The sequence below is a fragment of the Artemia sp. Qi Xiang Cuo genome, chromosome 1 (genome assembly GCF_049724085.1).
Source record: "Artemia sp. Qi Xiang Cuo chromosome 1, ASM4972408v1, whole genome shotgun sequence".
In the NCBI taxonomy this organism is placed as follows: domain Eukaryota; kingdom Metazoa; phylum Arthropoda; class Branchiopoda; order Anostraca; family Artemiidae; genus Artemia; species Artemia sp. Qi Xiang Cuo.
This window is the reverse complement of record NC_142794.1, coordinates 65,424,764-65,496,852: the sequence shown is the minus strand read 5'-3', so window position 1 is coordinate 65,496,852 and position 72,089 is coordinate 65,424,764. Positions and strand designations below refer to the sequence as shown.

The window sequence follows — 72,089 nt, the reverse complement described above, 5'->3', positions numbered from 1 at the left end:
GCTCAATTATTGTATATTATACCTCTTTACCTCCTCTTCAGGGACTTTGCTTCAAAGTTTGAAGTGAAAAAAATTCTTTCACATTTTGCCCATCTTAAATCGTCAGAAGAGAAATGACAGTAAGCTAACACTAATATACAGCAATATTTATCTTTATCCATTGACCTAGAAATGAGCTAGGGAAACTCATCAAACTTTTAATGAAGCTTCCGAACTAAAATATACACGTCTTTTCATGTCGCTATTGACGACATAAGCGTGAAAATGCAAGCGGCTCAAAGTGTTGTACTAGAGACTTTGTTAGAAGCACTAGCCAGTGTTGGTTACGACTTCCTCAGAGAAATGGCTTGGATTTAAATTTTCTTGGATTAAGGTTCCCATCAAGGTTTTGGAGCACTTGTACTTGTAGCAGGACTCAAGCATCTTCGCTCTCCCTGGCGTCCAGTAGCTTCGTCATTGTAGTAAGCCTGGAGTCTCGGTCGTTTACGAGTGGCTCATTCAAATCGAGCCAGGACTTTTCCCTTCTTCGTCCATACTTCTTGAAGCCACCGATTGGGTTTAGGTCAGCCTTGATGCAGGCGAGCCACGTTTTCTTTTGTCCCCATGTCGCTTTTTCCATCCCGAAAGAGGTGTACTTTTGAGGGCTTTATTGACAAAGGTGTGGTGTGGGCGGCGAAGTGTATGACCGAACCATCGGAGTCTTCTTTGTTTAATTATAGTGGCCAAATAAGAACGCTAATAGCAGATTTTGCGGAGTTCGACATTGCTGACACGATCACGGAGTTTAATGCCAATGATTCTCCTTAAACATGAATGGTCAAATACGTTGAGGGCTTGAATGTCGGATGCCTTCATATTTCATGTCTCACAGCAGTATAGTAAGACAGACCGAACAAGCGCCTGTTAAATCCTTATTCTTGTCTTCAGACGGACATTTTTCTGGTTCCATAGAGAGTGATTTATCTGGGCGAAGACTCCAGTTCCCGAAGCAATTCTTGACTGTATTTCTGATGTGTATCCTATTGGGTCTATCAGAGAGCCAAGGTACTTGAATTCCTGTACCTCATCTATGGGCGACTGTTCTAGTAAAATTGGGGGATCTTGAGATGATATTCCAGACGCCATGACTTTTGTCTTCGGGGAGCTTACTTTTAGGCCGGCCAGAGAGGATTCTTCAGCTACCTTCGATAGCATATATTGGGCTACTGAACGAGATTCAGCTAACAAGCAAATATCGTCGGTGTAGTCCAGATCGGTGATCTCAAAATTTGCACTTACTTCAACGCCTGAAAAGGTCGTCATTGCTCTGGTCATAATCCAGTCGATCACGAAATTAAATAAGACAGGAGACAATATACATCCCTGTCGGACACCAAAATCAATTTGAAACATCGAGGAGAGTTCTCCACCGATCTAAATTTGGGCTCGCGTATGCTGGTAGTTATCTTGGATAAGTCTGACTATCTTGCCTGGTACTCCATCCTCTGTCATGGCCCTTCAGATTCCATCCCTTAGAACAGAATAAAAATAAAAGGGTTTTCGAGTGCCTTATTGTGGCTGAAATCGTACCTTCAGAGCTTGACAGGAGAGGGGAGATCGAACAGACTTGCATATAGCTGCAAACTGAGATGTTGTCGTGGATACCGATGATCTTATAAGCAGCTTTGGCAAGAATTCGTGATAAGTCAGAATATGAGAAGCATCTTGGAATTCTGTCTTTTATTCTGAGTTAATTAAAAAAAACTTTTTCCACAAAATAAGTTTTACAAAGAAAAGTAAAGAACTCCATTAAACCAAAAATGAGCAAAAATAAAATCAAATAATCTACCAAGCGTGAAACTACCACAAATCAGCATCGATAAATAAATGAAACCCAAAACGAATAGAAATTACAATAAATAACCGAGTCAAACTCAAAACGAGCAGAAATTAACATAAGTTGGGCTCAAAACCCCCTATGCCTTCCCAAGGCCAGAACATAATTTGCACTTTACTGAAAAAAAATATAAATGTGTTTACTTTTATAACTTTAATAAATCAAAAAATATTAACATTTTGATTACTAAATGTCAGTATATGTATATTAAACTGACAATGCACATTCATTTGTATTTTTTCAGTAAAGTGCAAATAATGTTCTGGCCTTGGGAAGGCATGGGGGTTTTGAGCCCTACTCATGTTAATTTCTACCCATTTTGAGTTTGACTCGGTTATTTACTGTGATTTCTGTTCGTTTTGGGGTTTATTTATTTATCGATGCTGATTTGTGGTAGTTTCACGCTTGGTAGATTATTTGATTTTATTTTTGCTTATTTTTGTTCAATGGAGTTCTTTACTTTTCTTTGAAAAACTTATTTTGCGGAAAAAGTTTTTTAATTAATTTCTGTTCGTTTTATATTGACATTATATTTTAGGTGAAAAAGAAAATATTATTTTAAATCTTTTCGTTTTTTTAAAGATTTATAGTTTGGCCTGCTATTTGTATGCTGGAGAAAAATTTTCAGCACATTTTCACAACATACATCCTCTTAAAAATCTGGACAGAAATAGAAGTGTTTAATTTAGTTTCATACCTCGTCTAGTTGACCTGAAATAGAAAACTTGATACCATTCGCAAAAAAATCTGTTTACTTTCATTGATAGCTTCGATACAGTTACGCTATTTGGATTTGGTTAAATCTTAAGAGCAGAAGCAGCCCCAAAAATTTGAACATAAAACCCTCAGTCGTTCTTGGGATACTGCTGAGATGCCTTATTGGGAATTAGCATTAGCACAGTGCATTTTGATTTAATCTTGTGGCAACATTTAGTTTTTAAACATGAAGTCAAATGGGAGGGTGGGCGTGGGAGGGTGATTAGTTTTCCTCCAATCACTTTCGACTAATAAAAGGGGCATCAACCCTTTCTATTTTCAATCGAACGAGCCCTTTCCGAAGTTCCTACGACAACTCCTTCGATACAAAGTGCCCTGGTCTAAACAACAACAACAACAAAAAAATAATACATTACACCCCCATCGATCTTTACTATAAAAATGCCAAGCCTTCCAATCACTTTCGACTATTAAAAAGGGCATTAAGCCTTTCGATTTCAAATTGAATGAGCCCTTTTTGAGTTTCTACGACAACACTTTTGATTGGATGTGTTTGGGGGAATGATGGGCGTGGGGGGGGGGGGGGGCTAGTTGCCCTTCAATCACTTTCGACTATTAAAACGGGTACTAGCCCTTTGAATTTCCAATCGAATGTTGCAGTTAGTTGATTTTAGAGGGGCGTTTGCATGTACCACTATGACTGATACCTTATACTTATTGGTCATCAAGTTTGCTACTAGAATTTTTCATTGATATCTTTCCAAACAAGATTTAGAGTTTCCGTTATTCATCATCAATAAGCATGGACACTCTGTCTGTTTTCTGTTTCTGTTTTCAGAATACCTGTTTCTGTTAAGTTTATACTAAAAAAAAAGAAACAGAATAGAAAAAGACGACGTGTTTTTTATTAATTTGTTCTATTTCTGTGTTTAACTGAAACATAATTTGAAATTGTGAAGCAGCGGGCTTACACATAATAGCCCGTACAAGTAAGATAGTGGAACTCGGTGTATATAACATATCAAATATTGATGCTATATTGTTTCAGATAGGCCGAATCGAGGCCTAGGAGTCAGCTGAAAGTAGATATGTGTGTATATGGGAGAACGGTAAAAGAGCACTTTTGTTCCCCCCTTGATAAAAACAAGTTATTTCTTACTATAAAGTTGCACAGATACTGTGCAGTAGAAGTAGGATATAAACAAATTACATCTTGCTTTATTTCCTGGTTCTATTGGCAGGACCTCTGCATCTTACAGTATAGGGGGAACTAATCTGCACCTTTATATTTACTCAGAACATTGAACGGTAAATTGAATGATATGTTTAATACTGAGCTATGTCATTAGATCAGTACAGCAAAGCTGAGCAATGCATGAGTGTGCAGATGACATTTGATAGAAGAAGATTGATATTCAAAGGGATTTTGATTTTTCAACTGTAAAGCAACTAACTATTCAGATAGGGTTTCAAACAAGTTGAACTGCTTTTGGTTTTTCTACTCTAAAGCTCTTTTAAAGAGAAAAACTTATAGAGATGAAAAACAAAAATCAGCAAAAGCAGTTCAACTTGTTTGAAGCCCTATCTCAATAGTTATTTAGCTCAGACACATGGGAAGCCCATCATCTTCGCACATGGATTCTATTCAACCAATAAAAAGTGATTTTGTCTACACTTTTGACAGCAACTCATTTTATACAAGCAGCCAGAACAAGAAATAGCTGCATAAAAAGAATGATAATGGAATTTGATGATTTACATTTGTTGAATACTTGCACCTAGTATTTCTCTGCATTTAAAATCGGAATTCTCCTATTTTTCTGGCCTCTCTGCAAGCGTCTTCAAGGAGGCACACTTGTGCCTCTATAAAGAGGCGACCCACCACAATGTTAAGCGATTTCAGGTCCTAGAGGTCGCAGAGAGACGGCGGTAATTGCATTTTGTAGCCCAAGCTCAAACTAAGAAACTTGCAAAATTTCATCCTCCTCCGACTTTATCTTCATGGGGTAAACTGGGCCGGAAGTTTGGACCCTCCCACCCCAGCCCCCCGTTAACGTTGTCCGATTGGGCTTAAATTTAGAGGTTAAGCTTTCCTAGGGCCCGGGAGCTTATCCTCGAAATTTCAGCTCAATACTATCACTCCTTCCCCTTTTTAAAAAAAACAAAAATACCCACTTAAAATTCATCTCTTTTTTTTTTTGTTAGCCACGCCTACAGGCCACAGTTGGCAACGGATCCGGTTGAATGAGGACTCATTCGAAGCAGAATTCGACCTGTTAGGGCCTTTTGATATTTTCAGACCGAAAAAATTATCCCCCGAATTTACATTTACGAAAAACCTCGTTTTCCTATATTAGCCCATGTTAATTTTTCCCTCCACAACCCCCCCTTTAACGTTGTCTGATCGGGCTGAAATTTAGATGATAAGCTTTCCTGGGGCATGGGAGATTTTCGTAGATATTTCAGCTCAATCTGATCACTCCTTCCCTGTTTTCCAAAAACCACATATCAAGATTTTTGGGAATTTGCTTGCGTCGAAAATACCTTCTATTTGCTAAACAACAATTACTATTGTGTTTGTATAGTCCAGCGGCTGAGACTTCAGACTTTCAGGCGGAAAACTCGGGTTCGATTCACCATCAGAGCAACTTTTTTATATACTTTGAAAAGAAACTCAGTTTCTTTTTTAAATTATTTGAAAAAAATTACGTTTTCTAAAGAGTTAAAGAGGCTGAGTTACAAGGTCGACCCTTAAAACGTACAGGGATTAGGAGGCACAGTTGGGGGGCTGTTAAAGAGGCTGAGTCACAAGTTCGAACCTTAAAACGTACAGGGATTAGGAGGCACCCTGTACGACGTGATTTGAGTATTCAGGAATTAAAAGCCTTAACACAAGAATGTTCAAGAGCGGAGGGTTTGGGGGGTGGCAGCCCCCCAACTTTAACTCCTGACACGATCAGCTAACAGTTAGTCAAGCAATAATAAGTAATAAACTGTACAAAAACGTGCAGAAATTATTTGAAAAAAACTACGTTTTCTAAAGAGTTAAAGAGGCTGAGTTACAAGGTCGAACCTTAAAACGTACAGGGATTAGGAGGCACAGTTGGGGGGCTACCACCCCCCAAACCCCCGCTTTCGCAGCCTTTAAATATAAAAAAAAATTTCTTTAAACTGAAAGTAAGGAGCGACATTAAAACTTAAAAAGAACAGAAATTATTCCGTATATGAAAGAGGCTGTGCCCTCCTCAACGCCTCGCTCTTTACGCTAAAGTTTTTATTGTTTAAAAAAAGAGTTGTGAGAAAGTCAAACTTTAGCGTAAAGAGCGAGGCGTTGAGGAGGGCACAGCCTCTTTCATATACGGAATAATTTCTGTTCTTTTTAAGTTTTAATGTCGCTCCTTACTTTCAGTTTAAAGAAATTTTTTTTATATTTAAAGGCTGCGAAAGCGGGGGGTTTGGGGGTGGTAGCCCCCCAACTGTGCCTCCTAATCCCTGTACGTTTTAAGGTTCGACCTTGTAACTCAGCCTCTTTAACTCTTTAGAAAACGTAGTTTTTTTCAAATAATAATTGAATAAGATGAATCAGCTGAATGCAACGAAGTAAAACTAGCATCAACTAGCATCAATTTAGGAACAAATGGAATTCACGATTGCCACTAAGTTATAATTATAATTGTCAAGTAAAATTAATAATGCAACATATCAAGTTTTAGGAGACCATTTAGCTTTTTTTGCACAACCTCAAATTAGGTTCCAAAGTTTGTAAAGCTTCTAATTCTTGTAACATTATAGATGAGCAGGTATAATTAAATCTATGATATGGCAAAATAAACTCAATAAGCCACGATGGGATACAAAAATAAACAAATAAAAAATAACTGAACAAAAATGAATGAAAACCTCAATTTATGAGTCTCCATAATTTCTACCAGTGAATTTTAATTAATAAGAAAAAAAAACTTTTCAAATCCCACAATTCTTGGTATTCACACACCAAGCGAAGAAGACTTTTGTCATTATCACAAATCATAGAATACTAAGGATCATCTTTTTTCCTAAATTTCCTTGGCTGGTATGCGGCTGTAGAATAAGCGATTCCCAACTAATCAGTTATATTGTTCTGACAAAGTACTTTACCCAAGGTGCTGCTTAACCAAGAAAAACTACTTTAACCCCTGGTTTTAAGTTCGCCCGAGACTAGCACCTAACCCCTATGCTAGAGCTTGCAGCTAGGCCGTAGTCGAGGGCTTATAGCTAAGACTATGGCCTTTTTACTATACTACCTTCCATAATAATCAAGGAGCTTTTTGCAAAATATACTTTTTCTCATGTTGATAAAACCATCTAAATAGTATCAATGGTAACCCTAACAAGGAAAAGCCTAAAGAGTTGAAACAGTGGCGTAACTACTAACTAGCTGATTTTCAGGAAGGAGCAAATTTCTGTAAAATGCTCTCATGCTTTTCTCATTCAGTAGAATACCAATCTTCAGGTGGACATGGTATTATCTGCCATACAGCACCAGAAATAAATAAAAAATCATTGAGCAGTATATTATTTCTTGTATTTGCCTCTTAAATACCTACTATAGACATGTAAATTCTCCTAAAAATTAATATTATGCTACAAATGTTTTAAGTTTTTGAGGAAACCGTGGTTGGAAAGATCGTTTTGCTTTATTTGCAGACATAATTTCTTGGCGGGATGTGCCAAGGAAACTGCTCAGGGGCCAATGCCCCCTGTCCCCATCGTTACGCCACTGAGGTGAAAGAGGTAATGTCTTTGGGTGGAGGTATAATTTTTAAAATGGTAGGCTATTGGAAGAAGATTCCAATTTTGTGCAAAATTTTAAAATCGACCTCTGTTTAAAAAAAAAAGTATGCCATTTTCTTCTGATGGTTACCTGGATGTTCTAGATAAAACTTAGAAATTATCGCTCTGGACACCCGACGGGAAAAAAGAAAGCAAAAAAATATCTGGTGCAACTACTGAAAAATGTCTCTAAAGATATTTATATACCATCTTAAAAAGAAGCCTACAGATGATATGTACAAAGATGAAGTATCTGCCGCTTGTGCAGCAAATAAACAAACCCACACCAACTTCACAACACAGAAGTCAATGGATTCTGGAAGAATATGAAATCTGGATGAAGGAGTGTAGACATACGATCATTCTTGAATTCCGAGCGATCAAAACTGCTCTGCGGAAGCGCTGCTGCAAAACACTGTTTAAGGACAAACCGCCACTGTGTGCGTTTGATAAGCCAGGTATGAAACATCTTATTTCACAAATAACAGGAGGCTTGAAAGCACCATCCAGGAAAGATCTAGGAAGATCCATCGTCAGATGAATGTTGTTGCCAGAAAAACACAACTTAAGCTAAAGGCTGCTTTAAGGTATGCCAATCAGGCTAGCTTGACTTTAGATTATTGGTCTGTAAAGTCATCTGGCAATATAGAGGTCACTGCCTATTACCCAGGAAAATAAAAAACGAGTAGAAGTTGCACCAATGTATTTTACATTTCAAGAGGCTTAAACATACTCATACAGCTACTAATATTCAGCAATCCAAGTTTCACTGAGGAGATTTGCACTGACATAATATTTTTCCTGTTGTGACTGATTCTGGGAGCAGTGTCGTCAAAGCCTGCAGGCTAGGAGCAATTCTCTGATCTTCCTGTTTTGCAAATTTTCATCATTTATCTTTTAAACGCGCTCTTGGATTTTGGTTCTCTCGAAACCAATGATACCCCTGAAGAAGACTGTTTGGAGTCCTCTGATGAAGTCAAAGATGTCAAGTCAACTGGTGAAAATGATTCAGATGGCTATTCTGATTCTGAATAAGAAAACTCCGGAAGTGAAGATAAGTATGATGAAAAATCTGACAAAACTGATTCAGTGTTTTCGGAAGAGGATGACGAAATTAGTAAAGGAGAGTGGGGGACTGGGAGTGAGTCAGAAAGCGAGGTTGCAGCACTGGTTATCTCAAGACACGCTACACCTGCGTAACCATTGATAAAACTGTGAAAATTGCTAAAATATCTAAAATTTTTTACTTTCCAGTACGATACCTTCAAAAATACTGGAAAGAGAGAGACCTTAATGCTCCTATCCTTGTTGACATGAAAGTGTGGATTCTTTGGATTTTTTTTTTTACATCCAACAGTGGCAATGATTCCATTAGGAGTCTCTGGCTTTCGTCTAATAGCTGGATTGTGCTAGAAGCTGCTATTACCGTACTTGCTCCCTTTGGCAACGCAACCGTACTCAAAGTGCTTCTTCATATCCAACTGGCAGTCGAGTTTTTTTGTAATACTAGAGCCAGTGATGGCCTCATTGTTGCACTCCTCAAAGAGCTCATAGTCGTGGAGTTAAAAAGTATTTATGACAAGCCAAGATTTTGATCTTGCTCTTTTCCTAAAAGCGACATATCTGGATTCTTCCGCATTCGAAAGTTTCTCGCTTGTGGATCACGCCATCTTTGTGGATCGACCTGGTCCTCAATCTTTGACGCCATTTCTGCAGGAGATATTAAGTAAAGCTGCTGAAACCGCAAAAGTGACCACTCAAACTAGACTTTGCACAGCTGAAGTCTTTGAGGCTATAGCGGAGCCCAGTAAGGAAAGCTTGTTCAAGTCGTTTCTGGACACATTAGGTCTCAAAACCGTAAGATGCTTCTGCAACGTCAGCAACTCTGCCGTGAATGGCTTTGAATCATACGAGGAGAAATTCCCAGTCTGTCTTTCTGAGTGGCGTAAAACCGACAATCCTGTAAGCTTTTTCTTTTTTCCTTAATTTGCATAAATACGGTAGTGCAAGTTCAGAAAAATCCTGGGGAGCGGTGCTTAAGAAATTATTTTAATCTGTCCACCAAAAAGTGTATTTACACCTTTGAAATAGTGATAAATCTAGAATTTTGGGATCGAGTGGGGGGTGGGGGGGCTCGGCTAAGCAATAAAATCACCATTCTTGGACTGAGTACTTATAGTTAATTATAGCCAAGTGTGTCATTTCCCCTTTTCCTTTGGGAATGGGCCAAAAAAATGTGGCTACAAAATCAAAAGCATGAAGTGACATAAATTTCTATAATAGAGCAAGTTATTTTAGAAATAAGTCCAGAAATCTCATAAATAAGTTTTCAACAAGTACAATATTTCTTGTTTTTGCGTCCCTTTGAAAACGTATTTAAGAGAAGAGAATACTTAAAGAAAGAGTTATGCAGCAAAGGGTCTAAGTTTCTTTGACATTCGGAATTTGAGTGCTATCATTTTACTTATTTGCTTAAGAATGAATTCGTTGGATGGCCCAGAACAATATTTTCTGGTGCGGAGCACCGTAAGAATCTGTGAACTTCCATTAAAACGTGTATTTTTCTTTTGATTTGTCTCTTACCCTCTTTTGCTAAGAAATAATTAATCTTATAAGGTTGTTTTAAGCCGCGAGGTGACGGAAATTTTTGAATTGCCTGTAATAAGTGTAATTTTCCTGTGCATTTTTCTTCTTTCATACTTTCGTTTAAGCTTCGGAGATCAAGTTATTTCTGCTAGGAGAACGAAGAATTTCAAGCTAGCATGCAAATTTCTGAGGTTAGTAAGTTGCCACTAGCATTTCCTGGACACCTTTAATTCGAACTTTTTTACAAAATAATAATCTACTTTTCATACCAAATTAAGTAAATCTAAATCATGTGTAGACCTATATCTTAAAAAGATTTATTTTTCTGATGTAAAAAGTATACTAATGTGTTTTTATTTTTACTGTACACAATTATATATTCCTTTTAACTTTGCATAATCCGGTATTATTTATTTAAATCCAGGATTAAAAGTTGCACTAGGAAAACAATAGAATATTTGGAGGTGTTCATGTAAGAGAAAGTCAAAACGCCTATATTAAAGAAAAAGAAACATTTTCAGACTAAACCTACCGATAGCAAATAAAATATGATGACATCATTTGAAATCAGTGTGGAAATCTTGATACCGGTCAAGATGTAAATGTCATTGCAGCTAGTAATAGTATTGTTAGTATTCCTTTCGCCGGTTCCACTTGTAATGAAAAACGATGCTTTTGCAAAATTGACATTTTGCACATTTTTTTTTTCCAAAATGAGTTAGTGATTGTACATGCTGGTATCCGAAACGAGCAAGTCTGCTGATTCAGCTTGTCAAGACAGAATTTAATTTCCGTGGAAAATGTAACAAAGAGTTTTCGATATAAAGGAAAGTGTATTTCCACATTAGGAAAGTGAGGATAATATTTTAATTTCTTTTGAGCAGAATGAACTCTGTCTATTTCCGACCCGAAATGTAGTTCCCCTCCCCCAACGTCGGGTAGTTACCTGCAATGTTATGTACTTACTCTTGTTATTAACTACGAGTTTGATCGCTTCTAGTTTGAAATTTTGTTGGTATAATTTAATCAAAGATAAATTGAAAAATTAATAGAAACACCTATAACAGTTTGAGATTTGTTTTAAAAATTTGAGTCAATATTAGGTAATAATTTGCATTTTCACCAACTACAGCATTGTGAAATATTATTAGTAATAGTTTTTTTCGAACTGTTCATGTTTTTAGACTTTGTGACCGAACCTATTAGACTTCCTATGTCAAAGTTATTTAATTTTGATCAGCGTGTCCGACATTCCTCATTTCCCTGTTTTTAATCAAGGCATTTTCTAGTTGATTCGAAGAAAAAACAGAAAGAAAGACTGAGTCTAAAAAAGAAAAATCATGCCCAAGCAGAATGATTCATTTGATAATACAATTTACTGTATGAAAAAAAGGAACAAATCACTTTTCCAATTTCTTGACAGTAGGCGCTGGGAAAGAAAAGCAGATAAAAAGAGAACTTCCCTCTTTAATTAATGTTGACAGTATAAATAATTGATTCAGGAATGAATCAATGTTCTTTGAAAATAGATTTTCTCTTGGGTATTTTGTCAGGTTTTGTTACAAGAAAGAAGGTTGTAGTTCAAGTCGGCTGTGTTGCAAGATATTCTAATCATCCAGTCTGCGAGAGCCTGAAGATGTTTGTATAACAAAATTTGTTGCTTATAATCCTGAGCACGGAAGAAGATGAAAATATTTCTCTAAGAACGTCCAAGATCCTTTCTTCCGAAAAATTCCCTGAAGCCCGCGCTTCTATTTTCGAAAATCCTCGTGTTTTAGTGTAAAAACATTTTATTTTAAATTTAGAACCCTTGCGACAACCTGATTGATTTCTTCTCCGTTTTGGCTGTGTTTATTTGTGATTATATGGATTATGCCGATCTATGCTATAAGCTTTAAATTTGAAATGTTCCAGATTTGTGATCTTACCGCTTCTAAATACATGTTTAAATATACCCCACGAATGAAGTGGTCTTGTAACTTTAGTACCTTTGTCTGTGACCTAAGACAATAGAAATCTTGATGTACCGTTTTTCCTTTTAACTAATCCCTTGATCAGTTTAAGGTCAAAATTACGAAAGATGTACAATATACTGAAGTGTTTTTTTTTTTTTTTTATTTAGATTCAGTCAGTCAGTTGTGTTCCTGCGTTATATTGTGTTGCAGCGGTAGTTAACACTATTTTCCTGTCGTGTGCAATAGCGTATTCGAGGCAATAAATAATTCACGGCACTTCGATAGGGCTAATTTGGAGTGACTCGACCTACATACTCACCAGCGTCTGACAAGGGCCACTTAACGAAAAATGAAACCATAAAAATAGTGTGTTAAAAACCAAGTATTGATGCCACATTTCTACCTACATAATTTATTTATTTCAAGCCTATAAATATTAAAATTACTATTCTTGAGCTTGCAATTTCAATGAATATGGAAACAATATATTCGTTCAAAACTGGCTTACAATTTTGCCTGTAGTATAGAAAGTTTGTGTCCCATTTTCGTTTGCTAATATTACCTGAGGTTTTACAGAAAACTTTGTCTCATTCGAGGGGGCTATGCTGATCACTCTCATCATTAGTACGTATTTATGCTGATTAAAGTTTCAGAAACAACGTTTAAGAGCCTGCTTCCCAATTGCGATTTATGGAAGCTTCAGAGACGAAATTCTAAAAAACAATAGTCTATTCCCTTTTCTACTTCAAACTCATACAAGAGATTAAATTGAGCTTGTGGGAGCCTCAGTACCAGGAAACAGGGCAGACTTATTATCCTAATTAGGAATACTCTTGCCTGTCAAATGACCGAGAAATGAAAATCTTTTGAAAAAAGTAGAGTATTTTGTTCTAAAGCTCATTATTTTCATTTTCAAATAAAATTTTTGTCATCATCTGTTCACCAGTTCCCATGGGCGGAAAACTTTTGTAAAAAGAGGGGATTCAACTTTCGGCTCATGCAAATTAAAGTGTGCTCGAGTACTCTAAGTTATTTAAACGTTTCGGAACCCAAAAATTAACTCGAGAGTTCAAAGTCTTAAAACATTAGGGTTAATAAAAGGTTAAGGAGAGGTAAAAGAAGTGTCTCGGAATGTAGAGTTGGATAGATGGATCATTTAATACCACTGATCAGTTAAGTTAGTTTTGTTTATTAATAAAATATATATATTCCCAAAAAACAAATTCTTTCGACTAAATTTCCTGGCCGGCCTATGGACTCACAAAAGCAAGTTATCCTAGGGACGTGCCAGGAATAAAGAGTTTTTTAAGACTGATAATTTATTTATTTTGTTTAATAAGGAGGAAGCCATGGACTTCCACTGGGGTTACCGTAATAAAAACAACAAACAAGCCAAACATTCCTCTATGCTACTCCATACATCTCAGACAACAATAAAAAAAAAAAAAATCAAAATACATTTTTTCCATAACTTTAATTCTAAATTCTTCAAACCTTTTTATTTTATTAATTTTTTTATCATTACTATTCCATAATTTTATTCCTCAACAAACAAAGGGGAACTTAGATCTTGCAGTGATGGTAACTAGAGCTGGCATCTCATTCCTCACGCGAGTATCGTAACTGTGGCAATCAGACATAACCTGAAACGTGCCAGAGAAGCATAAAGGTATCTTATTGTATTTAAGCATAAAAAGTAGCAGTGGGTGATAAAAATATCGTAGGCCAGCAGCAGCTAACGTATTTAACCTAAAGTATTTATGACCCCAGTGCTGGCAACGGTGTCTACAGACGATTTCAAGATTCGGAATATGTTTAGTAGTGTGGTATATTAAAACTCTTAATGGTTCCAATTCCCTTTTTAAAGGATGTCTCTATTTATAAAAAAAAAATATGTAAATACAGTTATGCAAATAAGTTGTCTTGGATCATCTCCCTATATATTGTCTTGGTCATCCCGTTATATATTTTCCCCGCCATTGAGAGATCTCAAATGGACTTGGGTGTAGTGCTTATTTGCATTTACAGGAATCTGTCGACATCCAAGGGGGGTCAGACCCCTGCCTTGGTTGCAGTTTAATTATGTCTAGTGGAAAAGCTTACCGGAAAAAAAGTTATCAGGGTTTTCCAACGAGCATATTGAGGAAAAAATACAATTAATATTTTAATCAGTATAAAAATTGGCAATTCAGATGTCGTACCTTTTTTACTGAGTTATGATCTTTGTACTTTCTAGGGGAGCAACTTTCGATTAAAGAGGGTATTCGACTACCTATTCAAGGAAAATGCACCGGCTATAATTATATATCAAGTCAACCAGTATGCAAGGCATGTGTGATGCTGGAAGGGCTGAACAAAGGACGACCCAAGTTAGCTGAAGGAAAAAGTTCAAAAGTGTGGGATTTTTTGGAGATTAATGCTTCTTTAGAGGGCACTGTTTTAAATAAAGACTGCAGAACTGAAAAAGAATGCTGTGGAAGGGGCGGTTGTCAAACCCAGGGCTTGAAGTTAACGCCAGCAGAAATTAGAGAAATGACTGACAAGCTCGATTTCTGATTGCAGCATTGGTTAGAGTAGCTTCTTTTTCGTTCTTCCAATGCTTGTAAAATTTATCTTTACGAATTTCTATAGTTGAATGTAGACTTTTTAAATCAGCGAATAAAATTGTTTCTCAAAGTACACAGTTGTGCCTAAGTTGTTGAAGTGAGTAAACTATAACTAAATTTTGTTTACATGGACTTACAGAGTTGAGGTGATAGACCTTGTTGGCATCAGCGACAAAATTCAATCTTCCTTCCCCTGTTAAGCTGATCTACGTAAGGGGTTCAAAAATATACTGACCAAGTTGTTCAGAACAGCAAAAGCGATAGAAATCTTAAATTATCTTTTTTGTTTGTAATTTGAATCTGTCTGTTGAAATAAGACGATTATCTTAAAATAAAAAGGCAATAAGATCATTAAAATCTTGTTTTAATATACCGGTCCCTACTTGATTCGATCAATTCTTCCTGCAAATGACAGTTAAGGGGAAACATGAATTTTGGAATTTTAAGATGAATTTCAGATTTATCACTTAGCAGGATTAAATGAGTGGTTAAGGGGCAATCGTTCTTCTTCTTCTTTGATTATTTGGAGACGCTAATGCATAACATTCATGTAACGCCAGACCGTGCGGCAGCTGGGATCGAACCCACTATCCCCTATTTCGAAACAAAGATTAATCCACTGCTAACACAGGGCTTTATGATCCAAAAAGGATTAATGCATTCAACTTATATAAGTTCATAAAAAAAATATAACAAAGTAAAAGGCTTTTAAGGTTCAGATTTTAGCGTCATAGACTTGACTCATTACTTTCATAAAGCGATTCACAAAACGCTAAGATTGCTACTCTAATTAAGAATAACGATGAATATGATATCATTTTAGGAAGCTAAGTTGAACCTAGAACCCAGAAGACATAATGCAGATTTACTCCACACCCAGAGACCAAAGTATCCTGAAAAAATAGTATAGCAGATGACTGAAAATTTATAATCAAAATTAACGATGAATCTTCTGTGTCATTTTGCTCTCATATTTAATGGGGTTTGTGAATTTAGCGTTTGAGCTGTAAGTGCCACTTCCTATAGGAAAATGTTAATTGAGCAATTATCGTTTTATTTTCTACAGCCGAATATGTTATTTCGATCTGATCTTGTTCTGTTAGGCGTGGGAGCAGCTCGGTTGCGGCAATTCAAAAGGTTTTATGTGCCAGTTTTGTTTAAGGGCCATCAGTATTAAACTAATTTGCAAAGTTAATTGTTCTATTCTGCTTTCCTACAGCTTATTTGGCTCTCAAGATATAAAATCCTCTATTTTTACAAAATATGTTACGCCTCCTTTTAATAAATGCTGAAGTAGTCGGAATTAGGGTATTTCTATATCAAAATTGTGTTTGTATCAGAAGAAACATTCCTTGCATGAACAAGTCTTGTAAATAACGACGGAAAAACCTAAAACATTCTTAAAACCTAAACAGGCTGTGCAACATACCGCCTTTTCAATTACTGTACCTGAGTTGATGGATGTTTATTCCTATAAATTAGTAAGAAATGAACAAAATTTAAGTCGTATATTCTTTTTTCACAACTGCCAGCTGCAATCGAAAAGCTCCATATGACCTATTTATATTTTAATCACGAGCTCAATAAGGCGCGTTCTATAGCTATTTTTACAATTGATTTTCATTATTTTTGGCATTTTGACAAGATTTTAAGCGCTCGAACTGTCCATATTTGCTGCCCCATATTGTTTGTTGCAAACTCTTTCGAGTTCTTTTTTGTTGTCAGGCTTCACAGCACACTAAAGATGGTTTTAGTGACAAAGTGGCAATTATTCCTTAATATTAATCAAAAATTCCCGTTGCATTTTTAAAGATTTATCAAGTAAGATAAATTCTAGAATCTTTTCTTTTTTTTACAATCAAGCCAGATATACAAAATTTACATATAGATATATATATATATAGATATAATATTTTTTTTGCACGCCTCCAAAAGACTCACTCTTTACGCTAAACTTCAGATTATGGTTTATGAAAGCTTATGATTTATGAAAGCTTATGATTTATAATAAGTATCTGTATACTGATGAAACTTTTGTATAAAGACGAAACTACTCAAACAGTTCGTTGTAACAAACTAAAACCTCCAAAATGGTCAAATATTGATGAAAATTGTACCGTCAAATTCTGGATACCCAAGAACCTGCTGATAAATTTTTTGAGTCCCTACCTACGAAAATTCATATTCTTATGCCCTAGGAACGTATTTTCTACCAACAATTGTCGTGGAATTTTGGAAAGGATTTGACGGGCAACTAGGCCTTCTCCTTCATTAACTAAGACATTTAGGGGAAACAATGCCAGCTTTTGTACATGACTGATTTCAAATGAAAAGCTGAATTGGCGTAGAAAGGTAAAACTTTTTACACATTGTAACTGGAGTCTAGATCGCACAGTATTCGCACAGTTTCGTCTTCAGTATGCTCTTGACCGAGTAAGACCTCGTTCGTGGGTGTCGTGGCTATATCAGATGCCAGTGGCGATTTGTGAATTTTTGCTACTGCAAGTGAATCAGTTTTGACTGGTTGTGCCTAACGGTAAAGTCATTGCTGTTTTGCCGATGTTCCTGTAATTTGGATAGCTGTTTCTGTAGCTGTGAGGGGTGTTAGCCGTGCCCTTTTAACGGTGGCTGAGCGAACTGCACGTTCGGATTGGCGTGGATAAAAAATTCAATCCTTTCTGAGGTAAGCCAAGCCCAATTTTGGTTTTCTTTTTTCTTTTTGCGTGGTAGAAATGGGACGAAAAAGGAGGCGTGATAATCCCACAAATGACATGCCAAGTTTCCTAAACTTGTCGGCTAGTTCAACTTCGTCTCAAAATGTGACATTATCGAGTCTTGGTGAAAAAATTAACACGTTAATAAGTCTTGTCAAGGGCAATGGTGATAAACTGGACTCACTTGAAAATAAAATTAAGTCGCTTGGTGATCGTGTTACGCAACTAGAGGTTTCAAATTCAGACTTTCAGAAAAGAAACGTGGAAAGCGACCAGCGTATATCATCGATCGAAAATCAGAAGGATTTGCTTAATGAACAGTACAAAATAATGACAGATGAAATTAGTAACCAAAGGTCCGCTATTAACCAGACAGTATGCCGGCTTGCAAAGATGGAGTTTGAAAAACTTCAGAGCAACATTATTGTGTGGAATGTACCAACTGATAATCAACAAAATGCTACGGAAATTTGCACGAGTATCATTACAGAAGGACTTGAGCTATCCCCGGTACCACGCCTCAAAGTGCTACAGGTTAATAAACTAAAAAAGTTTATTAAAGTTGAGGTTGCTGATAAAGATGAGAAAATGAGAATTCTGAAGTGCGCTAAAAAGCTAAGGGGCAAGACAATTGCTGGGTTTCACGATATTTACATTAGTGATGACGCTCCTCCTGAAATCAGAAAGATGAGAAATGACCTCCTGCGTAAGAAAATTAAACTCCGTGAAATCGGTATTGAAGCCTGGGTATCGAAAAGCTTTCCACCAATGCTGAATTTTAACCGACTTAATGGTTCACTGGCGAAATACTCACATGAAGATTCTATTCCTGAATTAGATCAGTTTGCCCGCAGTAAATTGCGCAATAATGATAGTTCAGAGCGTATGCGAGGAGAAAGAAGTGGCGGACGGTTTGACGCACCTGGTGAAGTGATGGCTGATTAGTGATAACTATTGATTGTTATTGCTCTTAATTGAATTTATTTTCTCTTTTTTTTAGTCTATTTTCTTCTCATTTTATTTTTTCCGTATTTTTTTTTTTCTTTATTTGCATTATTAATTATATTATTATTTATGATTTTTTTTTTTTTTTTCTCCAGTTAAATATTATTTTAGTTGTTTTACTAATAAAGAAAGTGAATTGCGCAGTAAATTGTTGCAATAAAGATATTCCAGAGCGTATGCGAGGAGAAAGAAGTGGCGGACGGTTTGACGCACCTGGTGATGTGATGGCTGATTAGTGATAGCTATTGATTGTTATTGCTCTTAATTGAATTTATTTTCTCTTTTTTTAGTCTATTTTATTTTCTTTTTACTTTATTTTTTCCGTATTTTTTTTTTCTTTATTTGCATTATTAATTTATATTATTATTTATGATTTTTTTTCCATTTAAATATTATTTTCGTTATTTTCCTATAAAGATTTTTTTTTTCTTTTGTATTTTTGTTGGTTTTTTTTTTTTTTTTTTTTTTTTTAAATTTTACTTTTTTTTTTTTTTTTTTCGTGTGTTATGAAATGTGTGTTAATAAATGTGATGATTTGAAATAGCTATGATACCCACTAGTATTAGGGAATGTAATGGGCGAAACTGCGAATGCAGAAACCCAATACGTGTTTTTGTTTTTGTTTCTTTGTTGTATGTGTTTTGGTGAAAATTACCAATGCCCGTTAACTGCGACCGGAATTTGGTTCGATAATATAGTTCTATTTTGGAAAAGAATATTGACATTATTTATGAATGAACAGATGGTTGGGAGTAAATTTGAATTTTTTTTTTTTTTATTTTTTTTCTTTTGTAACCGAATGCCGTGGACATTTTATATGCTTTATTGGTTCCCTCTTTCGCACGCAAGGTTTCTTGTAAGAATTGGTTAGAATGAATTAATCACCTCCAGGTACACCTGATTTTAAGGAGTTGGAAAGTAAAAAAGTAAGTTTTGAAAGATATAATGAAATTTTGAGTGAGAACGTTGATCCTGGTGGATGCTGTCGGCTGGCATGTGAGGATTCAAGGTATGTGTTTTTGAGTGATGTCCCTTCGGAGAGCCGGGGGGATGAGAAGCAGATCAGTATTTTCCATATAAATTGCCAAGGGTTGAATTCCAGCTTTGATTTTATTAATGATATATCTAGTCTCTCTGTATTTCAGGTAATAGGCCTTACGGAAACCTGGCTTAACAAGCATAATTCTGAATTGCTGCGGATTCCTGGATACTCTTTATTCACCAAAAATCGGGAGCTTCGTCAACATGGGGGATTGGCAGCGTATGTTCGCTCGGATATTAAGGTAACGGTAAAAAGTGATATGTCGGTTTATAAAGAAATGGTATTTGAGTCGTTTGTGTTACAGTTGAAGATTGATAAAATACAATGTTTTGTTATTGTTTCTTAACGCCCACCTTCGAGTGCGTTTGATGTATTTTTTGACCTCCTTGAGCAGCAGCTAGAGAAGATTCCAGTGGAGACCCCTTGTTTTTTGATGGGTGATTTAAACGTTGACCTAATTGATCCTGGTCAAAAGACTAATCTTCTATTAGATATGATGATTTCTTATGGCCTGATTCCGTCAATTAATGTAAGTACTCGAGTAACTGCGTCAACTGCGAAGTGCCTTGATAACATTTTTACAAATGTACCGTTTTCTAATCCGTGTGTCCTGGTTAGTGATACCTCGGACCACTTTGGTGTTTTTGGCTCATATTCAACATCGACGCAGACTTCTCCTTCGGTAAATGGCAGGTTTAATAAGATTACACAAGTACTGGATCCTAGTGCCCTCCGTGATTGTAAAAACAAAATAATGGATGTTAATTGGGATGAAGAGCTAGCTCTACCTGATCATGCTGATGCGAAGTTTGTGAAATTCTATAATAAACTGCATAATCTGCTGATTAGTTGCACTAAAGAGGTACGGAAAAGAGCTCGCAGAGAAATGCCTAAGAAGCCGTGGGTGACAAAAGGATTGCTCAGATCAATAAATCGAAGGGATTTGCTGTTTAAAAAGAAAATGTTACAACCTAGTGATATTAATGAAAAGATATACAAAAACTACAGAAATGCATTAAATAGACTTTTGCGAAAAGCAAAGGAAGCTCATTATAAGAAAAAGTTTGGTGATGCAGCTGGAAACCCCAATAAAACATGGCGGATAATTAAACAGCTCATAAATCCTCCCCACACAGTCGCCCCGGATCAGATTATTGGTCGAGTAGGTGCAGAATTAAGTGACCCGTCTGATATAGCCCAAGAATTTGTTGACCACTTCGCTACAGTTGGACATAATGTGGCTGAGGGAGTAAGAATAGTGGATGGCGACCGCCCTTTCCAACATTACCTTGGAAATAGCGAAACAGAATTTTCAGTTTACCTGAAACCGGTGACCGAGAGTGAAGTAAAAGAAATAATTTTCGACATGAAAAATAGTGCAGCTGGTAGTGACATTTTGTCTCTACGGATAATTAAATATCTGTGGCCAGCTATATCGCATGTATTAGTTAACCTAATAAATCTTTGTTTTAAACAGGGAGTATTTCCATCTTGTTTCAAGTTGGCACGAATTACACCGGTTCATAAGGGGGGTGATCACAGTGAGGTAAGTAACTATCGCCCGATTTCCATTTTACCGGTCATGTCAAGACTTGTGGAAAAGTGCTTTTCCCGGAGGTTGTACCATTATTTAGAGTGCCATTCAATACTAACATCCACCCAGTTTGGATTCAGAAATGGACGCACGACCGAACAAGCTGTGGCTTATCTCTGTGGTGTTGTGAACACTGCCCTGGACCTTGGTTTTAAAGTGTCTACCATCTTTTTGGACATTATAAAAGCTTTCGACACTGTAGACCATGGTATATTGCTTGAAAAATGTGAATTTTATGGGATTAGAGGGCCTGCTCTTGATTTCCTACGTAGTTTTTTGTCTAATAGGCAGCAGTATGTGCGAATAAATGGATCTACTTCTTCCGTTGTAGATATGAAATGTGGTGTACCACAAGGGTCCGTTCTTGGCCCCTTGCTATTTTTGATATTTGTAAATGATCTTGTACTGTCCCTGAAGGATGCGAAAACTAAAATGAGCGACATGTTTCACAGTGACAGTGACGTTACAGTACCTCTATTTGCCGATGATACTTCATTGATTTGCATTGCAAAAACAGAACGCCTTTTAGTTGAATTAATGACACAGTGTTTAGATCAAGTGTCTAGCTGGCTAAGAGTTAATAAAATAAAAGTAAACCCATCAAAGAGCAGTTTTGTAATATTTTCGCGTACATCTAATTACTACCCATGGATCCATGAAGTGAGTTACCTGGAAGGTAAAGTTAAGCGTGATCAGTGTGTTAGATATTTGGGTATTATGCTAGATGAAACACTATCTTTTAGGAAACATGTTGAAAAGGTGTCAGGAATCCTGTGCCGTAATCTGGGAATACTGCGTAAATTGAAACATGTATTACCCCCTTCTGTTCTTCGCACTTTGTATTTTTCTATTATACATCCACATATATTGTATTGCTCATCTATTTGGCTGAGTACGTTTCCATCAATTACTAATCGAGTTCGAGTGATCCAAAATAACGGAATCCGTGTGTTGACTGGTAAATCAAATCTTGTATCCGTTAGAGCTACCTATATTGATGTAAAAGTATTACCTGCTGCAGGCCTTAGAGATTTTTATAGCCTTCAATTTATGTTCAAATATAATAATGAATTATTACCGTCTTGCTTTTCAGGAATGCTAAAAGCTAGATCTTCGATTCATGATCATGAAACTCGCCAAAGGGAAAATTTACATGCCCCGCTCGTGGTGTCTGCCAGGTCGACATTCTCGCCTATTTATAGGGGATTAAAGTTGTGGAATGGGGTTAATAAAGAGTTAAGAGAAATAGGGGATCTGAAGGAATTTAAAAATAAAATAAAAGGAATGTTATATGAGAAATATTATTTTTAAATTTTTTTTTTTTTTGTTTGGATATTTTGTGAATTTTTTTGAATTTGTTTTTTTTTTTTATGTACCTGGAGGACAAGTATGGTGATTTTGTGATTGGTGGTAGGAACTGCGTGCGAAGGGGAATGATTTTTTCTTTTATTTTATTTTTTTTAGGCCTAGGTTGTATATTTCTGTTGTGAATATGAAATTTTGATATATGCCTACCCTTAGGACAACCTGACCCCAGGTTCTTGGGTCGGTAGTGAGTAAAATGTATTGTCCTTGTGTGTGTTAATAAATTACTATTACTACAGAAGTTCTATCCGAAACTCTTCAGGATTCCAAGGACCTTGCCTATTTTAGGTAAATGAACCTTATTACGGCTTTACCGTTCATTCTTCTATATGCCCGTAAAAATACGATCAACATGGCTGCTTGAATCAAACTAGTGGTCTTAGAATAGTGGAAGAGGGCTCTTTCAAAGGGAAATTACGAGGTCTATACGCCTATTTTATGAATTGAAAGTAATGGGTTGGTAATAAACCTTCTTCTCTCTTTTTTGCCACAAGTCCGTTCGTGGACAAACATCATTTTGAATGAAATTCACAACATCTAATGAGCATGATCAGAATACACAAAAAATAGGCTCTTGGAGCCAAAATTCGTAAACACTCTGAAAACATATTAAGAAACGATCACACAGTCGATTAAAAAACAAGTTTTTTCAGGTGATAAAGAGCAACATTAAAGCTTAAAAACAAATAGAACTTAACCAGTGTATATGGGGGCTTGCCATCTCCCTCGAATCTCCTTCAGCATTTACGCTAACACTTTGGCTTTTCTCCCTGGCGCTACAAGAAGGAATATTCTAGCACAAGAGCAGCGTCTTAGACGATTTTTTCAAAGTAAATTAGAGACTTGAAATCACTCACTGGCTATATTTTCCGCACTCTAAACGAAAAATAATTTGCGAATGATTTTTTCTTCGTGTTTTTCCCAACCTGACTACGTTCAAATTTGCTTACAAAGATTCACCATACCACGAAAAAAAAACAACTTGAACAATATTTGCATCAAATGTATGGTGCCCTATAGAAGAACCTCAACAAACTATACCAGCGTTCTTTGTCACTTTTCTCCAACTGTTTATTTATGGGAATATGTGAATTGATTCAATTTCAGTCATCATCCAGCCACTGGTTGTCCTGCCCAGTGTCTGACCACGAGACAGGTTACTTTTTGGAACACCCTGTTGGGCATCTGAAGTGCCGACCGTGGCGCAAGAAAAAATGCCTTCAGGAGGAATTTGAAGTAGGTGAAAGAAGTTCATTTACTAATATCGGTCCTGAGTATCAAGTGACGCGAGATGTGGAGGCAACGGAACAAGCGTTTTCCCGCTTTTCAACAACGTTGTATTAACGTCTAAATATTTTTCACACCAACTTTAGGATCCCCTCATCAAAGAACTCTGCAGCCTGACCCTTAAATTAACTAGTAATTGTTTCTTGTCAAACTTGTATTCATTGAATATGAAAAAAAATATTAAAGATTAGGCACGCAATTCAAAATCGCCGGCGCGACATCGTTTTACTTCAGGATAATTCTCGGTTTTACGTTACGGCATTTCACCATCTATTCCGGACTTAGCACCATGAGATTTTCGTCTGCTTCCAAACTGAGGAATTTGTTTGTGGAAAGCGCTTAGAAAATGATTAAGCTTTGAAAGACTGCTACTAGCTTTCTTAACGATCAGGCGGCAGAGCTTTTTGATGATGAGATCCAAAAGCTAGTCTTGAAAAAATATTTGAATATTAATGGTAATGGCGTCGGGAAGTGAAAAAAGGCTAACATTTTAGTTTGCGATACAACTTGCGTTCATAATTAAAGTTTTATTTTGCTCATTTTGAAAGGGTCCTTACTTTTCAATGACCGTTGCATATTAATAAAAAGAATCTAACCTGATACTTGGTGATTGGTCATTCACTAGTCTGCTTTAACAGATAGGTTTCTTTTCTGTTTCACACCACAGATCACTCAGTAAATGAACATTTTAAATAATACGTATGAGTTTGTCCGTAGTGAGACAGAGAAAGAATTGTAACTCAAACTACTTCATTCAGAGTTGTTCAAACGGAGGAGGGGGGACCGGGGCAGCCGCCCCGGGCATCGTTCTTATTTTGAAAAAAAAATTTATTTGGTTGCGCTCGTGGCAAAACCAAACGTATCTGCAGTCAAGTGAGTTCTGTCCGAAGGCGATTACGGTATAAAAGCAGTATGTAGCCTTGTAGGAAAAAGCTTACGATATTCATTAAATTGTGTCCTCAACTTTGCGTGTAGCTTCAGCTCCTGAATCACTGTATAATTCTGGAAAGTTACGCTCGTGCCAAAACCAAATGTGTTTAGATCGGCAGCAATGGCGGTCGAAAAGCAGCATTTAACCATGTAGGAAAGAGCTTATGACACTCCAGATTGTGTCACCAACTTAGCGCGTAGCTTCAGCACACCACGTAACTTTCAAAGGTAACCAAATTCTAATGGTAACCAAATTAGTATTTGACATAGGTAATGTGTGAATTCCAAAGAAATAAAAAAGTGAAAAAAGGCCGATTGGCTATTTATAAATAAAATATAAATTCTAGTACCAAAAAATGCATGTTTAAGAAATTAAATCCTGGTTTGGAAAAGCGTATGGAACTGGAAGGGAGCTATCGAAAAATGCCAAAAGACCACGAATCAGCTTTTTTCACCTATTGTTAACAAGGGGGGAAAAGGAGAGAGTTTAACCTCAAAGTCACATGAATTGAACATAGATTTCAAAAGACCCACGACATACCCCAAAATACCCAACACACTTCTCCATATTAAAGTCATGACATGAAATTAAAAAAAAGTAATAGTAATTATCGCATTAGCTGACTGTCATATATTTATAGGAAGCAAATTATAACTTCCGGAATTTATTAAAATCCATTGCTGTGCTACAAATATGAGTTAAGTGAAACTCAGCACTTTGAAAGGGTTTAAGGTGTGTTCTATCGTACCAGTAAATTTCAAAGCAAATCAATTTACTTCCATTATCGATTAATGGTAAATAGGAGAAAACTTTGTATTTGAAATTTGGGATCTTTGGTTACTGCTCCTTTGATACGGAGAATTTACCCCCTCCCCTTGTAGTACGTGTGAAAAGCAGGTGTCTTAAGTATTGAGTTGTCCAAATGAAATGCGTAGACACATACTTCAAGAGCGTCCACAAATATATCTCCAATGAGGAGGACAAAGGTCACAGAAAGGTTTTTAGCCAAAAATTCCAAAATATTGCAAATTTAGGGAGGGATGTATTCTGGACCCTCCCCCCCCCACCTGTCCTTTTCTGTGTATACCCTTCTTTTAGGTATTTTTGTTTGGACGGCTTAGCTAAAAGCTAACAAATATCTGAGGAATGTGTAAGTTAAAAACAATATATTTTGCCCTTAGCATATTGGGCCAAAAATAAATGTAAACATCTAAACGACGAAACAATTCAACTAATAAATGCACGGGACATATCACTAACCCTGGCTCTGCATACTGGGCAAGACTCGCGAATCCTAATTCCACAATCCAAACAAGTACACACATGTCCACAGGGAAGCAGAATCACCTCCTTCGGATTCGTAAGACAAACGACACAGAGTTAGTCTTCCCGCATGGTCTCAACTGAACCTCTGTCTCTTAATACAGATTCTTGCAACTGTCTAAGTCTATTCTTCTCTCTGTTCCGCTTAACTGCTTTCCAAGCAATATAAAAGACGATAGAAATGCCAATACTACTAGTCATTATCATTAGGAGCTTGCCGCGTGTTTGCTGTTGTTCAAATAGGCGAATTAAATGAAGTGGAGACATCGTGGAAAGTATAAACGGTTTTCCATGAGAAGGAGGTTGTAGAATGAGGGTTTCACCTTTGGAAACAACTTCTCCATAAGCAGTAACAGGTGTTCCTACAGAAAAAGAACTAAAAACATGACAAATTTAAATAAGCCAAATCAATGTCTTTTACTTGTACACTGAAAAGGCGGTACTTATGCATTATACGGTACCCACGAAAGAAGTCAAGTTTGGTTGATGCTAATGAAATACAATAAAATAGTATGAATATATAACAGTTTAGCAAACAAATTTGGGCTATATTTTTGCACATTAGGAGGTGGGGGGTATGGGGTAAAGCATAGCATATATTAAATACGAAACCTAACCTAGGTACCTTCCTCTCCCCCCCAAACCCCAAAACAACAGTTCAAATATTGTAAACTCAATGAGAAACCACGCTTTGCGATCAATTTACTCTTGCAACTACCGGCTTGACGGGTTTCCATTAGTATTTCCTTGTACAGTCTATAGTGGTGGGTACCGCATAATGCATAAGTACCGAAAAGGCTGCAGACTTGCCTTTGAAATGAAAATGCACAAAACAATATACTCTTAGCCTTGTATCTCGCAGACGAAAAAAAATTCAGTGGATACACCAGTGTCGTGCGTTAAAACATGCGAGTGCTTCACATCATTAAATAAATAAATTTCATTTCACTTAATAAATTAAATTATTAATTAAATAAGTTAATTAAATAAATAAATTAAATTTCACTTGGTTGTTGAATTCCGCCGAATTGAGTCACTATGTTGCAAAACTGATTTGGTGCATTTCCAGTTTGTTTGTTTTTTTTTGTTTTTGTTTTTTCCTTTTTTTTCTTTTAGCGTCAAGGCCAATGACTTTATGTCAAGTTAGGACATTCATAAGGATAACAAGAAGTGAAACGAAACACTTCCTAGACTAAGCCGATCACTGGAAAAATTGGTTAAATCTACATTTAGCACCTTTAGGTTTAACAACAAGGACATTGATTGACTCTCAACTCCGCTTATTCATAAGGATCTTCCCTGATAAAAAAGTAAACAAAATAAAAAAATATCAAAGCTGACAACCACTTTTTGGCTATCATTTCTTATTGAATACAAATTTGATTAGTCCATACTAGAATGTATTTGAGCACAATCTAACACATCAGAAAACACCAAAAAATTCTGGACATTCTTTTCATTGGACAATTGACACACTAGTATCGAAACCTGATAAATATCTTGTTTACATGTTTTCTACATTGTTTGTCGAATGGCCCAAACAATTTAGCCTGGGTAACCACCCCCTTTTCTTGCAAGAAGGCCATTGCACAGCCCTATCTTTGTGGAATTGAAATAAAAACAACACAAACTGATTTCAAATAATATGAAAGTAATTATTGGTTTTGTGATGTATCCACTTTTGTCGTGTAGTTTACTAGTAAAGCTACGGATTCCTAGAAAAGTGGTGCCGTTATCTAGTGGCTGTCATACGGCACTTGTTAATAAAAGCCGTCTTTAATGTTACCAATCTATTAATTCGTAGAAAGCGGTGCGATCGTATGCAATCATCGTCACTCAGCACTCACTCGAGCAGTGTATAGTGTACTTATGGATAACAGAAGATTTAGACATAGCATTTTTGGTATATTTGAGAGACGAAGAGCCATCAGAAGACAAAAATTTCTGTGGAGGAGATGGGATATTAATCATGTTTTAGTCAGTCAATAACTTAGGCACCGAAAAAAAATATCGAAGTTGAATTTGGTCAGGTTGGCTTCTGGGATGCAAATAAAATCTTCATTATTTTAAAATTGAACGTCTGTTATTATTATTGAAAATTGCTTATTCGTTCTCAGTTTGAATCCTTAAAAGATTGAGCTGGACTGTTAGCGGGACTTGATCCACCCATCATAGTTCTCCTCCAAAACGATTTTTGCCTTTCCTTCACCTGGATTTTGAAAACACGTTTTTTGAATATTTTCATTAAAAATGCCTTTTTTGGTATTCGTATTAAAAAAAAATCGAAAAAAAACCAGCTACATGCCTCCTTTGGTTTTGAAAAATATCTTTATTTCGTCATTTTTGCGATTCCAAGTCACGTTTCCACTCGTTGTTTTAAACAAAATTGTCACCACTACATGCGATAACATCCCACAATTGTTTTTATCCGCTATGATGGCCGTCACGCAACTGATAGCGCCGCTATTTGATGTCACAGCGATACTCGACGTTTTCCTGAAAACCTACTCCGATGGCTTGGAGACAACGTTTTGATGACATCACTCACCGCTATATAACATCACTGCTTTTTTAGGGAACCATAACTTTCAAACAGTTCATGGCGAACTGTAAGTAAGGAGCAACTCGGATCAACAGTAATCAAAACTCTGAAAAAAGGAATTAAAAAAAAATAATGCGTCAAAACAATTAGTTTATGCAGATTCCAGATAAACAAAATTCATAAAGGTTAATGTTACACATCAAAAGCTACGAGCCTCAGAAAACTTGCCGTATTGGTTGAAAAGTGGAGGGGGGACCCTAAAAATCCAAAAGAATTTTAATGAAGATTACATCAATAGATTCAGCATATCAGAGAGCCCTACTGTTGAAGTTTCAAACAGCTATTAATAAAAATATGGAATTTGGATTTTTTTTTTCCAGAAGAAAGATCACGGGTGCGTGTTTATTTGTATGTTTGTAGTTATTTTTTTTTTTTTTTTTTTTTTTTTTCAAGGAGTTATCGTATCGAACTAACGGCCCTTTAAGATCTGGCGAGGGCTAATTCGAACGAGAATTAAAAGTACTAATGCCATTTTAAGTGACGAAAAAGATTGTGCGATTGTGGCACCAAGCTAAGATTTTGCTCTATGGAGGGCTAAGTTGCTATCGGTTGAAAATTCCGAGACAGACAGCCTGTAGTCTATACCATATCTCACTTAGGCCTGGGCTTTATTTGAAAACCGGCAGAAAATAAACAGAATAAAATTCAACTGAAAGTAAGGAGCAACATTAAAACTCAAAAACAATGGAAATTGTTCCGTATATGGGGGGGGGGCTACCCCGCCTTAACACCTCACTCTCTACCCTAGTTTATCCCAATTCTTTAAGAACGACTGGTGAAACAGAAGGACCGTTTAATTGGACTGAAAAGCCTTTTCAATGCACTAAGAAACTTTAGCATAATGAGCAAGGGGTTAAGTAGGGGGCAGTCCCCCTCATATATGGAATACTTTCTGTTTGTTTTAGTTTTTAATGTTGCTCCTTACTTTTCTTTGAAAAAAAACTTGTTTTTTTAAAAAATCTTACAGCTTTCCATAGTAAGAGCTCAAAATTCCCTCTTAAAATTCTAGAAATAGAATTTCTAATACACCTCTATTGCGTCGAACGAGATTAAAATATATGATTAGATAAGTTATAAAGACAAGACTTAGGGAGGGTTTGATGTTGTATTATCAATCTATGGTTCATTCAATATAAACACATTAGCTGACAAGCAGATGGTGAGCAACAGAAAGGGCAGTACTGTCAATTGGGCAGGGGAGATTTTTTAAGGCCAAATTTAAATCGGTTAGATAAATTGAAATTAGTTTCGGCGTGACGCGAGATTAAAACTCAACGCTGGATTTTTTTTTTTCTTTAATTAAAATAAGGGACTTATTGTAAATTTTATGCATTAAGCAGAGCTTTCTATTGGATATCTTCCTATGTGTTGAAAATGGTCCCTTATGAGTCCGAAATATCAAACTGACAATAATAATCTAAGGCTAAGTGGTAAAAGAGAACGTATTTCTCTTAATTCCATAACGAGATAACATTTCGAAAACTTTTTTGAATCAGTCGACCAACATTTCATTCCACTGCAAATCCAAGAAGCTTGAGTCAAGACGCAACAATTTCACATGAGAGGGATGACTAACATTTAGCACAGTTTCTAGAAAGAAATATAATTATAACAGATTTATCTGCATTAGCATTCGAAAAAACTGAACATTCTGCTACAATTTCACTGAATATGTTAGAAGTTTTGCAGTTTTTAAGTTAGAAGTACTTAAAATGCTCTTTTTTCTTCTAAACATATTTATAGACAAGAAAATCATATTCAGGGCTATCCTAAGAGCCTCAGACGACAAATAAAAGCAGACAAACCTTCTAAAAGCATCTTTTCAGACTCTTGAATCCCTTTCACTCTTTCTCCAGCAATCCAGGATGCTAGTGCTCCACCAAGACTGTAATTATTTGGTGTAAACTTGTCAGTTATAGTTTGAAGGTGCAGAATATCAGCAAACAAAGAATCAGTTACTTCCACTGTTGCATTTGTACCTTTCAAGGACCATGGGACCGAGTTAGTGACTGAATGTAAGGTTTGTGCACGATCAACCCTGAGGGAAAAAACTGAAGTATATATCAATTATTCAAAAGTCAGCCAGACTAAGTCCCTTTGTAAGGCTTTGTCATTTAATTGACTCTTAACGTTATACTCAAAATAACTTTTAGAATCTAAGACTCAGGAGCGAAACGAATCATTGACTTGACTTGACTTAAGTCCCATCCGTCCTTGGAGGTCGTTTTGGGGACTCCCTTTCACCATTCTACTGATGTAACTCCTGTATGCACTTCTATCTTCTGCGAGGCGCAGAAGATATAGTAGGCTAAGCGACGAGAAGTTGTCCTTCCATCTCTTTGGAGGGCGCCCTCTGGGTCGGGAACCATATACCCTGCCATCAAAGGCTATCTTTGGGAGACGAGTGCTATCCATACGTTGTATGTCACCTAGCCATTTAAGCTGCTGCAGTTTTATTCTGTCGGGGATAGTTAGTTTGACCTTGAGATTACGGAGAAGGTTGATATTGGAAATTCTATCATGATAAATGATACCAGCAAGATAATGAGACATTAACTGCAGGGAAAGAACATACATTATACATCAATTTTGCTAACCAAAAATACTGTATTTTTAATCTTGTCCGTTGCAAGATCAGCAACTGCACTTCTGTACCAATTAACCCTTACAAAATGAAAGAGGCATACACTAACATTTTTAAATATGCATATATAGGCTACCCATGCAAATATATATAAATATATATATATATATGCATATACATATATATATATATATATATATATATATATATATATATATATATATATATATATATATATATATATATATATATATATATATATATATATATATATATATATATATATATATATATATATATATATATATATATATCTACTCTCTTTAAACGAGCAATTGTGTAGAAAAGGTTGTATAACTATTTTCTTGAAAACGGCTCCATTTTTCTTTTTCTTTTTTTTTGAAAATTTTCTGGCCTGAAAAAATAATCTAGATATGTCACGTGTTTGCGAAATTTCATTTAGAGTCTTAATTCTGGAAAAAAAAATCATGCGAGTGAAGTCATATTTATATATACATTTAAAGAGCATTAGTTACGTCATTTTTCCCCAACAGTGGTCGTATCCTTTTTTGTATCTATGATGCATGCAAAATTAGGCAAAGTAACAAACGGCTCTTAACATTGTCACTTTATTGAAAATTGTTGATCGTCTCCCAGAAGAAAACAAATCTTACAGAAGTTATTATTCTGCATAAAAAAAAAGGAGTCCATAACTCCTTAATTCAATCAATACAGCAGATTTACCACCTCATGACTTAAAAATAAAGAAAAATACAATAGTTAAGCTTTTACATAACTTAGACATTTCTGATGGGATGTGTAATGGAACCTTATTGTTACTGAATTATGTAACAGCATAATTAAGGCGAATATAATTACTGGGGAAAAATCAGGAAACGAAGTTTATTTTTCGAGAGTTACGCTCAACTCTAGTAAAGGTAAACTTGGATCTACTGTTAAAAGAAATCTAAAACTCTAAACTCTGAACTCTTTTTTTTAAATTAATTAAACGATTTTAATTAGGTATGTATGTGTTTATAGATGTTTCTTCGAAATCAGTTACATAGATTTTTTTTTTGCGATATACGGAATAGGTACAGGTACGGAATTACGACGATTATTATATTTAAAAATTATCAAATATACTGTCACCATAGACCCTGACCACATCTCTGTTTAGTCGACGATTGTACGAGATTCGAAACCTCAAATCTATTGCGCTATTTGCCATTCAATAAAAACCCGCAAAACAGTACATTTTAAATGTTTATTTAATTTCTGTAGTTATAGCGAAGTTTTTTTTTCTTTCAAAGGGTTTCTTTTATAGCAACGCCATGTAGTATACTAAAAAATCATGAAAACATTACGGCCCTGTAATTTCTAGGTTTCTTGACAATAGATGACTTTTCAGACAGAAACTTACCTCTTCTAAGTACAAAGCATCTTATGCTTAGGGTCTTTCCAATGATTGGTGCAAAATTGTGATATTTAGAGAATGTACCTTTATTTGTGTTGAGGCAATACTACTGCTTACGCAGTTTTTGTTATCGAAGATCTGTACGTTAATAACGGCAAGGCATGAATTTTTTGAAACCTTGTCTAGCATTGAGATCGTAAAAAGGATAAGAGAGGCTCCCGTAAAGTTTTCAAAGCTTTAACTACAACAAAAACCTCCCCCCCCCCCCAAAAAAAATAAAAAAATAAAAATAATATTATTTTCAAACTAGTGAATAGTGTAAACAAGAAATAAAATGGGACTCCAAAACTAAACTTCTTAGGATTAGCATCATTTTTCACTACTCTTTAGAGGCCTGCGATCGAAAATTCAGTATCTTTTCAACATTTTTAGGAAATGATTTTGGAACATTCTGGATAAACAAAAATTTGATCTTATTCAACTTTTTGATGATCTGGTCATGGCTGGCCAGTTCGGCTTAAGATCTTTCATGCGTAAGTAACATTCATAAACAGAGTTGGATAAGAAATGTACTCTTCATAAATCGTTTATTTTTGTCTTTTTTAAATGTCAAATTAATTACAAAATGGACTATTATAAAGAAATTAGATCTTTTCCCTGGCCTTTCATAATATTATTTTGTAAATAAAATGTGATGTTACTTCTTCTATTTAAGCCGTTAGTTTTATTTCACAACAAAAAAACGAACCAATATTCCTCTTGGAGCGAGGGGGAATGACAATTACTAAAAGTTAACTTTAAGGTCTCTATTTTCTATCCTATCCGAGTGGTTAGCACGCTACACTTGAAACCCTTTGTTCGCGAGGACAGGGGCTAGAGCCCTGATACCGCTGGTTATCTGGATTGGAAGGGGGATAAGTGGCATGACTTTGTAAGCTCAGCCAGAGTCGACCCAGCTCTAAATGAGTACCCGGAGAAGCTAAATAAGAAGGGTGCAAAAGAGCAGGATGACTGGCCCCTAACCCCTATTGCACTTCCTGGCTGAAGGGTCTTGAAGCAGAGATCAGCATCTTCGGTAGAGACTGTAAAGTCCAATGCTGTATTCTTTATTTTTACCTTATTTTTTAATTCTTTCAAGTTGTCCTTTGGACAAATCTGGAGGAGAGATCCTCCCCTTGAGCGCCAGTATGCAAAGAATCGTGCTAAAAGAGGAGACTTACCACAAGCCAGAACCTAATTGTGAAGTGCAGTGCTCAACAAGAGCTGACACTTGAATAACTCCTTTTAAATCTTCGTGGTGACTTCTGATTGGTTCATGAATTGCTGACACTGTTCCTTTGAATGTAGCATAGGAAATGGAAGATGTTGGCGAACTTGAAACTAGATTGTTTAAGTCTTTAGTAGTGTTTAGATCTAAAGGTACAGCCGTCTGCAGAAAAGAATAAAATGAAAAATCAATGCACTGCACGTTTACTATAGATTTCATAGAATTTTCTTGCTCAACTAATTCATAGTAAATTAAGAGAGACCTACATAGAATTAACGTCCCAAAAAATCCCAGATTCCTACCTCTTAGTGCGGAAATATTTAGAAATTTTACCTAGAAGGGAGGAGAGAGTGGTAAATTTACTCTCTCTTCTGGGCGCAACAGTGTAGAGGTAGACATTGTTATCCCTTAGTTATCATAAAGATTGTAAAAAAAAAGATGGATGGGATTGAAAAAGAAATTTGAATCTGGGGCATCTCAAGAGTTCTGCGTGCAAGTAGTAACCAAATGATATATGAAAAGAAAGTATAAGTATTTCGAAGATATAACTTCAAATATTTGAAAACAAAAATTAGATATAAAGTTAAAACACATTAGTAGAAAAATTGATAATGCGATTATACTTTCAGTAAATAAAAACGTTACACTCAGTTATACTAGTCTCCTTTCTTTCAAATGATAATCTGCTATTAAAAAAAAAAAAGTTCCTTAGCAGCAAATTGAGTAATAACAAACTGTCAACCTATGGAAAAGATATTCTTCACGACAAAAGAAAAAGAAATATTAGGCATTTATTGAATTTTGAATATACCTTAAGCGACCAGCTTTTTACAAATACCTCTATTTTTGAAACATAATTTTTCATTTTTTTTTCTCATATGCTAATTAATTTATAAGAGTTGAGAGGGAGAGGATTTTACACTACTATTTTTTTTTTGCTAAATTATCATATAACAGCTTTTACTCAGCATTATTTATTTGCCGTTAACTCACGGAAATTTAGGGAAGGGGCAAAATATGCTTTTCAATATCTAGCGGGGGGGGGGGCAAAACTGTCGGTCTTTCTTTTTTTTCAAATAACTCTAAAAAAAGGCATTTTTCAAAGAAAAAAACCGTAAAAAAAAGGATTTTTAAAATCTAGCGGGTGGGGGGGGGGGACAAAAAATTTTAGAGAGGACATATATTTGTCAGATATTATCAAATTAAAGAATGGTTTGATTTGTGAGAGTGTACTGGACAAACTTGTTGAAAAAATATTAGTTTAGTGATTTTTCGTACAAAAAGTCACTAACTGCAAAGCTAAGATACCTTGATTATTGGTAAAAAAAAAATATAATCACAGTTCAAATACAACAGATGCAATGCAAACCAAACTACTTTTTTGGTTTTTTGACAAGATAATCAATCAAAGCCTGCTTACGTTTCTCCACCCGGATTCTGAAACCTTTTTTTTCTCCTCTTTTTATTACACACACCCCGAATATTGTTTTAGCACATTCGAAGAATGAAAACTCTAGGCTATCAAGACACTGTTTGTTTCAAAATCTGGTAATCCAGCTTCAAGTGACTTACTAGATTAAAAAATAAACAGTTTTTTCAACTGCAAGTAAGGAGCAATATTAAAACTTAAAACGAACAGAAATGATTACTAATATGAGGGGGTTGCTCTCTCTACAATACCAGTTGCTCTCTCTAAAAGATCCTCCCACGTACCCCCCCCCCCAAAATATATATATATATATATATATATATATATATATATATATATATATATATATATATATATATATATATATATATATATATATATATATATATATATATATATATATATATATATATATATATATATATCTGTATACTTCCCAATAACCAATACTATATGTAAACAACAGACAAAGTTAATAACTTGTAGCCCTTTTTCCGGGGGGCTGCGGGGGTCAAGTCATCCTTAAAGACATAGTTATTAGATCTTTAGATCTTTCGACTATGATGAAAAAATATCCATCTCAAAATTTTGATCGGACAGCTTGGGGGGGGAGGGTGTGGGAGGCGAACTAGCTGCCCTCCAATATTTGTGTCACTTAAAAAGGCGCTAGAACCCTTTTATTGGTCAAATGAGCCGTTTCTCGATCTTCTAGGATCACTGGTTCGATATGACCACCCCTGGGAAAACAAACAAACAAAAAAAAATGCAAAACCCCACAGTTTTGTATACAGAAGCTTAAAACCTCTAAAGTAGGGTTCTCTGATATGCTGAATCTAATGGTGTGATTTTAATTAAGATCAATTGATTTTTTGGGGATATTTCTACCTTTTTAGAAATTTGACAAATTCTCTCAGACTCGTAACATTGGATGGTAACCTTAAATTGATGAGTTTTATATATTTTGAATATGCCCGAAACCTCTAAAGTAAGGTTCTCTTATATTCTGAATCTGACGGTGTTATTTTCATTAAGATCACTTGATGTTTTGTGGTTTTTTCCCCTTTTTTTAATTTGACAAATTTTCTCAGGCTCGTAACTTTGGATGGCAACATTAAAATTGATGAGTTTTATATATTTAGAATAAGCATAAAAATTTGATTCTTTTGATGTATCAATTGTTATCAAGTCTCTGTTTTTTAGAGTTACGGTTATTATTGAGCCGCATTACTCCTTACTTACAATTCGTTACCACGAACTGTTGATATAAAAGTTTCTGTGTTACAGAAAAAGCCACTTTCTGTTTCTTGAGCTCTTTCTGCAACTTCTCTATAGTTAGTATTTTCCTTTCAATCTGGCAATAACTCCTTCTTTCTCCTTCATTTCTTGTTGTGTCTTTGCACAGGCAATCCTCTGGCCCACTAGCTCACCCTTACTCCTCTGGCTAACTGAAGTAAAAGTTGATAGACAAATATCGATAGCCTACCAGGGAGATTTTTTAGTTCCAAAATCTGCCATTGCGGCAGCGCTAGTGTCGCGAGTCTTTTTAGCATTTCTAGGCCAAGGGATAAGGCAAATACCATTTTTAGCGAATTGCCATAACACAAATTTTTATGTGAATGCCGAAATCAAATTAATTACGTAGAGAGTTTAAATCTCCTGTAACATTTCAAATATTCACCTTGTCTGTCATTATTGAATACTTCGCCAAACACTCTCTGTGGGGTAACTTTTGCTAGCGTAAGCAACCTAGACAACTGGTGTAGACTACTGGTGAAAGTCTGTGTGGAGTGAACATTCGCTCCAAGTAGGTCAGTCTGCAGAAAAATAATCCATTTAAATTTAGATGGAAAAACATTTACGTGACAATATGCAATTTTTCCCTCAGACACAAAATTGGCAAAACAGCCTGTATTCGTCCCATCCCTTGGCGTCGGCTACACCTTCCCATATAGGGCTCTAGAAAATGCCTCCAAAGACTGGCGACACTAATACCACTCTAGTGGCAGACTTTACTATTAAAAAATCTCCCCAGAATTGATACTGATTTATCTACTAGTAAACCTTGATATTAGGGAAATTTTCCAGCCCCCTTAGTTCTTTATACCTTGGTGGACAGCATGTTGAGCATTTACTGACAGTGCATAGCGTGTGGACTTCTTTCTCATATAGGGCCCTAAGAAATGACTCAAAAGACTCGTGACACAAACGTCGCCCTTGCAGCAGACGTTGGAACTAAAAAATCTCCCCGGGACTGACACTGATTTATCTAATAGTAAACTTTTGATAATAGAGACATTTCCCAGCCCCCCAAAGATCTTTATAAAATGATAGCATCTATTGACTTCTTCCTCATTCACTGTTGAGCATTTTCAAACAGTGCACCATGCGTGGAGTCAGCCAGAAATGAATCATAAGGAAAATCGCGTCTTCTGTTCGCACAAGCAATAGTAGACAAGGATAAAAGTTAGCTACAGTGCATGAACTACATTATTTAGTTATGTGTACATAATATATATATATATATATATATATATATATATATATATATATATATATATATATATATATATATATATATATATATATATATGGGCATCAGCCCTACTCCTCTTAGTTTCTGCTTGTTTGAGTTTGACTCAGTTATTTACTGTAATTAATGTTTGTTTTTGGTTTCATTCATTTATTGATGTTGATTTATGGTAGTTTTTCACTTGGAAAGTTATTTGAATTTGGTTTAATGTCCCTCTTTACTTTTCTTTCAAAAACTTCTTTTCTGGAAAGTGTTTTTTTTTAATTAATTCGTAACATAATTCTAATCAGTACTTGTTAATTGAACAAAACACACACAAGAATTATGTTTAGGTTAGATCTGAGAAAACCAAATTCCATAGCTACAAAGATAAGTGACAGAATAGATAGGTAATTTACAACTTGGGCAATATATTTGCATATTAGGAGGGGGCTAAAGTATAGTGGGTCTGCATGCAAAATGTGTTAGCTACAATTATTTTGCATGTTATGGAGTAAGAATTGTTTTCTAACTTCAAGCTGTCTAACTACTTTCTCCTCACCCCCTCCCCCCCGTAAGGTACAAATATATAGCCCAAATTATATATTTCCTATCTATTCTGTTGTTTTTGTTTTTTTTGCTATGAAACTCAGATCTAACCTAAGTGTAATTCTTGAGTGTTTTGTTTAATTAACAAGTACCATCTTATCTTCTATGTTCATTTCTCTGGAAAATTCCTCCCAGGCCTTGAAGATTAAGTTTCATTGAGTGGTCTCCCTGTCCAATGCCATATACTAATGGACAACTTCTGACAAATATGATTGGTTCCCCTGATATGTACACTGTATGGTTAGAAAAAAAAACCTTCAATTCAAGATAACATTTGCATTTTTCAATGGCTAAGCAGAAATATTTCAATGCAGCTGCTTAACTGTTATGATGTATAGACTTCAAAAACTAAATTTGATGGACCATACAAATATGGCTGTTTTTTTCATGAAAACACAGCAGTGTGAGCCAAGGGTCAGAATTGTAATCAGAGAAACTGAAGTGATGATAGGCCTAAATAATATTGCTGCAACTTGAGGCAGCTATTCAAATTCTTTGTTTAAAAGCCCAATAAAACTAACAATCTAGCCAGCCAGTGACTCAACTTGAACTAACTCTTCTATTTTCTAGGCTAGAAAAAGGTAGCCTAGGGCTTTTGCTGCTATCTAGGCCTAGCCTATATCAGCAGGGTGCAGAGATATTGTTAAACAGTCTTAGCAAATCATAGAAAATACGCTAACAAAGCCAAGATCCAATAGTCGACTTGTACTAGGCTGAAAGTTCAAGACCCATAGCCTAGTAAAGTGTATAAATTAGCAGCAGGACTATCAAAGTTAAGTGGGAAGCTTACATACTATACTTGCATGTAAAGTGGTTAGTATAGACAAACAACAGCCTGTATGGGCATGGCTTATCAAAATGGTTACCAAATACTATGTTGCCTTTATTTCTTTTTTTTTTTTTTTTTTAAGAAAGCCTCATTCTGATTCATTCCTTGTTTTCTACATTTTATTAAGGAATTATGTTAACTTTAATTAACTAAAACAGAATTCAGAAACTGTGTATACTTTAGTAGTCTAGGCTTTTTGTTGCTATCTAGGTGGGCAAGTTACAGAGTATAGGCCTAGGACTGCAAAAAAGACCTATTGCATACCTAAGATAGGCCTAGAGCCTACTTTAAAAGCACAAGGCTAGGAACTTAATAAGCAGTCTTCTTTAAGCTGTATCCCATATGAAATGACCTAGCCTAATTCATAGGCCTAGGCATGCTAATGTGGGCTTTTTGACACATTAAAAAAAAGTCCTGGTAGGGCCTAGTGCTTGCCTCAACCTATAAGAAAATTTCCCTTTTGTGACACACTAAATCATACTTTGAGATGGTCCAAAGTATTCTTGACTTTGAAGTAATAATGACATGATACGCCAACCAATACAGCATCGATAGTAAGAGCAATTAGTTCCGTCGAATATTGAGAAATATACTCCATACTCGAAAACTGCACACGCTCCTCAAATTCAAATGTTACGCAAAGTTTTTGGCTATAGACAACGTTTTGGAATGAAGTTCTTGCAGTTCATAATAGGTCTGGTCAGTGTGACGTCATACAGCTAGCTTGACGGGTTAAATTCAAAATCTGATTGAAACGTGGGAACCAAATACAAGCACACTTTATATAAATTTGTTTTTTTCTGCTTAAAGCTTATTCAATTGACTTTAAAGCAACACCTTAGGTAGGTTTCACAAGAAATGTATGCAAAATGATACTGATCATTGGTGTTTTGCACCTAGGTCAAGCTTGGCAAAGGTACATTTCTCAACTGAAATCTTCAAGATTGTACCAGGATTCCTCTGTGATGATTTAATTTCCTCAAGAATCAGCAGCTACCCATATACAGGGGGGGACAGCAACCCTTTGTTGATTGAGAGGGGGCAGTGGGGGTGATCATAGGCTATGATGAATATTTCTATAAATAAAACAATATATGATCAAAGTGACTATTGTCAAATCAAAATTGTAAATCACAACTACATATTCACCTTCACCTACAACAGTCTAGTTACCCCTTCCCCACAAATGCTTTATATAATTCTCAGATAAGATTGTCAGTTGCCAGTAACCTACCTTGCCTAGGCTAGCTGTAATAACTTTTGATAGTATTAATATTTAATTTATTCAAGATTCAGCAGCTACCCATATCCAGAGGGGCAGCAACCCTTTGTTGACTAAGACGGAGGTGAGGATGATCATGTATGATTAATACTTTTACATGTAAAGCAAAACATGATCAGAGTAATTATTGTCAAATCAAAAGCTTTACAATTAGGCCTACTTGCAAATCTAGGCAAAAAAAAAAAAATCAAATCTGACTTATGAATTCATGAGTAATACTTCATATATTACATATATATATATATATATATATATATATATATATATATATATATATATATATATATATATATATATATATATATATATATATATATATATATATATATATATATATATATATATATATATATATATATATATATATATATATATATATATATATATATATATATATATGTATATATATATATATATATATATATATATATATATATATATATATTTATATATATATATATATATATATATATATATATATATATATATATATATATATATATATATATATGTATATATGTATATATATATATATAAATATATATATAATATAATATAATATAATTTAATAATATAATATAATATTAATATAATATAATATAATTTATAAATCAAATTTAAATTTTGGAGCTTGGATTTGAGAATAATTTTGATTTGACAATAATCACTTTAATTACGTTTTGTTTTACATATAGAAATATTCATGATATAGCCTATGATCACCACCACTGCCCCCTCTCAATCAACGAAGGGTTGCTGCCCCTCCCTCTGGATATGGGTAGCTGCTGATCCCTGAGTAAATTAAATCTTCATAGAAGAATCCTGATACAATCTTGATGATTTCAGCTGAGAATGTCAGATGTCAGATGTCTTGCGTTTTTTCTGGCCTCATTATCTCCTTAATCACTTATGCTGATGACGTTATCAACATAAGGCTAACTTTAGACAAAATTTCTTAAGCATTCCAAAAAGTGCAAACAGAATGCCTAAAACGTGGTCTTGAACTCAACTCTGAAGAATCTAATGTAGTTCTTTTCAAGTAGAAAAGCCCACTTCCTGATGAAATTGTACTTAAAAATTCCAAGATCTGCCCGTCCCACCAAATCGTCTATTTTGGCATTCCCATTGGAAATTCAGTTCCTCACAATCGTCATCTCTATGTGAACATATAAAACGCCATATATCAGCTTCATACTCTTCCGCAGTCTTTGTTAAGCTGCATTCGCCGTTATGTGTCAGATTTATGCAATACTATTGCTCTCCCCCACTTCCTTTATACTGCATCCTTCTGGAAGATTCTTACATACACTAGTAAATTGAAAATCTGCTTCAATTTCTTAAGTTGTGCAAAATACTTAATGATATATTTACTTTGGTCACGCATTTCAAAGCTCATTAATAGACTTCACATAGCAGATTCTAGCATAGCTGTTGTTAAACTTTTGGAAAAACACAACCGAAGGATTTCAAAACCCGCTCGAAAGCAATTCCTTTTACACTAGCTACATTTATGCATTGTCATAGCTCTTTTTCGTCTTCTCTTTTGTCAGAAGTATCCGTGTTCCTCTTCGTTTTTGTGTTTATTGAATTGTCTTCCTCCCTAGAAAGTCTTGTGTTATTTTTTTTCTTTTTGTTTTCGTTGTGCTTCGTCATTTTTTTGAATAAAGACGGGTTTCCAATAAATAATAGTAATAATAATTGGTTTAAAAATAAGGCCAACACCCTGGTTTACACAGGATTTGTATATATGGAAATTTTTTTCTGATAAGTGAATGTTTTTTAATTGATTTGTCATCAGCCATGCTGGGTACATAAAATCTGTACTGGAAATTCTTGCGGTATCAAGGTCCCCGCAAGGACACCTAACAAAGAGCGAAGTGGCTTCTGCATATTATTTGTTTCCCCATTCACTGCAACGAAGTGACTTCACATAGAATAGGTGATTATAAAATCTTAAGAGTGGGCTCTTTTGATCGAAATAATGTAAAAGGCCGAAGTGCAATTAGGTTAACTTTGACCAACCCTTAAATCGTGGAGAGTTAGTAAGACATTCGTCATCTCAGAGCAAAATTGTCCCACTGGGAGAAAAAAGTTTTCGAGATAATCTAGTTTAAAGATTTAAAGGCGTGTGAAGGTGAAACTATAGGCCATACTGGGAAAAAAGTGAATCTATATCAAGATGAGCTCCATCGAAAAAAATTATAGCCGCTGCATTTGGATTTGTCATTCACGTAAAAAAAAATTCAAAATTTCGTGGGACAATTTTGCTCCCAAATTACTGTCATTGTTTTGAATACAGTAGAACAAAATAACTGAACGAAAAATTCATTTCTGATGTCTTCTACTTCAGCTAAAAAATCGTAAAAAGGAAGCCAGCAAGACACTAGCGTCTAAACAGTAAGCCATACTATCTGTCGTTGCCTTCCAACGAGCTTTTTTGGCTTCCCTGAAGCGTCATCAGACGAAAACTCGCTGTCAGATTTGGAATTCTCAACCTGCTGCTGCGATTTCTGAAGTCCGTCTTAGGCGCTGATTAGGCCACTCATGAACTGAGGATCCGCTTCTGGCATATAGGTTAGCATTGACTTCAAGTTGGATATTTTTTCTTTCTCGAGAACAGGCGGACTCGCCTCTTGCTGCTGTGTATCCACAAGTCGTTTTCCTGATCTTTCAAGCACAGATTCATCCCAAATAACGCAATAAACGTCTTTCGTTTTGGACAAAATCTCAGTCATGCGGAAGGTATTTAGTTTTCTCCTGTAAAAATAACATGTTACATCACCCCTGGGCAAAGAAAACATATTTTCAAAAATCAAAGCAAATAACTGGGATGTCATTTGCCCTATCCTTTTTCCTTTCTTTGCTACAGTTGGCATTAAGATTTTTGTGTCCCAACATTTGGCCATCCTTTCAACTGGAAGCTCAGTTTTGTTCACTTCTACAGCTACACGATGTTCCTCACAGAGATCACAGCGATCACCTCCTGGGAAAAAAAAATCCTATATTGAATTCAGATAAAAATATCTGCTGGATACATGAACTCAGCGAGTGGCTGTTCTTTTTTATCTGAGCAGAAGGCTCTGTATATTTTGCGCATAGCTTTCGCGTTGAGGTATGATTTCAAATACTCTCGTTTAGTTTTAGAACGACAATAATGTGAAGGCATTTTTTGAAAAGCGTTGGTATGCTCTTTAAATGGATAAATACTTCTTCTGGGCTGTTTTTTTATGCTATTCGTGGTTCGCTCCTTTCAGCTGGTACGTCTGAATGAGGCTCTTTGACTTTTTGAGCATAGTACACTTTCTGTTGTGAAATGTCGTCTGCACAAAGAAATAAATCTCGGTAGACTATTGTTTTTTTTCCTCTGTCATTTAGAAAATAATGGAAGCAATGTTTTCTACTGGTATCAGTATTTTTATTATTCTGTTTCCCCTTTTTTGTAGTGCTCTTCAAAATTAGAATCAGTTTCTCTCGGGTATATAACCTCTAGAAAAATTCGTGTAACTTCTGTCGAGGAGTCATCATCAACATTCTTTTTGCAGAAAAATGACACCTTTCATTGCATTTCCTAGCTTCTCTTACACTGTGATTCTTTCCATAAGCTTTTTCAGTATGTTCATCCTTGAAACTTTTACCACTTTAGCAGCTGATTCCGCTTTGTAACCAACCCAGACTGATTTCCTTTTCAGTTTTTTCTGATACTTCTTCTTCTGAAGAGGTCCCAAGAGGAAGTAGAAGCTTCTTCAAAACTTGTTTCAACTGATTCAACTGTTTCTGAAACTACCAGTGCCCAAGTATTGACGCTGTCAGGGGCATTCTCCCCACCAATTTCAACAGAATCTACTGTGTTATTTTGATCAGCACTTATGGACATAAGAAATACTTATAGACGCAAAAAAGTACTCAGTGGTTCTAGGATTCTTGAGAACATGTATCTCCTGAATATAGTTAAAAAAAAAAAAAAAAATTAACTCGGTCTCTTCTGCTCGCTATAAGTAAAGGTTTTTACTAAAAAGCATTTATACTGACGCGAACAACATGCCAACTTCTTGTAACCCGAAAGTTGAATTTTCTGACCAATAGTCTGGCTCTTTCAAGTGGAAAAAAAGAGAAAAACTCTCGTCTGTTGGAAAATAGTATGACAGAATTATTGTGAATAAGATATGATAAACTTGGAATCAAACCCTTATGTAATATCTGATACAATTACAGAAACCTGTCAAATTCTATGTAACACTCTAAATTCGCTAATTTTGTTAATTAATCTATGTCTTTTGCTTTGTTCTGCCCTAATAAGGGAGAAATAGTTCAGGTCGACAGCTTCGCATTTGAACCTGTTGAATAAACAGCAGGCGAGATGAAAACTGTATCCTTTTCCACAAAAAATTATCTTCGAATAAAGAGTGCCCTATTCTTCTTTTGATGATAATAGTGATGAAAAACCACCCAGTATGATGATTTTACTCATAGGTCAAAATTGCTATCAGATTTTCAAAAAGTTGTTACAGTAGGACAAAATTGCAGAGCTGTAGAGACAAAACTACGACACTTAGAACAACGTGACCTAGACCATTTGAATGCCCGTGAAAAATTATGACAGATAGCAGAATATCTCAGAAAAATTCTTTATGCTGTAAATAAATTCCTTATGCTCTGAGGTCACTTCATGGTTAATTGACAGTAAACTTTATGAAGCAGGCCACATGTATCAAAAAGTGTATCTAGCAATACTGAAAAAAAAATTGGAATGTTTTCGTACACTGTTAATAATAAAATTAGATGAATATATAATGAATAAGTAATACTAATGCAAGCATGCAAAATTTATCCATGTATTCTTAGTATTTAAATCGCACTTTTTTTTCAGCATACCGTTTAGTTTCTCCCACTGCAAAAACCAACAAGCCAAAGATGTATCCTTTTTTGTTATTTTAAAAAAAGGTTGTCATCTGACATCAGAACCAATAACCAGTTAATTCATTAGAAGGTGTCAACATCATTTTAGCTGGATGTACCCTTATTAGTAACAGATTTTGAGCCTACCTACTCAATTTTGCCTGAACATGACGAACTATGACATCTTGCAAGATGTTCCACTTAACTCAAGGAAGCAAAAGTATTGCATGAATTACAGCAGTTTGGAGTTCTTGTTCTGCTCTCAACTATAATTATTTGCTTAATTTAATTAGCCTTGATTGATCTCTGATTCTTCCTTAAAATCATTTTGAAAAAAATATAGCAATCAATTTAAATCATTACCTAGAAAAATGATTTTTAAAGATAAACTGTATTTTCCTGTATGTTTTAAAAACAGAAACAGTGCATCAACGAGTCATCAGATATAGGTTGTCTTCAGTTAGTATCTTTGTAGCTACAGTCTTATCTTTGCAATCGATACTTATAAAAAAGTGCATTTTTTGTGTTATAGTTTGACAAAATAGTGTTTATGTTACTGACAATAATCTGGAAAAATAACAAGTTTTAACCGACAAGATATTTAATAAAATATATACAAGATCTGTAATAATAAAATACTATTTTAGTTAAGGCACGAAAAAGATAGTCAAAGCAAATATCAAAGATAAATCAAACGCTCAAATCAAACCAAAACATGAAACAAGCTTTCTTTGGAATCAGTGCTTTATTTAAGTTGAACATTCCTGAAGCATGTTTTTGTCAAGTCATGCCTGTGTAATCAAATGAATTGTGTAATGGATTAATTGTATGAAATAGTCAATTTTGGGGACATATAAATAGGTAAAATCATTTTCATGGGGACAGGTTATTTTATAGCAGATATATTGCTGTAATTGACATGCTTTTCATTCAGGAAATATGCTGCTAAGGAACAAAAAACCAGACTGGATACTGAAAGAACTACATTGTGTAAATATGTCAGCTGCTTTATCACATAATCTTCCTAAATAAAATTACACGTTATCAGAACTCTTAAGTGCCATTCTTTCTATAGACTGTCAGTGGACTTTTTAGAACAAATGAAGTAGCAAGTGAAAAAATATTGGAATCTATTATGCACAGTATAAATATGATATCATAGAACATAATATAATTACTAAATTAGTGTTAATATATATATATATATATATATATATATATATATATATATATATATATATATATATATATATATATATATATATATATATATATATATATATATATATATATATATATATATATATATATATATATAGGCAACTAGCCTTCTCCCACACCATTTCCCCCCAAAGAGTTCTGACCAATTTTTAAGATAGCCACTTAGTTCAACATAGTTGAAAGGTCCTATAACTGTTCTTTTGTTAGTGATATGAGCCTCCATAGTCCCCGGGGAAAGGGATGCAAGCTTCGCAAATTGACCATATTATTCACATATAGGGAAATCCCCCATTGGGAAATCTACAAAAAAATTTCGGGGGAATTCCCAGCTGGGAAGAGGGAGAGAGGATTTTCTAAGGGGAAAATTTTCCTTATGAATAAGAATTTCTGAGGAAATTTTCCAGGAGAAATGTTACACCGGGGTGGGGTTGAGGGTTTCCTGGTATGATTTGAAAAACAGTCAGAAATGAAATAAAAAAGCAGGTTTTTTTAGCCAATATAAAGGATCAACATTAAAACTCAAAATAAACAGAAATTATTCTGTAAATTGGGGGAGGGGCTGCCCTTCCCTCAACTCACGCTCTTTACGCTACAGCTTGAATTTTTGTAGGCTGGACTTTGCTTGAATTTTTGTAGGTTGAATTTTTGTTCAAGCTGTACGCTACAGCTTGAAATTTTGAAAGACTGTTTGAACAAAAGGGCTATTAATTTTGTATCGGAAGTATTTTTATAGAGCCTTAAGACTTTAGCGTAAAGAGCGAGGGTTGAGGGAAGAGCAGTCCCCGTTATATACGGAATAATTTCTGTTCGCTTTAAGTTTCTGTCCTGCTTCTTACTTTCAGTCGAACAAACTTTTTTGTTCGAATTTTCGAAACGAATTTTCGGGGACATTCCTGAAAAATCTCGCAGAAACGGAGCGGCAGAAACACTTGGACTTAGGAGCGTCAAAACTTTAATCCGGTCCTGGTTGAGACTCTGGAAAATGTTTTGAAATTAGTCTGGAGCTTGGGTGAGGGTCATTTAATCCTGTTTGTAGATTGAGTCTTACAATGTTACAGGCTAAGTTCATGCTGAATAAAAATGACAATGAAAGTAATGGCAGATTTAAATTCAATAGTAAAACTGTCTCTTATCCTGTGAAAACAGGGACGGAAAAATATAGAAGTATTTATCCTGTTGTGAGGAGCATTTGAAATATGAATAGCATTCTAAGAAAGCGCAAAGATGAATGATAGACAGTGCAGGACAAAAATTTAAAAGTAGGGGGGGGGGGAACATGTATATGAAGAAGATGGTAAGCAGCATTGACTTTTATTGACAACTGTTCTTACAGGCTAGAAGGTTATTTTTCAAATATGCTAGATCTTAACATAAATTGATGTTAAGATGAATTGATGAAAGTCATGATTCCACCTATGGCAATTGTTTGGGTGTTATTTGATATGTTTAAGGCAATTAGGCTATATTTACATGCCAAAGCCCTGAACTGAGCACGTGGAGCAAACGGCATAATCTGTCAACCCATTTTTATTTGCTTTTAAGGACATCCTGCTGAGTTTTACTTTATCAAAAGGTGTCATGTCAATTTATCTCCCCCATTAAACACTTGAGAAACAGAGTATTCGACATGGCTCCATCATATGTTAGAAATGGCCGTCATTGCATTTTTGAATTTGAAGAAGCTTTGTTCGAAAAATATTTGGGAGTTTGTAGCAGTCGTGGTTTAATCACAATCGAGCAGTGGGTGTGCCTTGGAAAGCAACGGTACAGCTGCCTAAGTTAACATATGGGCTTTTCAACATAAATGGCTAGTATCCATATTTCATCCCTTTAATCTGAATTCCTCATAGGGCTTAAAGGGCAGCATTTAAGACAGGATCAAATTTTTCTTTCAGTAGCGGTCGGGTAAATACTGTAAAACAACCGACTGAAAAACTTTAATTCTGCCAAAACACCCAAAATTTCCTCGTTTTCCTTTTTTTGCTCTCTTATAAAGTTTATGCTGTATAACTCAGCATCTTTTAGATTGCTACAGACGATCAGGATTAATATATCATGAATTTAAAAAAGAAGCTTTCAGTGATTTTGCAACCGGGCAATATGAGTAGCTGTATAAGTTATCTGATCTTCCTCATTTTCACTTTTGCCCATGCAGCTAAATTTTTTCTTCCTTCAAAATTTTTTTTTCTTTTGTATAATTAGACGAAAAATAAGTATTCTGACTTTATATGTAGTTTTCTGTAAATAGCCGAGGAGAACTTGTTTTTAGCGATTGATTGTGTCGAGGTCTTCTTTTTCTAAAGAAATAAGCTATACAAAAAACAATTGCAATAAGAATAACAGTAAATGAGCCAAGGAGAATATATACAATACGTTTCTCTAGAGTATTTATCACGTTATGGATGTTCAGTTCTTTGCAATTGATCTCATCTAGTCCTGTTTTAGGACAGTGAATCTGTCCGTCACACCATAGCAAAGGGTTGATACAGCCATAGAACTCTGGGCAATAGAATTGGCAAGGCTGAACTGAAAAATTTTCTATTTTAGATCGATCATTGACACTATAAAAGCTGAGCTCAGGCTTTTTCTCTTGGTGACTGTAACTTCTATCTATTCTTATTATATCGACAGCACAAGAGGTACCTCGTATCTCAACATACATAATTTTATAGAACACATCCTTTTTAACAGTGTCAGAGTATATTTCAACTGTTTCATTTGCGTTTTTATTCGGGCAAATAACCGACAATAGTTCACGAGAAGAATAAATAAACACACGATCTTCACTTGGACAGAAATCTTCATTGTGCATTTTACTACCGGCAACCCTGATATAATTTGAATACCTGAGAGTAATAGGTATGATCATATCCTGACTACAGGAAGGGGATTTTATGCCAGAATTACACTCACGAAAGCTAATTATACCAAAACGACTAAAGGAAGGTAGCATATACTTGCGTTTAATGTTATCAGTATACGAATAAGACATACGAAAGTTAAATTCCCATGGTCCATTATTTCTAACCATACCTCTAACTTCGTATCTTACAACAATATGACTTGATATGGATTTGAAAAAAAAGATTTCAACTGAAGAACAAATGCGATGTCTTCTGAACATAAAAAAATTGTCAAATATTTCATAAATATAGAGTGCCGCATAGTTTGATGCTTTAAAAACACAAATCCAGCGCCCAGAAACGTCTAAGAAGTTTTCACAACTAAACACATTCGCTGTAAAATTTTCAAAGAATAGAGTTAGGATCCTGTCTTTGGCTGGCTTAAACCTGTAATGGCAAGTAAGAGAAGTTTTGCCACCTGAACCGTAGAAAAGATAAGCGCTGGGCGAGCCTAATGTTCCGTAGCTGCGCACTTTTAGAGTAAAATCACACTGACCAAATTCCCTTAATTCTGATGAGTCGCTGAAGTAAGAGTCAAGTTCCATAAATTCAAGGCTTTTGTTTATAATAACTAATTCACTTGCTGTGTTTAACACAGCATATCAAACAGTTCGTGGTAACGAACTGTAAGTAAGGAGCGACCCGGCTCAATGGTAACCGAAACTCTAAAAAACGGGATTTTGATACCAATAGATACATCAAAAGAATTAGATTTTAATTCTGATTTCAAATATATAAGTTTCATTAAGTTTAATCTTACCCATCAAAAGTTACGTGCCTGAGAAAATTTGGCTTATTTTCGAAAACAGGGGGAAAGACCCCCTAAAAGTTATAGAACCTTAATGAAAATCACACCATCATCTTCAGCGTATCAGATACCCCTACTGTAGAGGTTTCAAGCTCCTATCTACAAAAATGTGGAATTTTACATTTTTTGCCAGAAGAAAGATCACGGATGCGTGATTATTTGTTTGTTTGTTTGTTTGTTTTTTTTTGTTGTTTTTTTACCCAGGGGTGATCGTATCGACCCAGTGGTCCTAGAATATCGTGGGAGGGCTCATTGAAACGGAAATTAAAAGTTCTAGTGCCCTTTTTAAGTGACCAAAAAAAATGGAGGGCAACTAGGCCCCCTCCCACGCTCATTTTTTTCCCAAAGTCACCCGATCAAAATTTTGAGATAGCCATTTTGTTCAGCATGGTCGAAAATATGATAAAAATGTCTTTTAGGATGACTTGATCCCCCAAAGTCCCCAGGGGAGGGCTGAAAGTTATGAACTTTACTCAATGTTAACATATAGTATTGGTTATTGGGAAGTATACAGACTTTTTCAGAGGAGATTTTGTCTGGTTGTTGGGGGAAGGAGAGGGTCGGGGGCTATATGGAAGGATCTTTCCATGAAGGAAGTTTTCATGGGGGAAGGGACATTGCTATGAAGGGGGCGCCGGATTTCCCAGCATTATTAAAGAAAAAGATCAGGAATTAAATAAAAAAAAACAAGTTTTTCAACTGATCAACTGATTGTGATTAAGAGGTCATTTTTAAAGAACTGGAAAAAAAAATTTGAACTATAGTTTAAAGAGCAGGGTATTGACTAGGGGGCGAACCCCCTAATATACATGTTAAAAATTTATGAATATAGAAGTTGGTTACGTAAGTTAATTCTAAGTTACGTATATTTATTACTAATAAAAACGTTCGTAAATAAAATTAAACAAGTTTCGAGAAAGCCATTTAACCAAATATAATATGCAAATTTTGTTTTAATTATTCATGTACGGTGAGCCAAAATCAAAACCTGCATTAATTCAAAAACGTTCAAAAATTAAATAAAAAAACAAGTTTTTTTAACTGAAAGTAAGGAACGACGTTAAAACTTAAAACGAACAGAAATTATTCCGTATATGAAGGGGCTGTCCCCTCCTCAACGCCTCGCTCTTTACGCTAAAGTTTGACTTTCTCACAACTCTATTTTTTTTAACAATAAAAAAACTTTAGCGTAAAGAGCGAGGCGTTGAGGAGGGGACAGTCCCCTTCATATACGGAATAATTTCTGTTCGTTTTAAGTTTTAACGTCGTTCCTTACTTTCAGTTAAAAAAACTTGTTTTTTTTATTTAATTTAGAACTAAGGACTTCATTTGACGTAATATAATCCATATTACCGCTGATAAATTCATAGTGCAGTGTATACCGAACATTCTGCTGATTAAAATTATTTCCAAATAATATTTTCAGGGTTGCAATTGAAGTTGTGGTAATAAAGGTGTTCTGCAAAGCACATAGTTTCAGAGAGTTCGCTACTTCCATTTTATTTCTATCTCTTTTAATTGGTGGCGGTAAAGTACTATGACAGGACTTGGAACTCCGCATTTCTGTGCAGTTATTCTGTCTTGTTTCGGTTGTTTCGCTCAACTTATATGAACAATTTTGCAACAATTTATTTGAAATATGTTCACATAAAGGAGGATGAACCTCGTTACTAAAGTTGGCGATGAGACGTGAATCGTCACCCAAACCATCAAAAATCTGGATTGCAACTTTACTTCTTTTCTGAGTAGAAGGTTCCCAATTAAACAAAGGATTAAAGCGAGAAAAATAGAATAAGAATCTTTCGCCGAGAAATCCTTCAAAAGTAAAGACCACTTGAGTAATCTCTTTGGACTGGAAATCTGGATTTTCTAAAATCCCAAACTTAGACACGCTACTACTTCTGACACGTACTTTAATGGCATCTTTTTCGTTTGTAGTTTCCGGAATTGAGGTGAGAAAATGACTTTTACGAATTTTCAGAGGAATTACAAATCCATTATGGTATAGTCTAGTCAGTAAGGGGCTGTCATACTTTGCGCTGTGATATTCTACAACCATATCTTCTACCAAAAATGAAGCTTTCTGTAAGTAATTACTTTCGCATAGCAATAGTAAATTTGAGCTTTCATTGAACATATCTTTTCTTATTTCCATCCAATCAATGTCCCTAAAAAGAAAGACAACTAGTCAGAGAGAAAAATTTAAGCCTGACAATAAGCGACAATCTTTTTTTGTGAGATAAAATGTATGTACAGAGCTGAACTGTGTCATATTTCGTAAAAATTTTCTAAATTTGGGGAAAAATTAAACATTTATTAACATCCCCCTCCCCTTCCAGGAATGGTTTTGAAGGCTTTCCCATCCAAAATTATTATGCAGTCGTCAAGTTTTTTTTCACCCATGATATCTTTGTTAATTGAATGTAAACTGACCCAAGAATTGTAAATCAAATACACATTCTTGAGCACAAACGATCATAAATGCAAGAGTTCTGATAAAAATACTTTTGGTTATACTGGGTTTTGTTGATAAACAGACGTGTTCTCAGTTCTCACGACCAATAACGGGCTTACATCCATTAATTGTGGGTGCAATTGGAGAGCAAAAAAAATAATTGTTTATAGATTTATTTATTATTATTTTAGAGCATTAAGTTGAGAGCAACAGATGTAATTATAATAAGAATGATGGTAGAAACTGTAAATGTAGACTAATTTCAAATGAGTCCAAAATGTCCCCAAAGAAGTTGCCGTTTATCAGGTGTGTTGATCAATTCAAAACTCTGAAAAAACTCATTTAGGTGTGGTACCTGATGATCAAGCACCAGTATAGTCAAGAATCTTGCTAAAGAACAAAAAATCCAATATATATTGTAATTTTACAATTATACTACAGACCAAACTTGAAATAATGAGAAAATGCTTAGAAAAGCTCTATCAGCATTATTTTTTTCCAAACATTATCTACTAATGCTATATCTTGTATCTTCACCATCATACAACTAGGAAAGCTCCTATTCCAAGCTGTATGCCCAAAACTGTATGTCTTAAATCTTCACTCTGATTGCTTAATCATATCATAAAAATTATGCTTAGAAATTGAATAATTTCGCAAGTGATATATTATTAGTAATCTGGTATCCCGGTGTTCAGTTGTTACTTTTATAGAAAATTATAGTTACAGAACCTATGTGATTTATGCCCAGGAAACTGGTGAAACTCAAGTTTGGCGAGTATATCACTCGAAAAATTCTCTGATCCGTGATAATGTGGTATAAATGCTAATCAAAATTTTCAAAAGGCGAAAAACTTTCCCCAGTCCAAACTATAGTGTTTTTTTTAATATTTCTTTTAACCGTGTTAAGCGCGTCAAAAAAAAAATTCAAGGCTCTGACTTTGGTAGAACTAGATATGCTCACAAGTATGTCCAATATAAGCAGAAAACTAATGAATACATTCGCGGAAAAACAAACTTCTTTTTAGTCTGGAAATCACTATTTGGGAATCAATTCTTCCTGTCTGACATATTGCAAGAATTGCGAGGAGAAAAAAAAATAATATTGCCACGAAGTGGTAACATTAGAAAAGATTTCAACAAAATTGGTAACGGTCCTGAATGACCACTCTTATGAAAGACATATCTTAAAGAGATTAAGTATTACCAACATATTCTTCATTCTATGCTATTTCCAAATACCATGGTGACTTTTCTGAAAGTACAACCCCTACCCCTGAGGGTCCCACAAAGAACCTTAATAATATGTTTTTCTGTTCATTATTATCGTCATGCGTCATTGATGATTATTTGAAACGGGTTTTCTGCGGTCTCTTTACTTGATTAAGAGACCGATTAAAATTTCTGGAAATTATGTCTTTAACAACCCCCATACGTTCTCAAGACCAAAACATAATTTGCACTTTACAGAAAAACAGATGGCAGTGGGTTGTCACTTTAATATAATATATATATATATATATATATATATATATATATATATATATATATATATATATATATATATATATATATATATATATATATATATATATATATATATATATATATATATATATATATATATATATATATATATATATATATATATATATATATATATATATATATATATATATATATATATATATAAATGTTTTACAAAAAATATAAATGTTTTTACTATTATAACTAATAAATCAAATAATATTAACATTTTGATTACTAAATATCAGTATATGTATATTAAACTGACAATGCACATTCATTTGTATTTCTTCAGTAAAGTGCAAATTTTGTTCTGGCCTTGGGAAGGCATAGGGGTTTTGCGCCCAACCTATGTTCATTTCTGCTCGTTTTGAGTTTGACTCGGTTATTTATTGTAATATCTGTTCGTTTTGGGTTTCATTTATTTATCGATGCTGATTTGTGGTAGTTTCACGCTTTGTAGATTATTTGATTTTATTTTTGCTCATTTTTTGTTTAATGGAGTTCTTTAATTTTCTTTGAAAAACTTATTTTGGGGAAAAAGTTGTTTTAAATTAATTTCTGTTCGTTTTATATTGACATAGTCCTTTCACGGAAAAAGAATATATTATTTTAAATCTTTTCGTTTTATAAGACTTTATAGTTTGGTCTGCTATTTTTATGCTGGAGAAAGATTTTCAGCAAGTTTTAACAACATACACCCTTTTAAAAATCTGGACACAAATAGTACTGTTTAATTTAGTTTCACACCTCCTCTAGTTGACCTGAATTGGAAAACTTGATACCATTCGCGCAAAAAAAAATCTGTTTACTTTCTTTGATTGCTTGGATACACTTACGCTATTGTGATTTGGTTAAATTTTAAGAGCAGAAGTAGCCCGGAAAGTCTGAACATAACACCCTCAGTCGTTCTTGGGATACTGCTGATATGCCTTATTGGGAATTAGCATTATCACAGTGCATTTTGATTTAATCGTAAGGCAACATTTAGTTTTTAAAAATAATGGGCAAATGGGAGGGTGGGCGTGGGAAGGGGGGAATGGAAGGGGGATTAGTTGCCCTCCAATCACTGTTGAATATTAAAAAGGGCATCAGCCCTTTCTATTTTCAATCAAATGAGCCCTTTTTGAAGTTCCCACGATAACTCCTTCGATACGAAGTGCCCTAGCCTAAACAACTACAACGACAAAAAATAATACATTGTACCCACAGCGATCTTAACTATAAAAATGTCAAGCCTTCCAATCACTTTCGACTATTAAAAAGAGCACTAGGCCTTTCGATTTCAAATCGAATGAGCCCATTTTGAAATGACAACGCTTTCTATAAACACCTTATATGCCCCCAGGGCATAAATTAAAACCCTTACCATAAGGTCTATTAGGGTGGTTGTTATCCTCTAAGACCGATTTTCCAGAACTTTCAACTACGTTAAACAAAATGGCTATCTCAAAATTTTGATTGGACGTGTTTGGGAAAATGATGGGCATGAGTGGGGCGGTAGTCGCTCTCCAATCACTTTCAACTATTGAAAATGACCATAGCCCTTTCAATTTCCAATCAAATGAGCCCTTTTGAAGTTTCTACGACAAAACTTTCAATAAAAACCTTATATGCCCCCAGGGCAATAATTTACAACCCTTGCCCTAAGTGCTGGGGGGGTTGTCATTCTCAAAGACCTTAATTTCCAGAACTTTGTTCTACGTTGAACAAAATGGCTATCGGATAATTGTGATTGCATGTTTCTGGAGGAATGGTGGGCGTGAGAGGGGGGATAGTTACCTCCAATCACTTTCGACTATTACAAAGGGTACTAATCCTCTCAATTTCCAATTGAATAAACCCCTTTTGAAGTTTTACGACTACTCTGTCTATAAAAACCTTAGATGCCCCAGGGCAGAACTTACAACCTTTGCCCCTGGGGCTCTGGGGGGTTTGTCATGGAGAGTTTGTCAATTAAATACATAATTTTTAGAACTTTCAACTACGTTGAACAAAATGACTATCTCTAAACTTTGGTTGAATGTTTTGGGGAAATGGTGGGTGTAAGAGGGGGGTTAATTACTCTCCACTCACTTTCGAGTATTTAAAAGGGCAATTTCAATTTCCAATCAAATGAGCCCCTTTTGAAATTTCTATAACAATTTTCTATATAAACTTTATATGCCCCCAGGGCATAACTTACAACCCTTGAACTGAGGGCTCTTAGGGGTTATCAACCTAAAAGACCTAATTTCAAGAACTTTCAACTACGTTGAACAGAATGAATATCTCAAAATTTTGATTGGATGGGCTTGTGAAAATGGTGGGTGTAAGAGGGGCGTTAGTTGCCCTTTCAATTTCCAATTGAATGAGCCCCTTTTAAGTTGCGACGCTTTCAATAAAAACCTTATATTCCCCCAGGGCATAACTTACAACCCTTGCCCTGAAGACTTTGGGGGGGGGGGGTTGTCATCCTTAAAGACCTATTTTCCAAACTTTCAACTACGTTGAATCAAATGGCTATCTAACATATTGATTGGATGTGCTTGGGGAAAAGATGGGCGCGAGAGGGGGTTAGTTGCCCTAAAATCACTTTCGACTATTTAAAAAGGCACTAGTCCTTTGAATTTCCAGTCGAAAGAGCCCTTTTTCAAGTTTCTACAACAAAAGATTTCATTAAAAAACCTTATATGCCCCCAGGGCATAACTTATAACCCTTGCCCTGAAGACTGTGGGGGAAGTGTCCTGCTCAACGGTGTAATTTCCTGAACTTTGAACTGCGTGGAACAAAATGGCTATCTCAAAATCTTTATTGGATGTGTTTGGGGAAATGATGAGCGCGGAAGGGGTGTTAGTTGCTTTGCAATCACTTTTGACTATTAAAAAGGGCATTAGCCTTTTCAATTTCCATTCGAATGAACCCTTTTTGAAGTTTCTACGACAACGCGTAATATAAAAACCTTATATGCCCCCTGGGCATAATTTACAATCCTTGCCCTGAGCCACGTTGAATAAAATGGCTATCTCAAAGTTTTGATTAGATGTGTTTGGGGAAAAGGATGGCGTGATAGGCGGGTTAGTTACCCTCTAATCACTTTCGACTATCAAAAAGGGCACTAGCCCTTTGAACTTCCAATCGAATGAGCCTTTTTTGAAGTTTCTACGACAAAGTCTTCTGTAAAAAAAAAACATTATATAACCCCAGGGCATAACTTACAACCCTTGCCCTAAGGGATGCGGGGGACTGTCCTCCTCAAAAACACAATTTCTATCAGGAAATCAACTACGCTGAACAAAATGGCTATCTGAAAATTTTGATTGGATGTGTTTCGGGAAATGGTGGGCGTGGAAGGGCTGTTAGTCGCCTTCCAATCACTTTCGACTATTAAAAAGGGCACAAGCCACTCCAATTTCCAATAGATGAGCCCTTTTCGAAGTTTCTACGACTACTTCTTCGATACGAAGTTCCCTGCTCTAATGGAAAAAATTAATAAATAATCCATTGTATCAACATTGTTCTTGTGTGCACTGAGGGAATAATTGCCTAGAGGGCTGTGGGGGAGTATCCTCCTCTTTACTAGGTCCCCGCTTCTTGTCTTGCTCTCGAGAGTCTCCTTCTTTACTTAGGTAGCGTGATCGTGCTGCCTATGATTTATAAAACAACTTTCTATATAAACTTTATATACCCCCTGGGCATAACTTACAACGCTTGTCCCGAGGGCTCTGATTGGATTATCATCCTAAAAGACCTAATTTCCAGAACGTTCAACTACGTTGAACAAAATGGATATCTCAAAATTTTGATTGAATGTGTTTGGGAAAATGGTGGGTGTGAGAGGGGCGTTAGTTGCTATCCAATCTTGCTAACTTTGAACTATTAAAAAAGGCACTAGCCCTTTCAATTTCTAATTGAATGAGCCCTTTTGAAGTTTCTACGAGAACGCTTTCAATAAAAACTTCATATACCCCCAGGGCATAACTTACAGCCCTTGCCCTGAGGGTTCCGAGGGGATTATCATCCTAAAAGACCTAATTTCCAGAACTTCCAACTATGTTGAAGAAAACGGATATCTCAAAAATTTGATTGGATGTGTTTGGGGAAATGGTGGGCGTGAGAGGGGCGTTAGTCGCTATCCAATCACTTTCAACTATTAAAAAAGGCACTAGCCCTTTTAATTTCCAATTGAATGATCCCTTTTGAAGTTTCGACGACAATGCTTTCAGTAAAAACTTTATACGCCCCCAGGGCATAACTTACAACCCTGAGGCCCTGAGGGTTCTGGGGATAGGGGTTGTTATCCTTAAAGACCTAATTTCCAAAACTTTCAACTACGTTGAATAAAACGACTATCTAAAAATTTTGATTGAATGTGTTTGAGGGAATGATGGGCGTGGGGGGGGGGGGGGGCTAGTTGCCCTCCAATCACTTTCGCCTATTAAAAAGGGCACCAGCCCTTTGACTTTCCAATCAAATGAGCCTATTTTGAAGTTTCTACGACAACACCTTCTATAAAAACCTTATAGGCCTCCAGGGCATAACATAAAACCCTTGCCCTGAGGGTTGTGGGGGAATGTCCTCCTCAAAAACATATTTTCTATCTGTATATACTACGCTGAATAAAATGGATATCTGAAAATGTTGATTGGATGAGTTTGGGAGAATGATTGGCGTGGGGGGGGGGGCTAGTTGCCCTCCAATCACTTTCGACTACTAAAAAGGGCGCTAGAACTCTCAATTTCCAATCGAATGAGCCCCTTTTGAAGTTTCTACGACGACCCCTTCCATATGAAGGGCCTTGCTCTAAAGAAAGAACTATAAATAGTACATTGTGCCGACATCGTTGCTATATGCCCTCAACGCATAACTTAAAACCCTTGCCCCAAGGGTTGTGGGGGAGTGTCATCCTCAAAAACATATTTTCTACCTGGAAATCAACTACTCTGAACAATATGGCTGTCTCAAAATTTAGATTGGATGTGTTTGGAGGAATGATGGGCGGAGGGGGGGGCTAGTTTCCCTCCAATCACTTTCGACTAGTGAAAAGTGCACCAGCCCTTTGAATTTCCAATCGAATGAGCTCCTTTTGAAGTTTCTATGACAGCGCCTTCTATAAAAACCTTATATGCCCCCAGGGCATAACTTAAAACCCATGCCCTTAGGGTTGTGGGGGAGTGTTCACCTCAAAAACATAAACCCTTGCCATGAGGGCTCTTGGGGAGTGTCCTCCTCAAAAACATATTTTCTATCGAGAAATCAACTACGCTGAACAAAATGGCTATCTCAAAATTTTAATTGGATGTGTTTAGGGAAATGGTGGGCGTGGGAGGGGGGTAGTTGCCCTCCAATCACTTTCGACTATTAAAAAGGGCACTAGCCCTTTGAATTTCCTATATTATGAGCCTTTATTGAAGTTTCTACGACAACGCCTTCTATAAAAACATTATATGCCCCCAGGGCATAACTTAAAACCCATGCCCTTAGGGTTGTGGGGGAGTGTTCACCTCAAAAATATATTTTCTATCTAAAAATCAACTATGCTGAGCAAAATGGCTATCTCAAAATTTTGATTGGATGTGTTTGGGGGAATGATGGGTGTGGGGGGGGGGGCTAGATGCCCTCCAATACTTTTCTACTATTAAAAAGGACTCTAGAACTCTTAATTTCCAATCGAATGATACCTTTTCGAAGTTTCTACGACAACTCCTTCGATACGAAGTGCCCGGGTATGCAGAAAAGAAAAACACATTGTGCCCACATCGTTCTTTACTTAGGCAGCGCTAACACGCTGCCTTTGATTAAATAAAAAACAACAAGTTGTTCCAACTGAAAGTAAGGAGTAATATTAAAACTTAAAACGAACAGAAATTATTACGTATATGAATGGGGTTAGCCTCTCCTCAACACCTCACTCTTTACGCTAAAATTTTTTTAGTACTTCAAAAAAAGTGCCTTATTGTTCTAATTAAACGGCCCTTGTGTTTCAGGGGCTATTCTTAAAGAATTGGAACAAAATTCAAACTTTAGCGTAAAAAGTGAGTTATTGAGTGGGCAACCCTCTTCATATACGTAATAATTTCTGTTCGTTTTAAGTTTTAATGTTGCTCCTTACCTTCAGTTGAAAAAAATTGTTTTTTATTTATTTTCTGGTCGTTTTCTTAAATAGTGTCATGAAATCTGGCCTCGCATCGACGGAGAAACCCCCTCCCCACGGGAATATCCTCTAGACAATTCAATCCCGGTGAAAATTTACCCCGGACAATTAAACTTAATAACTCCGCACGTAAAAATGAGACGGAAAAGAGAAAGGAAGACACGTAAAAAGAATTTTATGTAAGAATTTTGGCAAATTCCCCCATTGTATAATTTCCCCTGAAAAGCTGACGCCCTGGAAACGTCTCTCCCCACGGAAATTCCCCCGTGGAAAATCACCCAGCATAAAATTTGCACCCCCCACCCGATAATGTATGCATGCATCCCATAACAAATACTATGCGTAAACAAAAGAATAGGTAAATCTTATAACTTAAAGGTTTTCCCTCGGGGCTGTGGGGGGGGGGGATTCATGTTATTCCCAAAGGCATAGTTATTGGGCCTTCGAACTATAATGAACAAAATGGCTATCTCAAAATTTTAATTGGACGAATTTGGGAAAAGAGGGGCAGAGGAGGGGGCCTAGTTCCGCTCCAATTTTTTTGGTGACTTTAAACGGTACTAAAAGTTTTGATTTCCTTTCGAATGAGCCCTCTCTGATATTTTAGGATCATTGGGTCGATACGATCACCCCTGTGGGAAAAAACAACAAATAAACACACATTCGTGATCTTTCTTTTGGGAAAAAAAAACAACAAAATTGCACATTTTTGAAGATAAGAGCTTGAAACTTCAAGTAGGGTTCTCTGATACGCTGAATCTGATGGTGTAGTTTTCATTAAGATCACTTGAGTTTTAGGGAGCGTTTCCCCCTTTTTTCGAAAATCCAAATGTATGTGGTAAGAGAAGAAGGAGGCTTTGGTGGAATTTGTTTTCAAAAGGTCGTTGAAAATTAGAAACGTCCGTGAAATGATCTACAGGGAGGGGATCGACGGTGAAATAATAAAAGGATGGGCCCGACCTATTATAAATACCAACAGTGATGAACTTGCACAATAGAAAATGATCGAGGACGCGCCAGAAAAGATTCTAGATGTGATATGTTGCACTTGAGAGACGAAGAACTCAGGGGTGCTGAGTGATGAAATAAAAAATACTGAATGGTTAAAGATAGTGGATGGATATTTAAAGAAAAAGAAAGAGGAATTGAATTTTCACGCAGAAAGGAAAGAATCCTTTGTCAAATTTAATTTGTCATTTGAGAAAACGCACTGTGTGCCAGCAAGTCATTTTATGACAGAATTTATGTTTATTCATGAGATACTACCGTATCAAGATCGAGTGTGCCATTATAAACTAGAAGAAAGCCTGAAGTGCAAGTTGTATGACGAAATATGGCCAAATGGCCTGAAACATGAAATTTTCAAGTGTAAATACACTGATGAAATTGGAAATAAGTGTTTGAGTGTTTTTAGCGACAATGGAATCATTTTGAATTCAGAGGCAGACAAAATTAGGCTAGTTAAAGTGAATGTAGTAATTCCAGGAGGTAAGACGAGAGAGCAAGCCGTGGTGTTTGTAATGATAAAATTGAGTGATTATGTTTGGAAAAGGAAAAAAAAGATAAAAACTTGAGTTAAGAAGGTTTGGTTTTGATTGTAAGAGAATGATAATGAGCATAAGTGACAGCGAAAGGTAGAAGGGATCAGTGGATATTGATTGGATGGGGTCTGTTGTAGAAAATTTGATTAGAATGTGAGTTGACATGAGGGAGTGAATTTTGTATGAGAGAGTGTAAATAAGAAAACAGCATTGCCAGTTTCTCTCTGTCTACAATTAGCCCTGTCTTGATGTAGCCTATGCAAACTACTGCAAAATACTTGATAACTGCGATTCAAAATCAACGGACTCGGTCGAGGCCTTCGGCCTCGACCAACGCCAACATCGTTCTTATATGCCCTCAGGGCCTTAAAACCCTTGCCCCGAGGGTTGTGGGGGAGTTTCGTCCTCAAAACATATTTTCTATCTGGAAATCAACTACGCTGAGCAAAATGGCTGTCTCAAAATTTTGATTGGATGTGTTTGGGGGAATGATGGGCGTGTGGGTGGTCTAGTTGCCCTCCAATCACTTTTGACTATTAAAAAGGGCACTAGCCCCTCCAATTTCCAATCGAATGATCCCTTTTTGTAGTTTCTACGACAACTCCTTCGATACAAAGTGCCCGGGTATGGAAAAAACAACACATTGTGCCCACATCGTTCTTTACTTAGGCAGCGCTAGCGCGCCGCCTTTGATTAAATAATAAAAAACAAGGTGTTTCAACTGAAAGTAAGGAGCAACATTAAAACTTAAAACGAACAGAAATTATTACGTATATGAATGGGGTTAGCCTCTCCTCAACACTTCACTCTTTACGCTAAAGTTTTTTAGTACTTAAAAAAAAAGCGCGTTATTGTTCTAATTAAACGGCCCTTGTGTTTCAGTGGTCATTCTTAAAGAATTGCGGCAAAATTCAAACTTTAGCGTAAAGAGCGAGGTGTTGAGGAGGGTGAAATCCCCTTCATATGCGTAATAATTTCTGTTCGTTTTAAGTTTTAATGTTGCCCCTTACTTTCATTTGATAAAACTTGTTTTTGATTTAATTTCTGATCGTTTTTTTAAATAATGTAATGAAATCTGGCCTCGGATTGACGGAGAAACCCCCTCCCCACGGGAATATCCTCCAGGCAATTCAATCCCGGCGAAAATTTACCCCGGATAATTACACTTAATAACTCCGCACGTAAAACTGAGACAGAAAAGAGAAAGGAAGACATATAAAGAATTTTTTATAAGAATGCTGGCAAATTCCCCCAGTGTATAGTTTCCCCTAAAAAGCTGACTCCCGGGATAGTTCTCTCACAATGGAAAATTCCCCCGTGGAAAATCACCCAGCATAAAATTTGCACCCTCCTCCCCCACCCGATAATGTATGCATACATCCCATAACAAATACTATGCGTCAACAAAAGAATAGGTAAATCTTATAACTTAAAGGCTTTTCCCCTGGGCCTGTGGGGGAGGGGGTCATGTTATTCCCAAAGGCATAGTTATTGGGCCTTCGAACTATAATGAACAAAATGGTTATCTCAAAATTTTAGTTGGAGGAATTTGGGAAAAAAGGGGCAGAGGAGGGGGCCTAGTTGCCGTCCAATTTTTTGGTCACTTTAAACGGCACTAAAAGTTTGAATTTCCATTCGAATGAGCCCTCTCTGATATTCTAGGACCATTGGGTCGATACGATCACCCCTGGGGAAAAAACAACAAATAAACACGCATCCGTGATCTTTCTTCTGGAAAAAAAAAAAACAACAAAATTCCACATTTTTGAAGATAAGAGCTTGAAACCCATCTAGTAGGGTTCTCTGATATGCTGAATCTAATGGTGAGATTTTCATTAAGATCACTTGATGTTTTAGGGAGTGTTTCCCCCTTTTTTTGAAAATCCGAATGCATGTGATAAGAGAAGAAGGAGGCTTTGGTGGAATATGTTTTCAAAAGGTCGTTGAAAATTAGAAACGTCTGTGAAATGATCTGCAGGGAGTGGATCGCCGGTGAAATAATAAAAGCATTGGCCCGACCTATTATAAAGACCAACAATGATAAACTTGCATAATAGAAAATGATCGAGGACGCGCCAGAAAAGATTTGAGATGTGATATGTTGCATTCGAGAGACGAAGAACTCAGGGGTGCTGAGTGATGAAATAAAAAATACTGAATGGTAAAAGATAGTGGATGGATATTTAAAGATAAAGAAAGAGGAATTGAATTTTCACGCAGAAAGGAAAGAATCCTTTGTCAATTTTAATCTGCCATTTGAGAAAACGCACTGTGTGCCAGCAAGTTATTTTATGAAAGAATTTATGTTTATTCATGAGATACTACCGTATCAAGATCGAGTGTGCCATTATAAACTAGAAGAAAGCCTGAACTGCAAGTTGTATGACGAAATATGGCCAAATGGCCTGAAACATGAAATTTTCAAGCGTAAATACACTGATGAAATTGGAAATAAGTGTTTGAGTGTTTTTAGTGACAATGGAATCATTTTGAATTCGGAGGCAGACAAAATTAGGCTAGTTAAAGTGACTGTAGTAATTCCAGGAGGTAAGACGAGAGAGCAAGCCGTGGTGTTTATAATGATAAAATTGAATGAGTATGTTTGGAAAAGGAAAAAAAGACAAAAAATTGAGTTAAGAAGGTTTGGTTTTGATTGCAAAAGAATGATAATGAGCATAAGTGACAGGAAAGGTAGAAGGGATCAGTGGATATTGATTGGATGGGGTCTGTTTGTAGAAAATTTGATTAGAATGTGAGTTTACATTAGGGAGTAAATAGTGTGTGAGAGAGTGTAAATAAGAAAACAGCATTGTCAGTTTAATTTGCTCACGAAGTTAAAAAAATTGTTATTGTTTTAATAGCAGCTGAGGTAGAGTTCATAGATAAAGGTTGAATGGTAAATTTAGAATGAGGCATCATAACAATTTTCTTTAATGTTTTGAATTTTTTGGATATATCGTATATATGACGTGTATTATTGGTGTAAAACAAAACTTATGATGATGGATTATTTTTTGTTTGGCTTTTTTATTAATTAATGATGATTGTTTTCTTAAGTGATTTTTATTTTTCATTATTTTCTTTTTTTCAGAATAAATAGATCTTTCTGTTTTAGTGTGGGAGACATGGCGAGCTACCATTTGAAAGTATTTGAAACAATAAGAAAGGCCACCGCGAGAAGGGATTCCTGTGGTGGGAGGAACCCTATATTGCGGGAAAGGCAATTTAGTTTTTTATGGATTGCTTTATTTTTTTAGCATATGGTGGTTTGAAGTGTTTCCGGTTCGTCTGCTATTTAATCTTTTTGAAAAGAAGTGTAGTTGACGTCTAAGGTTTAAAGTACATTTTTCGTCGAAGTTATCTTCACTGAAAGGAGTGGAGGTGGGCTTAGAAAAAAAAGACACATAATAACTTCTCGTAGAACTTGGTACCAGTCCATCCTTATCTATTGAGATCGTGTTCACGAGACGTGTTCACGTCCAACAGAAGTTTTTCTCGCCTGAAGCACCTTCAGCAGGCGTTTTCTTTCTTTTTTTTCAAAGTTCAACTTAAAAAGTATACAGTCAAACTTTAAGTCAGAAACTAAGTCAGAAACTAAGTCATAATGTCCAAAAACACATAAAATGAATAAACATATAAAAATAAATCTTTTTGGATTGGATATTCTATAGTATATTTTATAACTGTGTTTTGTAATATAGTGAGAATATTCCCGAAATCCTTTTCTTCATCATTATGTTTATTTGTCTTACTTTTAGTAGATGTTTTTATCTGGGGGTGCCCCTGCTTTATAGTAGATATTATTTGGTATTAAGCTCTTTCCTGTATTTAGTAAATATTTTAGAGTTAGTTGGGATTTAAAAGTGTTTTTTAGATTTTATTTTATTGTCCATTCCTTAAATTTTAAGACAAACTAAAGGAACCCGTTTACTTAACATAACCGCTTACTTAAGATAATGGTTTACTTAACCATTTATTCATTGTTCCTTCAGTTTGAGAAACCAGACTTTTTCAAACTTTTTCTCGTTTTATTTCCTAGCTTTGTTGATTACACCTTCATTTAACCAAATGAATTTAGAAAAACGCTAAATTTAGATTAAAACTTTCTGTTAAATTCTGCAAAGTTTTTATCAATATAATTGTTTACTGCAAAAGCAAGCCACAATTCAGATCACCTTTATGCAAAATAATTAGCCTAAATCATAGGCAGCGCAATATCGCTGCCTAAGTAAAGAGAAATATGGAAATAATGTAGCCTATTATTCATTTTTTTAATTTTTCTTTGTTTTTTTTTTGTTTAGACCAGGGCACTTCGTATCGCAGGAGCTGTTTTAGAAACTTCAAAAAGGGCTCATTCGACTGGAAATTGAAAGGGCTTATGTCATTCTTAATTGTCGAAAGTGATTAGAGGCGCCCCCCCCTCCCACGCCCCCCATTTCCCAAAACAAATTCAATCAAAAATTTCAGATAGCCATTTTGTTCAACGTAGTTGAAAGATCCGAAAATTAAGTCTTTTAAGATAACAACCCCATCCCCCACCAGAGCCCTCAGGACAAGGGTTGTCAGTAATGCCATGGGACATTTAAGGTTTATATGTAAAGTTTGATCGTATAAACTTCGAAGGGAGTTCATTGGATTGATAATCAGAAGTTTTAGTGCCAATTTTGATATTTAGAGCGATCGGAGGGTGGATACCTCTCCCCCTCCAACACACACACACCTCGTATTTTTCCGAAATGCATATGATAAAATTTTTGAGATGGCTATTTGTTGTCTTAGAAACTTCGAAAAGAGCTCATTCAGTTGAAAATTGAAAGTGCTAGTGCCCTTTTTAATAGTCAAAAGTGATTGGAGGGTAACAAACCCTCCTTCCATGCCCACAATTTCCCCAAACACATCCAATAAAAATTTTTAGATACCCATTTTTTTCAACGTAATTAAAAGGTTCAGAAATTATGTCTTTGAGGATTACAGCCCCCGACCACAGCCATCAGGGCAAGATTTATAAGTTATGACCAGGGGGCATATAAGATATATATAAAAAGGGTGATCGTAAAAACACCGGAGTGGGCTCGTTTGATTAGAAATCAGAAGTTATAGTGCCCTTTTTAATATTCAGAGTTATCGGAGGCTGAATACCCCCTCCCCCACATCTTGTGTTTTCCCAAAATGCAGCTGATAGAAATTTTGAGATGGCCATGAGTTGTCATGTAAACTTCAAAAAGAGCTCATTCGATTGGAAATTGAAAGGGCTAGAGCTATTTTTAATAATCGAAAGGTTGATCTTATAAACTTCGGAGGGGGCTCATTGGATTGGTTATGCGAAGTTCTAGTGTTCAGATTCAAAGTGATCAGGGGATGGATATATATATATATATATATATATATATATATATATATATATATATATATATATATATATATATATATATATATATATATATATATATATATATATATATATATATATATATATATATATATATATATATATATATATATATATATATATATATATATATATATATATATATATATATATATATATATATATGCTTCCCAAGACCAGAAAAAAATTTGCACTTTACTGAAAAAAATATAAATGTTTTTACTTTTATAACTTTAATAAATCAAATAATATAAACATTTTGATTACTAAATATCAGTATATGTATATTAAACTGACAATGCACATTCATTTGTAATTTTTCAGTAAAGTACAAATTTTGTTCTGGCCTTGGGAAGGCATAGGGTTTTGCGCTCTACTTATTTTAATTTCTGCTCGTTTCGAGTTTGACTCGGTTATTCATTGTAATTTCTGTCCGTTTTGGGTTTCATTTATTTATCGATGCTGATTTGTGGTAGTTTCACGCTTGGTAGATTACTTGATTTTATTTTTTATCATTTTTTGTTTAATGGAGTTCTTTACTTTTCTTTGAAAAACTTATTTTGTGGGAAAAGATTTTTTAAATTAATTTTTGTTCGTTTTAAATTGACATAGTCTTTTCACGGAAAAAGAAAATAATACTTTAAATCTTTTCTTTTTTTAAGACTTTATATTTTGACCTGCTATTTGTATGCTGGAGAAAAATTTTCAGCAATTTTAACAACACACACCCTTTTAAAAGTCTGGACACATAAAATACTGTTTAATTTAGTTTCATACCTCCTCTAGTTGACGTGAAATGGAAAACTTGATACCATTTGCAAAAAAAATCTTTTTACTTTCTTTGATAGCTTGGATACACTTACGCTATTTTTATTTGGTTAAATTTTAAGAGCAGAAATAGCCCCGAAAGTTTGAACATAATACCCTCAGTCGTTCTTGGGATGCTGCTGAGATGCCTTATTGGGAATTAGCATTATCACATTGCGTTTTGATTTAACCTCAAGGCAACATTTAGTTTTTAAACAAAATGGGAGGGTGGGAGTGGAAGGGGGATTAGTTGCCCTCCAATCACTTTCGACTGTTAAAAAGGGCATCAGTCCTTTCTATTTTCAATCGAATGAACCCTTTTTGAAGTTCCCACGACAACTCCTTCCGTACGAAGTGCCCTGGTCTAAACAACAACAAGAACAAAAAATAACACATTGTACCCACAGCGATCTTTACTATAAAAATGTCAAACCTTCCAATCACTTTCGACTATTATAAAGGGCATTAGGCCTTACGATTTCCAATCGAATGATCCCTTTTTGAAATAACAACGCTTTCTGTAAATACCTTATATGCCCCCCAGGGCATAAATTACAACCCTTACCCTAAGGTCTATTAGGGTTGTTGTCATCCTCTAAGACTGAATTTCCAGAACTTTCAACTACGTTAAACAAAATGGCTATCTAAAAATTTTGATTGGATGTGTTTGGGGAAATAGCTGGCGTGACAGGGGCGGTAGTCGCTCTCCAACCACTTTCAACTATTAAAAATGGATCTAGCCCTTTCAATTTCCAGTCAAATGAGCCCTTTTGAAGTTACTACGACAAAACTTTCAAAAAAAATCTTATATACCCCCAGGGCATTAATTTACAACCCCTGCCCTGAGTGCAGGGGGGTTGTCATTCTCAAAGACCTTAATTTCCAGAAATTTGTTCTACGTTGAACAAAATGGCTATCCGAAAATTTTGATTGGATGTGTTTGGAGGAATGGTGGGCGTGAGAGGGGGGTTAGTTACCTTCTAATCACTTTCAACTATTACAAAGGGCACTAGCCCTCTCAGTTTTCAATTAACTAAGCCTCTTTTTGAAGTTTTACGACAAATCTATCCATAAAAACCTTATATGCCCCCAGGTCAGAACTTACAGCCTTTGCCCTTGGGGATCTGGGGGGTTTTTCATCCTTAAATACATAATTTCCAGAACTTTCAACTACTTTGAACAAAATGGCTATCTCTAAACTTTGATTGAATATTTTTGGGGAAGTGGTGGGCATAAGAGGGGGGGGGGTTAATTACTCTTCACTCACTTTCGGCTATTAAAAAGGGCAATTTCAATTTCCAATCAAATGAGCCCTTTTTGAAATTTCTATAACAACTTTCTATATAAACTTTATTTGCCCCCAGGGTATAAATTACAACCCTTGCACTGAGGGCTCTGAGGGGGTTATCATCCTAAAAGACCTAATTTCAAGAACTTTCATCTACGTTGAACAAAATGGATATCTCCAAATTTTCAGTGGATGTGTTTGTGAAAATGGTGGGCGTGAGAGGGGCGTTAGTCGCTCTCCAATCACTTTCAACTATAAAAAAAGGCACTAGTTCTTTCAATTTCCAATTGAATGAGCCCCTTTGAAGTTTTTACGCTTTCAATAAAAACCTTATATACCCCCAGGGCATAACTTACAACCCTTGCCCTGAGGGCTGTGGGGGGGGGGGGGGAAGGGTTGTCATCCTTAAAGACCTAATTTCCAAAACTTTCAACTACGTTGAATAAAATGGCTATCTAAAATATTGATTGTTTTGGGAAAATTGGGGATGTGTTTGGGGAAAAGATGGGCGTGAGAGGGGGGTTAGTTGCCCTCAAATCACTTTTGACTATTTAAAAGGGCACTAGCCCTTTAAATTTACAATTGAATGAGTCCTTTTTCAAGTTTCTACAACAAAGATTTCAATAAAAACCTTATATGCCCCCAGGGCATAACTCATAACTATTGTACTGAAAACTGTGGGGGAGGTGTCCGGATCAAAGGTATAATTTCTTGAACTTTGATTTGCTTAGAAAAAAATGGCTATCTCAAAATCTTTATTGGATGTGTTTTGGAAAATGGTGGGCGTGGAAGGGTTGTTAGTTGCTCTCCAATCACTTTCGACTATTAAAAAGGGCACTGGCCATTTCAATTTCCAATCGAATGAGCCCTTTTTGAAGTTTCTACGACAACGCGTTATATAAACCCTTATATGCCCCCTGGGCATAATTTACAACCCTTGCCCCGAGGACTGCGGGGGGGGGGGGTGGTGTCATCCTTAAAGACCTAATTTCCAGAACTTAACACTACGTTGAATAAAATGGTTATCTCAAAGTTTTGATTAAATGTGTTTGGGGAAAAGGTGGTCGTGAGAGGCGGGTTCGTTGCCCTCTAATCACTTTTGACTATTAAAAAGGGCACTAGTACTTTGTATTTCCAATCGAATGAGCGTTTTTTGAAGTTTCTACGACAAAACCTTCTGTAAACAACCTTGTATGCCCCCAGAACATAACTTACAACCCTTGCCCTGAGGGATATGGGGGAGTGTCCTCCTCAAGATAATAATTTTTATCTGGCAATAAACTACGCTGAACAAAACCGCTATCTCAAAATTTTCATTGGATATGTTTCAGGAAATGGTGGATGTGCAAGGGGTGTTAGTTACTTTCCAATCACTTTCGATTATTAAAAATGACACAAGACACTCCAATTTTCAATTGAATGAGCCGTTTTCGAAGTTTCTGCGACAACTTCTTCGATACGAAGTGCCCTGCTCTAAGGGAAAAAAATAATAAATAATACATTGTGCCAACATCGTTCTTATATGCCCCCAGGGCATAACTTAAAACCTTTGTCCTTAGGGTTGTGCGGGAGTGTCCTCCTCTTTACTTAGTCCCCGTTTCTTCTCTCGCTCTCGAGTGTCCCCGTTCTTTTCTTAGGCAGCGCGATCGCGCTGCCTATGATTTATACAACAACTTTATATATAAACCTTATATACCCCCAAGGCATAACTTACAACCCTTGCACTGAGGGCTCTGACGGGGTTATCATCCTAAAAGACCTAATTTCCAGAAAGTTCAACTACATTGAACAAAATGGATATCTCAGAATTTCGATTGGATGAGGTTTGGAAAATGGTGAGCGTGAGAGGGGCGTTAGTCGCTATCCAATCACTTTCGACTATTAAAAAGGGCATCAGCCCTTTGAATTTCCAATCGAATGAGCCTGTTTTGAAGTTTCTAGGACAAAGCCTTCTATAAAAACCTCATATGCCTCCAGGGCATAGCTTAAAACCCTTGCCCTGAGGGTTCTGGGGGAGTGTCCTCCTCAAAAACATATTTTTTATCAAGAAATCAACTACGCTGAACACGTTGGCTATCTCAAAATTTTGATCGGATGTGTTTGGGGAAATGATGGGCGTGAGGGGGGGGATAGTTCCCTCCAATCACTTTCGACTATTAAAAAGGGCACTAGCCCTTTGAATTTCCATACCAATGAGCCTTTTTTGAAGTTTCTATGACAACACCTTCTATAAAAACTTTATATGCCCCCAGGGCATAACTTAAAACCCTTTTCCTGAGGGTTGTGGGGGAGTATCCTTCTCAAAAGCATAATTTCTATCTTGAAATCAACTACGCTAAACAAAATGGCTATCTCAAAATTTTGATTGGATGTGTTTGGGGGAATGATGGGCGTCGGGGGGGGGGGGGCCAAGTTGCCCTCCAATCACTTTCGACTATTAAAAAGGGCACTGTCCCTTTGAATTTCCAATCGAATGAACCTGTTTTGAAGTTTCTAGGACAAAGCCTTCTATAAAAACCTCATATGCCTCCAGGGCATAACTTAAAACCCTTGCCCTGAGGGTTCTGGGGGAGTTTCCTCCTCAAAAACATATTTTTTATCTGGAAATCAACTACGCTGAACACGTTGGCTATCTCAAAATTTTGATCGGATGTGTTTGGGGAAATGATGGGTGTGAGGGAGGGATAGTTCCCTCCAATCACTTTCGACTATTAAAAAGGCACTAGCCCTTTGAATTTCCATACGAATGAGCCTTTTTTGAAGTTTCTATGACAACTCC

General features: G+C 35.7%; 1 protein-coding gene across 1 annotated transcript; it reads right to left on the bottom strand.

The window, feature by feature from the left end:
• Positions 1-25,644: 25,644 nt before the first annotated feature.
• Mul1 (Mitochondrial E3 ubiquitin protein ligase 1) lies at positions 25,645-39,691 on the bottom strand. Its single transcript, XM_089095898.1, has 4 exons — positions 39,541-39,691; positions 33,637-33,845; positions 30,221-30,453; positions 25,645-26,175 (listed from the first exon to the last, which is right to left on the bottom strand). Exons 1-4 carry the CDS (start codon positions 39,655-39,657, stop codon positions 25,871-25,873), a joined length of 864 nt encoding a protein of 287 aa, XP_088952024.1. The 5' UTR covers positions 39,658-39,691; the 3' UTR covers positions 25,645-25,870.
• Positions 39,692-72,089: the final 32,398 nt, after the last annotated feature.

What these genes read in the sequence shown, in the direction of transcription:
- Mul1 (XM_089095898.1), bottom strand. Translation starts at nt 39,657, where the DNA reads ATGGAGTATATTTCTCAATATTCGACGGAACTAATTGCTCTTACTATC. An exon ending in CAATTAGGTTCTGGCTTGTG is followed by an intron (nt 30,454 to 33,636) that starts GTAAGTCTCCTC and finishes TTTTTCCCTCAG; the next exon opens with GGTTGATCGTGCACAAACCT. An exon ending in TGAAAAGATGCTTTTAGAAG is followed by an intron (nt 26,176 to 30,220) that starts GTTTGTCTGCTT and finishes CTTTTTCTGTAG; the next exon opens with GAACACCTGTTACTGCTTAT.